The sequence below is a fragment of the Phaseolus vulgaris genome, chromosome 3, assembly GCF_000499845.2.
Source record: "Phaseolus vulgaris cultivar G19833 chromosome 3, P. vulgaris v2.0, whole genome shotgun sequence".
Lineage (NCBI taxonomy): Eukaryota > Viridiplantae > Streptophyta > Magnoliopsida > Fabales > Fabaceae > Phaseolus > Phaseolus vulgaris.
In genome coordinates, this window is record NC_023757.2 from 52544953 (window position 1) to 52605900 (window position 60948).

General features: G+C 31.9%; 7 protein-coding genes across 7 annotated transcripts; all 7 read left to right on the plus strand.

Moving 5' to 3' along the window:
* The first annotated feature begins 9245 nt into the window (after positions 1-9245).
* On the plus strand, positions 9246-12791 carry LOC137808704 (probable 1-deoxy-D-xylulose-5-phosphate synthase 2, chloroplastic). The gene is made up of 10 exons (XM_068609962.1): positions 9246-9525; positions 9656-9817; positions 9924-10088; positions 10253-10403; positions 10502-10773; positions 10882-11155; positions 11267-11574; positions 11691-11972; positions 12066-12353; positions 12444-12791. The coding sequence occupies exons 1-10, from the start codon at positions 9439-9441 to the stop codon at positions 12588-12590; spliced, it is 2136 nt and encodes a 711-aa protein (XP_068466063.1). The 5' UTR covers positions 9246-9438; the 3' UTR covers positions 12591-12791.
* Positions 12792-15378: 2587 nt separating this feature from the next.
* LOC137808706 (protein ANTHESIS POMOTING FACTOR 1-like) lies at positions 15379-19053 on the plus strand. The gene is made up of 11 exons (XM_068609965.1): positions 15379-15657; positions 15736-15827; positions 15965-16065; positions 16445-16545; positions 16631-16697; positions 16807-16906; positions 17012-17125; positions 17235-17372; positions 17487-17571; positions 17843-17892; positions 18730-19053. The coding sequence occupies exons 1-11, from the start codon at positions 15651-15653 to the stop codon at positions 18877-18879; spliced, it is 1005 nt and encodes a 334-aa protein (XP_068466066.1). The 5' UTR covers positions 15379-15650; the 3' UTR covers positions 18880-19053.
* Positions 19054-22377: 3324 nt separating this feature from the next.
* On the plus strand, positions 22378-24208 carry LOC137808705 (UDP-glycosyltransferase 91A1-like). Its single transcript, XM_068609963.1, has one exon. It carries the CDS (start codon positions 22517-22519, stop codon positions 23924-23926), a length of 1410 nt encoding a protein of 469 aa, XP_068466064.1. The 5' UTR covers positions 22378-22516; the 3' UTR covers positions 23927-24208.
* A 2710-nt stretch (positions 24209-26918) lies between these two features.
* LOC137805998 (proliferating cell nuclear antigen-like) lies at positions 26919-28237 on the plus strand. The gene is made up of 3 exons (XM_068605872.1): positions 26919-27072; positions 27180-27277; positions 27399-28237. The coding sequence occupies exons 1-3, from the start codon at positions 26940-26942 to the stop codon at positions 27747-27749; spliced, it is 582 nt and encodes a 193-aa protein (XP_068461973.1). The 5' UTR covers positions 26919-26939; the 3' UTR covers positions 27750-28237.
* Positions 28238-49389: 21152 nt separating this feature from the next.
* On the plus strand, positions 49390-50997 carry LOC137808708 (UDP-glycosyltransferase 91A1-like). Its single transcript, XM_068609967.1, has one exon. The coding sequence runs from the start codon at positions 49491-49493 to the stop codon at positions 50886-50888; it is 1398 nt and encodes a 465-aa protein (XP_068466068.1). The 5' UTR covers positions 49390-49490; the 3' UTR covers positions 50889-50997.
* A 3627-nt stretch (positions 50998-54624) lies between these two features.
* Positions 54625-57832, plus strand: LOC137808707 (receptor-like cytosolic serine/threonine-protein kinase RBK1). Its single transcript, XM_068609966.1, has 7 exons — positions 54625-55539; positions 55799-56056; positions 56156-56307; positions 56402-56481; positions 56571-56709; positions 57143-57292; positions 57379-57832. Exons 1-7 carry the CDS (start codon positions 55038-55040, stop codon positions 57535-57537), a joined length of 1440 nt encoding a protein of 479 aa, XP_068466067.1. The 5' UTR covers positions 54625-55037; the 3' UTR covers positions 57538-57832.
* Positions 57833-58391: 559 nt separating this feature from the next.
* LOC137805999 (uncharacterized) lies at positions 58392-59349 on the plus strand. Its single transcript, XM_068605873.1, has one exon. The coding sequence runs from the start codon at positions 58610-58612 to the stop codon at positions 59267-59269; it is 660 nt and encodes a 219-aa protein (XP_068461974.1). The 5' UTR covers positions 58392-58609; the 3' UTR covers positions 59270-59349.
* The last annotated feature ends 1599 nt before the right edge of the window (positions 59350-60948 follow it).

Here is a 60948-nt window from a genome sequence, read left to right on the forward strand (position 1 = left end):
AATGATACCTGGTATGAAGATCAAAGATATAAATATCAGTTGAATTCCAAAGCTAGCCATATTCTGATATATGCTCTTTCTGATGCAGAGATTTCTAAAGTTGATGTTAATCGAAGTGCTAAGAAGATGTTGGATATTTTGGCTTTGTCACATAGGTAAAACGAAACAAGTTGGCTCTACTTAGATGCAAGTATGAGATGTTCACCATAGGCAACAACGAGAGCATTCAATCCATAATTTGTAGGCTGCAAACTATACACCTTGTAACTCATTTCACAGTTATTTTAACATACTAAAAACAGAAGTTTATACACATATAACACACACATACACATTTTTTTTATTAAAAAGATTTCTTTGACACCACACACAATAAAAATTTACCCTTAACACCAAATTATAACATTTTAAAAAAAATATATATATAATTAAAATATTATTTTATTGATTTGTGAAGGGTATGTTTTATGGTGTTATAATACCACCCTTTTCTTATATTTATATTAGGATTTATATACTTAACTTATCAAATCGCTTATATTATAATTAGTTCGCTAAATTCACAAATTTAATATATAATATTTAATTATAAAATAATTTATAACCAAATCCTTATAAAAGGAAGATTAATAAAACTTTATAAATATTATTATCTATAGATTTAAAAATAAAAATAATGGAAAATAGAAATACCATTAACTATATACATACGATATATATACATGCATTTATACATATACATTAACTATATGTATGTATGGCGTTACGTCAGGAGATAAGGCCACCCATGTTGAGTTGTTGGTGAAGTGTGCTATAATTTTTTGAAATAATTATTAGTTTTATAAATTTTTATATATTAACACTAAAAAAACATTTGAAACGCGTGAAACACATTACATGGGTTCCAATATTATTATTACCTTTCATCATTGGGAAATAGAAGATCACATGTTGACAGTGTAATGTCGTAGTTCGCATCTACAAAACCGAGTATGATTTCTAATATTATCATATTAATATACAATGAAATTTTCACTTGTATAAAAAATATTTTTTAATAATATTTCAAAGTTATAATACAAAATTTATAATGAAGATTTTGTCTATAAAAAATAAAATAAAAAATGAAACAGGAAAACTACTAGATTAAGATAAATGACTACATAGAATATTAGAAAAAATAACTACACATACTTATTCAATTAAAATTTAAATGTTTAGAATGTTTGATTTTAAATAATTAAATTTTTTATTATAATATCATGAAAAAAGTTTTATTTTATTTTCATATAATAAATAAAATCATATAAAATATAAAATATAAATTATAAGACAGTGTACTAAAATTTAGGGAAAAAAATACTAACGTAACCCTTTTTCTATTATGATAAGAGAAGAAATAAAAGAAAATGATAAATATTGTGTTTAGAAAATATTCTTCGATAACTAATTGATTGATAATAGTTGTTATAAAATAATAAAGCTGTATGTTACAAAAGTTACTGTAATTATGTTTATTGAATTTATTGAAAAGTGCGATAATACAATGTCTTGTACACACTTTTGAGATACATTTATAAAAACATTTCTTCAAAATCTTGTAAATAAATGTATAAAATGGAATAGAATTTTTTAGTATTGTATTTTGGATATTAAAGAATTTAGTATAGGATCGTGATTGTATTCTGACACTCAAGGTGGAGATTAAGGAATGTTTTCGAGTTAACCTTGGAATTTCAAGTGAATTTTTGTACCATAATTACATTAATCGTTTTGTGTTAAGAAATATTTGTGAAAATTATATTTGAGAGATCTTCAATCAATGATGTTAACTGATATCCCTCATAATTGTATAGTACACTTTATAATAATTACATCAAACTTAGGGATGACAAAGCGTGCAACAACTCGCTACCAAAAAGAGCAGGCTAAAGTCATTGATTTAGTTCGCTAACCCGTCCGCATAATTCGTAGTCCATGTAGACCAACAACGGGACGGGTTGGCCCGCTGGATCGCATAAATAAAAAAATAATTGTTTTATTTTTTCAACAAAAAAATCATACCTCAGTTACTCATTATTGCAGTGTGACCTTTATGTTATTTTATTCAAAAAATTAAATTTAATATTCTAAAAGAATGAATATTTTATTTTAATCATCTAAAAGGTTAATATTAAGAGTAACAATGAATTTAATTTTAAGCAAAGTCTTATATTTAAAATTTATTAATATAAAAAATAGATTTCAATAAGATACTCATTAAAAAAAATAGTAATCTTATTACAATATTTTTTTATACCAAAACTTTGATAAGATACTCTAATTCATTTATATACATATATAAAAAAAAATAGATACAAAACAAAATTTTAATTATTTTTAATCAAACCTTCTAACAACACTAATACTTGAATTCATATTTTTATCTTAATTCAATGAATTGAAATAGAATTAAAATTTTAATTTTTCAACAGCAAAAATATTTTTTATTTTTTTTCACAAAGGGACCAATTTTTTTGTACATTTTTCAGATGAAATAGAGAATACATGGAATACATGTATATGCAAGATAGGAGACGCAAGCCGGAACTTCAATCATATCTCGCCATCAAATTGTACACTAGGACATTATAAAAAAAAAAATAGTATAATACCAAACTTTATATTTAAAAGATACATGAAAATCGTTTCGGACAATACTACTTCTGCATATTGTATTAAAAAGTAAAAAAAAAATCATTCCTGGGTGAAAAAAAACAAGTGCATAATGTAAATTTTAATAATAATATTTTATTTTATGTAATAGTAAATTATTGTTATTATATTTATATATATATATATAAATTATAATAATATTTTTTTTATATGATAGTAAATTATTGTTATTATTTGAGGTGTTAATATAATTCGTCAAATTATATTGTGAAACTTAATATCAAAATTTTTTATTTAAAAAAAAATCGTGCATATAAATAAACTTGTATGTTGATAGAAAAAATAAACAAAAGAGGAATTATACGTGCAAACACTTTATATATATATATATATATATATACTCTTTCTTTTTTAAAATCTTAGAATATAAATAATCTTTATAAAAATGAATGAATTTGGATAAAATTGAATAATTTTGTTTAAAAGAGAGAGGATATGGGTGTCTAACTACCATGGATCTGTCCTTTATAGATTTGAGACACATTTTAAACGAAGCCAACAACTTTCAATGAAAGGTCATTTTATTCATAGTCCATAACGCTGTGTCTGTGGGGAATAGTGAGGAAGTATGAATAATAAATACACAAAATCAAATTACATACAAAATCATTGATGGTATACATTGATATTTTATAAAGAATAAATATTCAATTCAGTATAATAAATATTAATATTTTTTATTTTTAATATAATAAAAATATAATCTTAACATAATAATAATAATTTTGTTAGTTTTGTTTTCATTTATTAATGATTAATATAATTGAATATATGTTTAATTTTTACTAATTCTCACTTATGTTTATTAAAGAAAAAATTAATATTAATATGTAATTAACTTTAGAGGAACTGTTTTAAATTTATAAAGTAAAGTAAAAAGTAAAATGTAAAATGCTTCTTTCAAGTTTAACTGCATATTATTATTAGTTTTTTTCTTTAATAAATACATGCAACTAAGACTAAATATATATTCAAATTATCTCAACTATTAATAAAATTCACAGAAATAAATCTTATACTAATATTTAATTTTTTTATTGTACTAAAAACAAAATATCACAGTTGTAGTGATTATTTACCCATTATTAATAATTATGTTTTTTCAATAAATAATTAAAATAATAAATAAAATAAAATTAACTACTTTAAATTTTAATGTTTAAATGTTTTGGAAGGTCATTTATTTTTTAGACCTATAATTATTTTTTAGAATATAACTGGTATAATTGGGATGTTTGAATATTTTATTATTAAAGAGTAAAACTTATAAATAGTAAAAGTTATTTTTCAAACTTCATTTGAAAAGAACCAACATCTCTATAAGATTATTTTTTTCATTTTCTTCTCTTCATTCTCTCTAAAAATCTGTCAAATATGTTCATCATTTTCAAGATCAAAGCTTATCATAGAATTTTTGACGGAGAATATAACAAGTTTATCCGATCAAACTCTTCATTGGAGTAGGTCCTCAATTTCCCTAAGTCAATTTTAAGAAATTTTGCATGTTTGGGGCAACTTGGATGCATGTGGGGTTCATAGTTAGTTGGGTTGAGGTTTAGACACTTGGTTATGATAAATGTTAATATTTAAATTGAAATTGCATCTATTAGGGTATATGAATGATATGTGATTGAAATGTGTGTGTATAAGTTTTTGTTTTAAAACTCCAACTTATCGTTTTTTGGGGTCTATGTATTATTTATCAACTGTGATTATCGTGTGGTACACGAGAACAGAAAATGTTGCACGATGACAGTTTCCTCAGCATAGATAGGCGGATTAGTATATTTTGTATATTTTCCTTTTCTTGTGACATGTTTATGTATATATGTATTTTGATTTTATATAGAGAGGAAAAAATTATTTTAAAATTTTTAAAATGATAAATGTAAATGTATGTAAATATAGTTGTGATGAGTACTCTGAGTAAATATTAAATGATATAATTATAACAAGATATTACTATTTTCCTACATTATTATTTTAAAATATCATTTTTATTTGTTAAATTGTATAATAATATTTCATTGTAATTTGAAATTTATTCTAACTTTAATTTATATTTTATAAATTTATTTTAAAAATATATTAATATATCAAATTATTTTATTACATTAATCAAATCAACTTCAAATTAATTAAAATCTTTCTAATTATTTTTTTTTTCTAGTTTCTTTTGTTTAATTCAAATAACTATATCTTTCATCATAGTATTAGAAATAGTTTCACTCAGCCCTATGAAAAACATTACATATATAAATTTTTAGAGCCAATGCATCCGATTTCTACTTTCAGAAGCAACCATTACATTGTCCAAAGTATATTTGTTTTCAACAAAAAGTTACCTTTTCAGGGAAAATATATATGTGAAGTTCAAATAATTTTTTGACAAAATAGATATGAGTCACATAAAAAGAAACTTATTTTTATCTCAGTTACCCATATAACATAAAAATATTATTTTACGTCAGTCCAGAACATGAACAAACATAGAAAATAGGTTTTCTTTAGGTCCTTTTAATGCCAATCAAAATAACACATGACATAAAAAAAACGACATAAAAAGTGCATTTTACATTGATTAACTATTAATTTGATACGAACTCAAAATTTATAATGCAATTCCACAACCAGACAATTTGAAAAAACAATATAATAATTAAATTGTCTATTTCAACATAAAGTACAAATATACCAAACTATTTAAAGTATGTGAACAAAATAAAACTAAATATATTAAAGAAGATTGGTGTTATATCAACATCAAACAATTTGGTTCAATCTTAAAATAACTTAAACATATAAAAAATATATTTGCATTCAAACTTTCTAATACCTGATGTTTGATTAGATTAAGAAGTGTATTTGAGGAAATGAATTTGAAAAGAAAATATGAATAAAGTGAAGTTGTTTGGACGAATAAAAAAAATAAAATTATTATTGATAAATAGTTTTTAAATCAAAATTCAATTAATTACTAAAGTTTTATATAACAATACTAAAATTTAAATAATTGGTAGTTAAAATTTAGATAACTAATCAGATAATATCAATGTTTATTTTTACAAAAATCTTCACCCACAAAGAAATTTACTCCCAATTTTTAATTCTATATCAAATATTTAAATAATAGTAGAGTGTTAACACTATAATTGACTATAGTCAAATATACATTCGAAAAATTACATGAAATATTTTGAACGAAAATTTCATCAAACATATGGTTAAACTTAATTTTTACACACTAACAACCTATAAAAAATAATTTCTCAAATTATACAAACCAACAATTCAAAATTTAATAAAAATGAATAATATTTAATCATTTGTACCATATCAAAATCAAGAAATAAGGTTCACACAATGGGTGTATATATATAATATTAAATTTAAATAAAATTATTAAAACAAATAAAAAGTATAGCAACCATCCATTATATGTTTTAAAGCCATCAATGAAATATCTATAAAATTTCTATTATTACCCAATAGTAGGTGTACCCAATTGTAGGTGTAGAACTAAAATAATTCGGTCCCAATATATTTAAAATATTTTTAAACATTTAGTACTAGAAACTAAGATAATTTAATTCCAATAAATAAAACATCAGAATTTAATGTTTAAATCTACATCAATATTATTTGGTATGGGTCATACTGTCAAATAAATAAAACACCAATTTTTAAATTTAGTCTCAAGATATCAATGCTCGTTTACAATATCATGTCATGTCTTAATCTTATTCCGTATTTTTTGGGAAGGAAATGCGTGTAATGATAAGTTGGTTAATTTAAATTTTTTTTTATAAAGAACCTTTTATTTGGTATAATAGACTTCCACCTTGTCTGTTATTAGAATTCTTTATGAATAGGTATAGTCTATCTATGTATCGTTTTTTTTAACATATGAGTTTTGGTCTTATCCCGTATTTTTTGTATTTTCTTTCTTTTTTCTTTTGTTTAATAATACTTTTTTCATGTGATGGTAAATGATTGTTGTTACTTGAGGTGTCAGCTTAACTGATATCTTAAGTTGTATAGTCCTAACATGAAAGCTTTTATTTAAAAAGTTAATTTTATTTCTGATTAAAAAAAAAGTTAATCTTATTCCTGATTAAAAAAAAAAAGTTAATCTGAATGTTAACTAACATAAATATTAAGACATGAGTCGTTTTTTTTGCATTGGTGACTAGAGATGAGATTTTAGACGAAAGGTAACATTGTATGAGATTCAATTTCTTTTTGTTAATTTTAAATTTTAAATTATTAATTGGAAATGTTTCTAATAAAAAATATCATCAATTTGTTGAAAAAATTACACAACACTTATCCCTTAATTAACCCATTAACCCATTGGGTATATTTTTATATCAACTATATGACATGCAAATACAACACATGAATTTAGATATAAAGTATAGTAATTTCTAGCTATTTTTTGTTGTGGGAAATTGCTTTAATTTTAATAAGAACTTTACTAAATATTTAAAAAAAAACATAAATATTGTAAAAATAATTAATTATAATACAATAAAAATATTGTTAACTTTAATATCACTCCATTATTTAATGATGATAATTGAAACAATTAATGTATTATGTAGCACCCTGATTACTTTCTTACACAACATCGTTTTCCATATTCACACACACACACATATATATATATATATATATATATATATATATATATATCAATATAATAATCCAATGAAAGGTTTATAAAATTATTGTATGTAAAATAAATACTATAAAATAAGATATACATATATAAAATCACCAAAGTACACTGTTTAGGTTTAGGGAGCCATCTTTCTAAATCCTAAACCTAAAACATATTTCTCCAAAAATTCATTTGTTTATATCCTAGGTGAGAGTATACAAGAAACAAAATATTTATTGGTAAGAGTTATACTAGAAACAAAACATTTATTGGTGAGAGTTATACAAAAAAACAAAATGGGTAAGCTAATAAGAATAAAATTTATATGCATATCCATTTTATTACAAATGCATTAAATGAATTCATTAATTTATTTAATTCATTTCAAATCACTCATTTTCACCTACAGTGTCACTTGTTATATACTAAATAGAATTAGAGTCATACATCAAACAAATAGGTAAACTAAACAGAATAACATTTATATACATATTTATTTTAGCACTAATTAATATACTACCGAACCTATTCACTTATTTAATCCATTTCAAAACACTAAATCAATATACGAATTTGTTCTTAAATGTATACAAATTAACACATGATGAAAGATTTAAATATTTAAAAGATAAATTAAATATTTTCAATGTTTAAAAACTAAATTAAAAGGAAATGTAAAGATGTATTTCGGTTTCAGTTTTTTTTGGCAATTGCTTCCTGCACCCAATCAATTTTGACTCGGAAAATTTTAAAACTTCATTCTGCCCTTTTCACACTTTTGCTTACGGATTTTAATATCCAGAACTCATTTATGTTTGCTTACGAATCTTGACATTCGGAAGGTTATTTATATTGTCCAAATAAACTTCTGGATGATAAAATGACTCTAATAAGCCTAACAAACACTCGTTAGGAAATGCTCGAGATGACTCTAATACCATATTAAGAAGTGGTCTTTAAGTCTAACTCAATCCCATAAACCAGCTCATAGGGTTGAGGTTTGCACTCACTTAAATATAATAAAATGTGAGATCTCCAACATTGTTAATTTTTTTATTGGATGCTGATATATTAATACCTTCAACACTAAAGCCGTATACTTCACACTTTAATAAATTAATATTTTTTTAATTTAAAAATATTATTATAAATAATATCAAATGTATGCTATTTTATGTTCACAGTATCAACAAAATATTTTTTTTTTATTTCACTGTTTTACTTTGTCCCTCTTCTTCTTTCTTTATGTCCCAAACATAAATTTTTTTAGCAACACTCTCATATCTATCTTTATCTTAATAAAATATAATATTTTATGTAATACGATAGTAACAACATTCAATGTTTACAAAATATTCAACATTTTCAGCACAAGACGTACATGATTATATTTTTAAAATAAAACTTTTGCTACTGGATCCGATCATTTCAGCATACCTTATGTTTGGATTGACTTTTTTTATGAATAATTTTAAAGCTTCCAATTTCATTTTCTTATTAACTTTTCCTTTATTTTAAGGCAAGTATTGTAATATGCTATATATTTCAAAGACACTAAGTATATTTATTTATTTTATTTAATATTTCATGAAATATATTCTAATGTCTTCTACCTATCTACTGTGTCTTTTTTATTTCTTAAATGGTGAAGAACTGTCACTAAATCTAAGAAAAAGAAAGACAGCATATTGGTTAAAATATCTTCTACAGTTAATAGTGATTATTAATTTTCCAAAGAGGTTTTGTTAAATTATTTCAGCCAATCAATTAATGTTTTAAAGAAAACTGATATTGAAAGTTGAATGTGTATGTTGAAAAACATTTCCCTTGTTTTATTTATGCTGAAAACAAGAAAGTTGTATTAGACAAATGTGGAAAAGAAGAATTTGTAGACCAAATTAACAAGGAAATGAAATTAATTATTCAGACTTGGTTTTATTTGTTTATGCATTGTTCTCCCTATAAAAGGTAGTTCAGAATTGAGTTTAAATGCAATACCACCGCGAAAGAAGCTTTGGTTCATAATCTGTGTTTCACAGTTCCTATCTCTTTCAATAGCCATGGCCTTCTCTGCTGCTGCTACCTTTCTTAAGCCAAACTATTCTTTCTCCCCATCCCACAAAGCCAACTATCACTGCAGAAACAAGGTTGGTGAATCAATCATACTGTCTTTTTATTCCTTAAGGGATCACTCATCTTCCTTTTCTTAACAACAACTTCACAATTCTTTTTTCACTTATGCTGCAAACATGGCTCATGTATTATTGTGCTTCTCAGTTCTGCGTCAGAGTTTCAGCAAGTGACTCGGGTGACGTGGAGAAGACTATCATCAGGAAAGACAAAGACGGATGGAAGATCAATTACTCAGGAGAGAAACCACAGACACCATTGTTGGACACAGTCAACCACCCAATTCACATGAAGAATCTTTCCACACAGGTTTCAAACTAGGAATCTTTTGTTCTTCTCTGTGGCTGACACGGCAGTTTTGTTTTCTTTGAGTTTTGTTGGCTTGTTTGTGAAAAGCATCGCATGTATTTGTCAGGATCTTGAGCAACTTGCAGCAGAGCTGAGGGCAGATATTGTACACAGTGTTTCAAACACTGGTGGGCATCTTAGCTCAAGCTTGGGAGTGGTGGAGTTATCAGTGGCTTTGCACCATGTTTTCAACACCCCTGAAGACAAAATTATATGGGATGTTGGTCATCAGGTAATCTTTCGTCTTGTTTGTTTGTTCTTGCTTTCTAATTGAAATTAAAAAGCAAAAAAAAAAATATTCTTCATTTAGAGAAATTTGCTACAAGTTTCCATCATTATATCATGTTTGGTGTGTTTGCTATGTGTAAGGGAGTCTAAAAAGTAAGCAAATTGCAGGCATACCCACACAAGATTCTCACAGGTAGAAGATCCAGAATGCACACCATTAGGAAGACTTCGGGGCTAGCAGGTTTTCCTAAAAGGGATGAGAGTGTTCATGATGCTTTTGGGGTTGGACACAGTTCTACAAGCATATCTGCTGGTCTTGGTGAGATTCTTATATTTTAAGATCAATACATGTTCATCAAATATATGTGCAGAAGCACTTATCTCAGTGATTGAGCAACAATTCTCAATATTTAATAGGCATGGCCGTTGCACGTGATCTACTGGGGAAGAAGAACAGCATCATATCAGTGATAGGAGATGGGGCATTGACAGCAGGCCAAGCTTATGAGGCCATGAACAATGCAGGGTTCCTTGATTCTAACATGATAGTAATACTGAATGACAACAAGCAAGTCTCTTTACCAACTGCCACACTTGATGGCCCTGCAACTCCTGTTGGAGCCCTCAGCAGTACTTTGAGCAAAATTCAAGCGAGTACAGAATTCCGCCAACTTAGAGAAGCTGCAAAAGTAAGCCTCTTAAATTTATCATATTCTTAGCCAACGCCATGATTTCAGTGATCATGTCAAATTTTCAATAAGATGTGGCATTTATTTCATCCAATTTTATTTCTGAAGAGCATCACGAAACAAATAGGAGGACAAACACACCAGGTTGCAGCCAAAGTGGATGAGTATGCAAGAGGCATGATCAGCGGTTCTGGATCTACATTATTTGAAGAACTTGGCTTGTACTACATAGGTCCTGTGGATGGTCATAACATTGAAGATCTAGTCACCATCTTTCAAAAAGTCAAAGCAATTCCTGCTCCAGGTCCGGTTTTGATTCATATTGTGACAGAAAAAGGAAAGGGATACCCCCCTGCAGAAAAAGCAGCTGATAGAATGCACGGTGAGAAAGGGATATTTCTTAATAAATCACTATGAGAATTTGGAAATTGTAAAATCAATTCTTAAATCAATTCTTAGATCTAATACAAAAGTTACCCTGTCATACTTTCAGGAGTTGTTAAGTTTGATCCAAAAACAGGCCAGCAATTCAAGACAAAATCCCCAACACTTTCATACACACAGTACTTTGCTGAGTCTCTGATAAAGGAAGCTGAAATAGACAACAAGATAGTGGGCATTCACGCAGCAATGGGTGGTGGTACCGGCTTAAATTATTTCCAGAAAAGGTTTCCCGATCGCTGTTTCGATGTGGGCATAGCCGAACAACATGCTGTTACATTTGCTGCTGGTTTAGCTGCTGAAGGCCTCAAGCCCTTTTGTGCCATTTATTCATCATTCCTCCAACGTGGATATGATCAGGTGAGCCAATATGGTTCAATGAAAAATAGTCCAAAATAGTTCAAATTTAAGTTTATTTTTAAGTTATTAACTGTGATAAGAAAATCTGATGACTGTGATTTAATTTGTGCATGTAGGTAGTCCATGATGTTGATCTTCAAAAGCTACCTGTCCGCTTTGCTCTGGATAGAGCTGGTTTGGTTGGAGCAGATGGACCAACCCACTGTGGAGCATTTGACATCACTTACATGGCTTGCCTCCCCAACATGGTGGTCATGGCTCCTTCTGATGAAGCTGAACTGATGCACATGGTTGCAACAGCAGCAACTATAGATGACAGACCAAGCTGCTTCAGATTTCCAAGGGGAAATGGAATTGGAGCCACTTTGCCACTGAATAACAAAGGAACCCCACTTGAGGTGAGAATCAGTGACTAACATGTATATCCTAAACTGAATCTTATGGTGGTGTAGAAATTGTTTAAATGCTGAGAAATTGTTTTGGTGGTGTAGATAGGAAAAGGCAGAATTCTGATGGAAGGCAGCAGAGTTGCTATTTTGGGATATGGTTCTGTAGTCCAACAATGCATGCATGCTTCAGAATTGCTTAAAGAAGAAGTAGGAGTTAATGTGACAGTTGCTGATGCCAGGTTTTGCAAACCATTGGATACTGATCTCATCAGGCTACTCGCTAAAGAGCATGAAATACTAATCACAGTGGAAGAGGGGTCTATTGGTGGTTTTGGATCACATGTTTCTCAATTCTTGAGCTTATCTGGTATCCTAGATGGACCTCTAAAGGTAAGTGGCTCTCTATAAGATGTCATTTTCATATTATTATTCTTTCATGTGCAGTTCTGACTATTATCACCCCTTTTGGTTTGGCTGCAGTGGAGAGCAATGATGCTTCCTGATAGGTACATTGATCATGGATCACCTCAGGATCAGGTTGAAGAAGCAGGACTTTCATCAAAACACATTGCAGCCACAGTTCTGTCTCTTCTTAAAAGGCCAAAAGAAGCTCTTCTGTTCAAATAGAAGCAGGAAATGGAACGAGGACATGAAAGATGAATGCAGTTCTGATTGCATTGCGGTTTATAGGAAGCTGTAAATAAGTGTACACTAGAATCGTGAGTGAATAACGAGATTAATTTATTCTTGCAACTGGAGGAAACAATCAAGGCACTGTAATCTATCTATATTAATGTTATATGTAAATAATGAAGTCAATTCCCGTTAGATATTTACTAAATAATGTTACCTTCAACAACATCACACAAAGTAGAATTTGTCAAAACCATAAAGTTAAAATATTGTTTGAGCTATGACTTACACCTTGTAAGACTTTAGGAATCTCTTCAATTAATAATTATGGATTGAAAAATATCCAATGGTTTTCAATTAATAATTAGGACTAAAATGATATAAGACAAATCTATTCACAATTTTATAATAGAGATTAAAACTAATGCTAAAATTTTAGTATTTTAAAGAAAATGAAGACAAGAATTTCATCATAAAATTGGTGTAAACTTTTTATTAAATATAATATTATTATAAATTCTTGAAATGATTAATATTTATTATATTTATATTTATATTATATATAAAACAAAGAGACTATCTTGTTCTTATATTTTATAATCTAAAGTGAATGGACTTTGACATTATGTTTTAAAATTAACTTTAAATTTAACTTCACTTTACAAAGTAATATAAGATGGTTTTTAGTAGTTTTTACCCTAATGATCTTAAAAGTGATATATGAATGATAATTTGTTATTCATTAACAGTGTACAATCATTTTTTTTACCAATTAGAACTTTTATAGTATTCATACAACAACTTATATGACAGTTTATCCAATAATATTTTGTGTTTATCACTCTTTAATATTACATCATTATTTAATTATATATTTTTTTAAAAATTGTAAAATTTACTAGACAGATAGTATCTCTCAGAGTAATTATATTGTTAATGCTTCAATAACATCAAATAAAATATTATTATAAAACCATTAAAATATAAATAGAATAAAAATTTAAATATATTTTTAATCCATAAATAATTGTCATATTTCATTGTGATCTTTAAAAATAGTTTACTTATTTTATTTTGTTTTACTCTTTAAAATATATTTTATAATCGTTATTCTGTAGATAATTTGCTTTTAGTTTCTTTAAATATTTTTAAAGAAACTACTCTAAAATAAAATTAAAAATATTATAGAATTTAAAACACAATCATTATATTAAAAAATATCACACTAAATAAAATAACCAAAACTAAAAATATATATAAACTAAAAGTCAAATATTATTTTTAAATCATCTATATATATATATATACATAATATATATATATATATATTGTTTTAATGAATCTATTCCATGAGAAAAACATAATTGACTGAGTCCAAATCCTTCTAAAACAAAACTTCGAAGGCTACAAAACACGCAGAAATATGATATAGTATTCACATATATGCCTCACATTTTTTGAGATTGACCAATCTAGCAATAATAAGATTGACCAGATGAGTTTTTTGAGACTTAACAAATTCTTTGAATAGGACTTTTATAGAAGTAGGTTTACAATATTCAATTGAAATTAAAATACATTGAAGAAATCAACTCTTGGACTAAATTCAATGAACGATTGGAATGAAATAAATAAGAAAGTGACCCATAAAATCTAAAGGATGGAAAGACAACGAATTGAAATTTGTATTAAATTAATAGTAAGCTACATAGTATATTACAACATTACCCAAAAAAACTATTAGGATATTACATCACTTGTTGCAATGATAATAGAAGACACTTTATTTATTCTAAAAAAATAGTTAATGAAATTTATGAATCTATAGTATGTAGATTGGTTTAATTAGTAAAATCTTTTTAAGGTTACTAGATGTTATATATGTTGTTGGATGTTTCAAAATCATCTATCTTTACCAGTTGAAGCTTTAGAAGGAGAATTTAATTAAGTTTGATGCAACCACGACAAAAACAAAAACTTTGTTGGAGAAGGTTTAAGACATGATTTTTTTAGCCTTAGTGACAAGGTTTTGAGGTAAGCATTGAAGAAGAAGATTGCAACGAGACTATAGACAAAGCTTAAGAGCTTGTAATAGTGAATTGTATGTATCTGAAACAAACATTGTATTCATATAATCATATAAGATGAGAAGTGAAAAAACAATTAATGAACATTTAAATGAATTTAAGTAATTAATTCTTGATTTAAAGAATATTGGTGTTCAAATTTATTATGAGGATCAAACATTGTTGTTGATGTGTTCTTAAGAGACTCTCTCTTAAAGAGGTTCAGGCTGCTTTAAGCTCAAAAAAGTTAAATGAAAAGTTTGACATGAAGCTTGTAATGTTGGTGTTCTGATTCAAAGTTAAAGTGACTTCAAGTAAAAAAATTCAAGTTTCATTTCTAATCCCCACATGAGATATAAAGAATCGGAAAAACTATTAAGTATACTTATCCATAACAAGATGGAACAATTTATTTCAAACTAAACAAAAAAATTCTCTTATTGTTAGAATGAATGTCATAACAAGAACAATTACACATATGAACAATAAAATATCCTCATTTCTAACATTTTTATATTCGTTTTAATTCAATATCACTACTTAACCTAACATTCTTATTTCTTTTACTTATACTTTTTTTCAACATGTTTCTTACATGTAATTTAGGTACATTGAAATATCTATTCTTTATATGATTAGTGAAAAAAAAAACTAGTTTATAGCATTTTTTTGGGTGATATGTTAATAATAAAAGTAATGTAATAAATCGTGGCCCTAGAAGCGTTTTTTTTTTTTTCCTAGTGTCCAACCGAGCCCGCTGTGTGGTTTCTGAACTCGCGATTTTACACAAGGTTGAGCGAGTTTCGGCGAGTTGACCCGAACCTACTAAAGAACAACTCCACTACGAGTTCACTAGGTTCGAGGGTGTGGGAACGCTTCTTTCCATTTTCTGTTCTCCCTGTTACTTCACACGCAATTCAAAAACTGTGTAAGGTTTCTTCCAATTTTTGAACGGCCACAGTCACAAAATTCAAAAGTTAGCGAAAAGATGGGAGGTATTTCAAAATTCTTATTGATTTTCTATGTTATGTTTTCCTTTCCCCTTGATTTTCTTACGCTTTGAGTGTTCTTAGGGACACAAACGGAGAGAGAAGAGAAGGTCTCTTTGGAACTCAGTGAAGAAATTCTTCAGAGTATGGAAGTAGGAATGGCCTTCAAAGACTATGTCAGCAATTCTGCCATTACATTTTCTGTTCTTATTTTAGATTAGGGCAGTGTTTCTAATGTTTTGGGATTCGGCAACCTCAAATTTCTTTTTCATTGTATTCTTTTCTTTAATTTTTGTGCTCATGTGTTTTTCAGAATGGTAGAATTAGTTCCTTGGACTTTCACAGGGCATCCAGTTATCTAGTGACTGCTAGTGATGATGAATCCATTCGACTGTATGAGGTTACCAGTGGGACGTAAGCCCCATTTTATCTATTGCTCTAATTATATACACAATTTAATGAATGGTTAGATACATTCTTTTTATCCTCAAGTTTACTGAAATTGTTGCATCGTCTTATCGATTTACATCTCTAGTATGATTTAAGAAGATTGCATCATTATTTGATTTGATGTGACAAATACTTTTAACTGATTGGGTTTATTAGCATTTTTAAATGACATATGTAATTTGACAGCTACAAATTGTTCCATCATTTACAGCTAAATGGTTAACATGGATTATGGAGTAAATAGAGAGCTTAATAGTAATGTTATTTGATTCTTTGAAATTTCTTGCCATTCTTCCGATTTTGTAACTGATCTCCATGTATGCATCAACATATTTGTTGTCAGATGTTTGAAGACAATTAATAGCAAGAAGTATGGGGTTGACCTGGTTTGCTTCACATCTCATCCTACAACTGTCATATACTCTTCAAAAAATGGTTGGGATGGTACGTTTCTTGCTTTCATCTTCAATGATCTTGGTATGGTCAGTAAATTTTGTATACCCATTATAAAAAATTTCAATTAATCCAGAATCTTTGCGGCTTCTATCATTACATGATAACAAGTATTTGAGATATTTCAAAGGTCACCATGACAGGTTTGGTATCTGTCATTTTGTAATTCATACATTTAAATCTCATATCATAATATACATTACTCAAGTTCATTCCATTTTATAATTATAAAAGAATATAATTTTTTCCCAGGGTTGTGTCGCTAAGCTTGTGCTCTCGGAAAGACTGCTTTATATCTGGTTCTCTAGATCGAACTGTTTTACTATGGGATCAAAGGGCTGAAAAGTGTCAGGTAGTGTCATGTGCATACTGGTACTTGTTTATTCTATATCCTTTTGTTTATTATACAATACATCATATAAATTTTATAGGGGATTCTTACTTTAAAAATAAATAGGGACTGTTACGTGTACAAGGAAGGCCTGCTATATCATATGACGATCAAGGGCTTGTCTTTGCAGTTGCCTTTGGAGGATTCATAAGAATGTTTGATGCTCGCAAGTATGAAAAGGTTTGCAGATTCAAAATGAGAATATGAATATGTATAAAGCTTGGCTTTTGTTGTATGTTAATTGTGACATACACTAATAATCTAATGTCGTGAATTTCACTTGCTACAGGGTCCCTTTGAGATATTTTCTGTTGGGGGAGATACTTCTGATGCAAATGTTGTGAAATTTAGTAATGATGGGAGTCTCATCCTTTTAACAACGGCAGATGGGCATATTCATGTACTTGATTCATTTCGTGGCACACTTGTTAGTGTCTCTCCTTGCTAACCCAATCCACTTTTTACCTTGTAGTTCTTTCACTTAATTTATTGTGCTTTTAAAGGTTTTATGCTTGATTTTTCTCTCGTTATATTTTCGTAGTTATCCACATATAATGTCACACCTGTCTCATGCAACTCCACATTAGAAGCTTCTTTCAGCCCAGAGGGAATGTTTGTAATATCTGGTAAGCATTTTCAGATCATTCCAAGAATTTATGATCATTATTCATTTGGTATACACATTTTTTGCACATTTAACTTTTTATTACGCTGTTATTTCTTGCCTGAAATAGTGTTTTGGAAGAAAGATTTGTATTGGATTATTTTAAAAGGCATGCATCATGGTGTGGTTTTTCTGTCTCACATTTTCAATATTTTTTCCTACTTATGGGATCCTGTTGGTTGCTGCTTACCGCCTGTGCTGGTTTGTTATGCTTAACTTGAATTCTTTGACAGGTTCTGGGGATGGAAGCATCTATGCATGGAGTGTTCGAAGTGGCAAAGAAGTATGATAAGCTATATCCTTTCTTTTTTCATAGATATTTTCTTCGCACATTTTTGTTTGGATTGCAATTTAATAACTGTTAATATATTTTTTCTCCAATCAGGATGATATGCTTTCAACTTTATATTTCTGTTTCATTTTTCAGAATGTCCTACTCTTTCATTGTGAATTCAGTCATTTATTTCCTAATTGCAAACTGTTAATAATGGACTGAAAGTAGTTTTGACATAAAATTACTTATTACCTCTAAATGGCTATGCTTGAATATTTGATTAAGTGAATTGAGTGAGTATTTGATATACACAGTAGTATATCTATAGATTGCAGAAAAGTGTAAAAGAGAAAATTGAAATATAGTTTTAGACTAGGAGAATCTATTCCTACATAGGCTTTTCAGAATACATAAAAAAAGAGTTTTTGCAGGACTTCTTCTTTCTTTTTATTTGACATTAGATATCACCAGACAACTAATCTCTTTTCAACAACTGACTCCTTTTTCCTTAACGTGTGCTACAGTATACACCCAGTCATCACTTTTGATGGGATAAGAGCCAGTTATAATTGTTAATAATTCTTTAGTATTTTTCTATTTTCCTCTCCTGAGTCTGTTTTATTAAGTAGATAGAAATAACAAAATATACTATTTTGAAGCCTGTCAAATTGTGTGTGAAATTTGAACTTTTTAATTATACTTAAAGCGGTTATGCCTGAAAAAAAAAATTTAGCATGTGTTGTTTAGCTTCAAAATCTACTTCGGTTAACATAGTATTTTCCGTTCGTGAATATAAGTACGAATAGCACTTACCACTGCGATGTTAATTCTTTTTGCCTTGTCTAGGTTGCAAGTTGGAGGAGTGCAACTTCTGATACCGGACCTCTTGTAATAAAATGGGCTCCTGGAAGTCTTATGTTTGCTACTGGATCATCTGAGTTGTCATTCTGGATTCCAGATTTGTCTAAGTTGGGATCTTATGTCGGAAGAAAGTAGAAACAATGCATGAAAAATTATTGTTTTGCCCACTAACCCACTTCAAGGTAATATTTTTACTACCACACAAAGTGAAAAGTTGTCATGGTTTGTAAATATTCTTCTGAGTATTTCAATGATCCTCCTAATAATCTGTACAAGTTGAAATATTTAGATGTGTATATCTTTCTCTCAGCATGCTTTCTGTAGATGTTCATCAGTGATCGATGTCTATATATTTCTAAAGATCAGCAGGTGTTCAAATCTAGCAACATGTATCATGTCTTTTACACTTGAATGGACGAATTCCACGTGGCTCATTACCATATCGCATGTGGCCGTGGATGGAATAATCTTTCATTCTCTTCCCAAACAACCTTCATAACTTGTTTGTTTTGGAGTAAGAGATATATGTCTTAAGAGGACTCTTTCTTCCTATACCTCCATACCTTCTTGTGCCACCCCCTTATTAAATATGAAAATACCATTTTATCCTTTTTTTGTTCACCTCCTTGGATTTGAAATAATAAGCCTATGGATTATGTAATCCGGAATTTATCTGGATTACATAATTCGGAAGTCAATTTCATATTTAGAAAAGACTTCCGGATTATGTAATCTGGAAGCTAATAACACATCTGAAAAAAAGACTTTCGGATTACATAATCTGGAAGCTAATCTTATGTATAGAAAAGACTTCCGGATTATGTAATCCGGAAGCTAATCACAAAAGACTTTCGGATTACATAATCCGGAAGCTAATTTTGAATCTAAAAAAAGATTTTTTAGATTATGTAATCCAGAATATTGAAAAGGGTAATTTTGGAATAAGAAAAATTTATGGGGGTGGCACAAGAAGGTATGGAGGTGCAGGAAGAAGCAGCCCTTAAGAGTCTCTGTTAAGTAGGCCTTTGAAATTCGTAACCTACAAATGACACAATCAGTCATCCAAGTCATACACATAATAACATATTAATAAATTACTTTAAATTAGTACAAAATGAATTAGTAAATTATAAATATATAATTACATATTAATAAAGTTATTCAAAGTTGTAGAACAAAAATTATTAAATTATACGAAATTACAAATATATAATAAATTACACACATATATATATATATAATAAAATATGAGAAAAATACTTTAACTCAGTACAAAATAAATAACTAAATTCAGACAGGATCATAACGCAGGTGGCCAGCTCCAGAGAAAGACGAAGGGGACATTGATGAGAAAGCATGACTATTCACACCTCCTTTCAAATTCCAGTCATCAACTTATTTGTTTTTTTCAAAAGTTAAGCATGTAAATAGTAACAGTGAAGAGAAGAACAAAAAATTGTAAGAAATGAGTGAAAATTAAAAAATTAAAAAGATAATTGTAAAATCATTTTGAACATAAATTATTTTAAAGAAATATAACATATAACTTTCCCTGTTCAAAATTCAATTTGTCTGACTACAAACAAAGATTGAGTCACGGGTGTAAATTTATATGATTGTTGTTCTTGCAATGAGAAGTGTCAGGAAAAGGATATATGTATAAAAAATGGAAAATGATACTTTTTGATAATTTTTGAAGTTATATATAATATTTTTATTATGTGATGAATTTAGAAATAAATATATAATAAAATATCAGTTTAAAATTAAATAATAATATTAAAAATTATAATATAATTATATAAAAATTGTGGGTTGTAAATAGATTATTATCCCTACAAAATTTCATTCATCCACTATTAACTTGAAAAAATATTAACTTATTAAGAGTGAAAGAAGAAAAATAAATAAATTAATAAATAATACGCCAAAAATAAATATTGATTACATCTCTTTTCCCACGATATTTAGAAAAACATGTTTCTCGTGTTCCTTGGACAGAAACATGTTACATTATTTTCATTATCATCCATCCATATTGACCCCACCATGAATGACTTTATTTGTGCTTACTGCTACATCCATGTCCTTATAAAATAATATGGACCCATTGTAATATCAGTAATAATAGTTATGTATAACAGTGTATTGTAAAAAAATTAATATACTGTTTGAGATCCATCCATTAAAATTAAAATATTTTACAATATTTAAAAGAATATAAATTTTATTTTATAAATCGATTTTATAAAATTTATATAAATTGAAAGTTAATTTTCTAATATATATCATCTTTTAAATTGTAAACCAGCGTTTTCTAATATATATATGATCATATAAAACAAAGACAAAATAGGGAAACACAATTGTCTCCTCTCATAAAGTAAAAGCCCATGATTCTTTTCAGCTAAAAATTATTATTATTATTAATGGTTGGTTTCCATTTTTGAATTTCACCTTGTATTTCTCTTCAAGAAAATTATTATTATTTAGATTATTATATTATGAAAATTATTGAAATGACTCTCGTAATTAAATTAAGTTAATATACTTTTGTCACGTTTTAACATGTCCAAGTATGAGTCATTCGTCACGTTAGAGTCTGATGCTGAATAACAAAAAGGTTCCAATGTTGGTCTAGAATGTTACAAAAGAAGACCAATGATGCAAATAGCATTTATAAAAAAATTACCCAAATAAAAATAAAAATAAAATAAAATATGATTTCATTTAGTTTAGTTTTAAGTTAATATAACATCTAAAGCAAACAAAATCAATATTTTGTGATTTATTTCGAATCCAATTTTATTACTGTGAAATTGCTAAAAATCTTTTTAAAAAATTGTTAAACATTTATTATGAAAATTTATGCAACATGATGTGGCTTTTTTTTATACTTACTACTATGAAAATATGCTAACATAAATCAAATCATGTTTACATTATTCATATTTTCATTCGCAATCAATCATATAAACCTAAAATATATACACCACTGCCTAATGTATTGTAATTGTAAAATATTATTTTAAATATTCAAGAAACACAAATAAAGAACATAAACGACCGATTATTCACTTGTTAAATGATTTCTTTTATTAATCACGATATTGGTGACTAGTTACTAATTTATGACTACATCGACGACTTAAATATTAATATTTTATTAATTAATTTGATCAGTAGAAATAGAATTTAATCCGTTATTGTTTTAGGATTTGATAAACATAAAAATATTATAAATATAATACCAATTTAAATCCTAATGTATAAATCTATTCATAGTGTGAGAAGTGTCTATTTTTTTAATTTTATTTGTCTTGTCGGATTCTTCAATCATTACTGTCCAATCATCACTAGCTACTGCCACTGAAATGTCATGTGAGAATGCATTATTTGAAACCCTAAACCCTATCTTGTAAATTATTATTTTTATGCTAAGGTTTTAATTATTATTACTATATTATTATAATTGTTTGTTAAAGAGTATTATCATTCGAAAAGAAAATAATTCCAATTTTTTATACATTATATTACAATTTCTAATACTATTATTTTAATACTTTTTCATATTATTTAATTATAAATTTAACTTTTACTATATATTTCTAAATCTATCACAAGAGATTTATACAATTATAAGAGTTGATAACTTATCATTATCATTTTCTATTTGAAAATAAAGTTTTCCTTGCAGAAATGCTATAAATGATCCTCTTAGTTTCTGGTTAAAATGTAACTCCCAGTGAAAAAGGAAGAAGTAGCTGAAAAAATGTTCCAAGAGAAGGAAAGTGTTCTTCACATAGTGATGTTTCCATGGCTAGCCTTTGGACACATGATCCCAAACCTTGAGCTAGCCAAGCTCATCGCTGAGAAGGGCCACCGTGTGAGCTTCGTATCCACCCCACGAAACATAGACCGTCTCCCCAAACTTTCACCCACACTCATCAACTTCGTCAAGCTTCCACTGCCCAAACTCCAGAACCTTCCAGAAAACGCAGAGGCCACCACCGACGTCCCCTACGACGCCGTTCAATACCTGAAGAAAGCCTACGATGCTTTGGAACAACCCTTCACCCGTTTTCTCGAATCTTCCAAAGCCGATTGGCTTTTCTACGACTTCGTTCCCTTTTGGGCAGCTTCTGTGGCTTCCAAACTTGGCATCAAAACCGCCTTTTACAGCATTTTCACTGCATCCGTACTGGGTTTCATAGGACCCCCTTCCTATCTCACAGCCAACGATTCACCCCGTCAAAAACCTGAAGAGTACATCGTTGTTCCTCCCTGGGTCACTTTTCCCACCACCGTCGCCTACCGTTACTACGAGATCATGCGAATCGTCGACAGTCTCTCCGCCCAAAACAACACCGGCGTTTCCGACACGTACCGCTTCGGTGCCAGTATTCAGAACTGCGATATCGCTGTCGTTCGAGGCTGCACCGAGTTCGAGCCGGAGTGGTTTCATCTGCTGGAGAACATTTACGGGAAGCCAGTTCTCCCGGCAGGGCAGCTCCCCAGCACGGCGCCTGTCGGCAGCGAGGACAACGAGACGTGGCGGTGGATGAAGGAGTGGTTGGACAAGCAGGCGCGTGGGAGAGTCGTGTACGTGGCGTTCGGGAGCGAAGCGAAACCGACGCAAGAAGAAGTGACGGAGATAGCTTTGGGTTTGGAGAAATCGGAGCTTCCTTTTTTGTGGGTGTTGAGGGTTCAGCGCGGGCCGTCTGACCCAGATGTGCTGCGGTTGCCGGAAGGGTTCGAGGAGCGAACGAAGGCGCGTGGGGTTGTGTGCAGGAGTTGGGCGCCGCAGTTGAAGATATTGGAACACGTGGCGGTTGGTGGGTTCTTGACTCACTCCGGTTGGACCTCTGTGGTGGAGGGTATTCAGAACGAGAAAGCGTTGGTTCTGTTAACGTTCTTGTCAGATCAAGGGATAAATGCTCGAGTGTTGGAGGAGAAGAAGATGGGGTATTCTGTGCCCAGAGATGAAGAAGATGGATCGTTCTCGAGTGACTCGGTGGCTGAGTCGTTGAAACTGGTTGTGGTTGAAGAAGAGGGAAAGATCTACAGAGAAAGAATTAAAGAGATGAAGGATTTGTTTGTGAATGAAGACCGACAGAATAGGTATATCGATAATCTCATTCACAACCTTAAAACCTTTTCTAAGTGTGTGTATGTGGATTGAAGAGATTATGTGGGAGCATTTCAGAGAGTGAATCTGTGAGGAATCTGTGAGGAGGGGAAAAGAAAGTTCGAAAAAAATGAGATCGTGTGGATTAAGATATAAGAGGATGGAAATAGGAAGAAAATTTATAGTTTGTGAGTGATGAAAAAATTTATAGTTTGTGAGTGATGAAATAATTATGAGATTTTTTTATTTTTGTTTAAAAATGTAAAATGTAATTTTACAAATTTATTTTTGTATTTAAAAATATTTAATTAATAAAATATAATGTATTTTTACGTAGATTTGAATTAATTGAAACATGTTAAATTATTTTTCGCACAATTAAATAAGTTATTTTGATACTGATAAACAATTATTTTTAGAAAAATACGTGTTATTTAATATTATCGAAATATAAAATAATATTATTTTAATATATATAAATTTATTATTATATTTATTTATATATTTTGAAACTTTTTATATTGATTGATTAAAATGTAGATTTTTTATAAAGAAAAAAATATGAAGAAAAAGCACATAGAATAAAATATGAATATCATAATATAATAATTATGATAAAAAATAATAAAAATAAAAGATGTTATTATATATATATTATTATATATATTATTACATAAATAAATAAAAATGACAAAAAATAAAAACACCACCATCAAGTAACTTTCCCTTTAAATCTTTACCTATGAAATGAAGAGGATTAGAGAAATACATATTTTTACCAACAAAAATACAAAAATATTTAATTGAGGGTTTGAGTCACCCGAACCAGCTTTATTCTCTGCTGCTTCTCAACAGGAAAAACTTTTATCAATTTTTGAGAAAAACAATTTTATTATTTTAAAATGATTTTTGGATTATATTTTCTGGAACACCTTTTACCAAATTCATGAAGTGTACTCCAGAAAACATTTTCTAAAATAAAAACAAATTAGGTAGCCCACAACCAACCGGTCCAACTTTCCCTACAAATGAATGAATCATAGCACACCATCAATCCAAAGATAGCTATAAACCAAAATAAATAACTATGATATCAACTGATTGACATTAAATGCAATCAATCAACTAAATAGAATTGGAATAGAAAAAAAATAAAATATATATATATAACCTGGTTACACTCTACAACTTTTTTTTTTTTCTAAAATTTCAATTTTTTTATGAAATGATAAAAATATAATTTTTTTATATCATCAATTAGAGGTTATATAGTGAAGTATGTTGTCAATATATCATCCTCAATTGAATACAAGAGAGTGAAAAAAAAAAGTTTTTTTTTGTTTTGTATACTCTTTACTGAATCTTGTTATGCTTAGTGTAATAGAAGGAGAGAGTTATATAAAATTCATAAAAGATTGGATAGGGCTTTATGTAATTGAGTGTGTATGGATGAATGAGATTCTTGTACTTATCAGGTTCTTGTTAAAAACTATTTGGATCATTCCTCTATTTTTGTTAGTCTTGCTAGTAATTCTTTGAGTAAGGTTAACAAATTTTCGTTTCTTTTCTCTGTGGCTTTAGGACACTTTATGTCTGAAGTTTATTCATGATTTTTGGGCTAATAAGGTTGTCGGTTGTCCTATGTTTATTTTGCAACATAAGTTAAAAAGGTTGAAAATTAAACTCCGAAACTGGAATAAAATTTCTTTTAATAATGTTTACTGTGCACTTCTTCTTCAACAGAATTTACTCATTAGTATTCAACAAAACTTAGAGATTGCTAATTTGTCGGACTTCTATGTAAAAAAAATATTGCTAAAGAAGAGTTTGATCATGTTTTCCAATATTAATATTTGTTTTGAAATTAAATGATATAAAAATATATTAAAATAATAAGATTGAAAGTTATAACGTTGTTATATAAAAAATATGAATTATCGTTATATATAAATTTTTTGTTTTACATATTCTTTTGCTATTAATAAAACTAAATATAAATTACATTTGTAGACCAACTATATTTGTACCTACCAACTATACTGTCGAGTTGATTAGGTGTTGAAAGTGTTGGTGAAAGTTAGGTGAATTTATACAATTTAGGCTTAAATTACAGCAAATTCTGATTCTAACCCAAACTATTTTCTTAAAAAAATTGTCTTTTTTATATTGTAAAAAACTTGAATTACAAACTATAACTATTTTAAGCAAGCATAATTAAAATTCCAAGAAAACGAAGAATTAGGTTGTGTAATGTTGCAACGAATTTAAGAATTAGTACTTGAATTCATCAATTGTAATCTTTATAAAAAATATAGTTTAACAATTCTTAGAGTTCTATAAATTTTGTGATGAGTTTAAAAATAAATATATAATAAAAAATAAATTTAAAATTAAATATAATATGAAAAAATATTAAAATAATAGTATTGGGAAATTATTTTCAATATTAAAATATTGAAAAATCATAAAATAAAAATGTTTTAATTATTTTATTACTATCAAGAAAAATTATTTTATATACTTTTAAAAAATTACACAAGTAAAATTAGAAATAAGTTTATGTTACTACCTACTTAAAACAAAATCAATAGAAAAGTTATAAAAATAAATATTTTGATAAATGGTATTATCAGCATATAATCATCAAAACAAAACCACACCCCTTATCATGCTTCTAGATGACCTTTGTGTCATTTCATGGTCTTAATTATAGTGTAAGGATTGCTGGAATAACACTACATATCACACTTCTATATGATGTTCACATTTTTCATGGTATGATATATAGTGTGAGACTCATAAGAATAACACCTCATAACATATTTTTACATAATTTTCCTATAATTTCACGGTTTCTTTATGTCTTCTTATTGTTTGATAGTGTAAGGATCGTCGAAATGATATCTCACTATCACGTTTTTATTTGATTTTCAAGTCATTCTTACAACATTTGATAATGTGAGACAAGTCAAAATAACACCCTTTTATTCTTACAACATTTGATACTGACGAATGAATTATGAATTGACGTCTTTGTTACAGGGGAAATACAATTTTTAGATTTAAGATGAGCGAGGAGGATCTCAGCCCGCGACGTTATAAAGATGAGACTAAGGATGTGGAATACCTAGCCACTATTAAGATGCCATCCTCTGAATTTTATAGGATCATCTATCATATTAATGACTTTGGCAAAATTGGTAATTAATGTGTTTTTTTTTCTGTTATTTGTTTTCTTTTTCTGTTATCTGTTATTTTTTTTTTCTGTTATCTGTTATTTGATGCCTATAAAATCTGCTATTTGTAGTTGTGATTTCCCTCATTGAGGAGGGAATAAAATTTTTCAGCAATGGAAGTCTTGGATCTGTAGATATATTCCGCAGGCAAAATACTGACGTGCCCAATGTGAGATGGTTTTATTCTTTGTTCCTGCAATTAGTTTTTAGCAATCTTTCTTGTTTGTGCTATTTGTTAATGGTGGGCAATGTCCAATTCTTACAATGCAATGTTATGTTTTTGGTTGCAGCCTGAAGAAGCCACTTTTTGGTTCCAGCCTGAAGAAGTCACTGTCATAAATATGAATGATACGAATGAAACTGTTTCAATGTCAATGAAAATTAACTCGGAATACCTTGACTCTTTTATGAAGGCAACAACCTTGTCTAAAACAGTTTCTATCATTCTGTTAAATGAGATGTCGGTTCTCGTTGAATATAAGATCACCGAGGCTGAGGCTGCTAAGGAGGCTGCTAAGATGCGATATGTAAGGTTTTATTTCCCACCTGCCTCAGGGGACTACAAGTGTGCCCGAGGTCCTTTATCTTATCAGTACTATTTGTATTATCCTATAATGATGGTTTTGCCGGAGAACTGTTAAGCATAAGATTGAAAGGCTTCAATGTATTTTGTTGAAATGTTGGAGTATGGAATGAACCTCTATGGTTTATTGGTTTTATTTGAACTGTTATGTATGGCTATTATTGTTTCTGTGGTATTTTGTGCTCCCATTCTGTTTGATGAATCCAAAGGGGGAGAAGAATAGCCTAGAGAACAACCTAAGAATAGCCTGGTACAGGTTCTGCAGATGATATTCACAGTGGCTGCTGATATAATTCAGATGTTAAATCTGCAGGTATATCATTTCTAAATCTGTTGTTCTGCTTTAACACCTGTTTTCTTTGTATATAGTTCTGTACAGATTTGGTCATGATCTTTCTTCAAAGCTGTGCAAAGCAAGGGAATTTGTCTCCATCAAACAGGGGGAGATTGTTGAAGTTGGAGGAAGCTTCTTCCCTACCAAGGCTTGATGTGTGTTTGATGAAGAAAATGGCTTGAGTGCTTTGAAGATTGTAATAGGTTTTTAGATTCTTTTGTAATTAGGCTTGTAAGTGTGTATGATTGCCTTTTGCTGTGTAACCTATCCTAGATGCCTAACCAAGTCTAGATCAAGCACATGATGTGGTTAAATCGTTTTTGAAAAGCCTTTTGAAATGTTTTTAACAGTTTTAAAACAGTACACAAATAAATCTGTTTTATGGAGAAAGAATCTGTTTATTTCTTCTCTGTTAAAAAGGCTTTTGTTAAATAGTTTTGAAAAGCTTTTTAAAATGTTTTTAACAGTTTTAAAACAGTACACAAATAAATCTGTTTTATGGAGAAAGAATCTGTTTATTTCTTCTCTGTTAAAAGGCTTTTCTAAATTTCTGTTAAGACACCAAGGGAAAGCTCAGTTCGTTATTTCAGTTAAGCTGAGCTGGCCTGTTTGTTATACTTTAATCTGTTTTACTGTGAAAGAACAGGTTTATTCTTTGGTCTGCTGAAAGGTTTTTCACAAGTTAGTTAGGGCACCAAAGGTACCACTCAGACAGTTATTTCTGTTAAGCTGAGTTGGCAGTTTTCACAAAATAAATCTGTTAAGTTCAAAACTGAATCTGTTGTTTTCATAACTGCTTTTCAACTGTTTTTTGAAAAGAAGTTAGAAACTGTTTTCTATATAAAGAAAAGTCTCTCTCACATGAAGAAGTGCTGAGGAATTACGCTTTTGACAGAGATCAAACAATTTCCATGTGAGAAGAAGGACTGAAAGAGTTTTTGAAAGGTTTTCCAAAGAGATTTTCAAGTGTGCTTGTTCTAGGAAACCTTTGATCTTGGTGAAGGTGTTGGTGCAGTTCTGCAGCAAATTGAACTACTGGTTTTGAGTTCTTGCATCTTCTTTTCAGGTGTAATCTTTCCTTTATTCTGTTTTGTAAAGGTATAAGTGTTAGTCACTCCTTGATAGGGTTTCTTGGAGTGCAAGGTGTGCTGAAATAGGGTTTTTCAGCATTGTGTGTGTTGTTCTTGTAGTGTTCAAGAACTGCTGTGTTTGTAAGTGATTGGCACTGTTTTTAGTGAATTCCACCTTGGGGTAAGGTGAGACTGGATGTAGCTCTGTATGAGTGAACCAGTATAAAAACGTGTGTATCTTGCATTCTCATCCCTGCACTCTTTTCTGGTTTTTGCTTAATTCTGTCAAGAACTAAATCTGTTCTTTTGAAATTGAATCTGTTAATTCTGGGTTAAGCGAAAACTGTTCTTCCTAATTTGTTAAAGTTTTCTGATCATAAACAAGGTTGCTGCATATAATGGTTTAAGTGAATTGTGAACAAACTGACCATTCATTAAAACCTAAGAAAGGATCATACTTCTTGAAATCTTGTGTTGTGTAAATTTTGGTTGATTTCTAAGCATAGCTGTATCCTTCATCCTCACAATATTAAGCTGATCTGGTTCTGTCATAATTCTCTGTTGATCACAATTTTACATTGAACAAAATTCAAATTGTGCTAAGACTGCTCTGAAGAATCAATCTGTTTCATGTAAAAACAATCTGTTCTTTTTGCCTCTGGAATACTGAAAAATTGTGTGCTCTTGCGAAAATTTTATAAGCTCAATTCACCCCTCCCCTCTTGAACTTAGACACTAATAGACCCAACAATTGGTATCAAGAGCTAGGGCTTGTATTTTGCTCAAGTGTGTGTATGATGTCTGAGTTTAAAATGCCTTTTGCTGAAGGTGCATCTATTAATAGACCTCCTATGTTTGGTGGTGTTAACTATGCTTTCTGGAAAATCAGGATGAAGATCTTTATGGAATCTATTGACATGGGAATCTGGGATGCAGTGGTCAGTGGACCTTTTATACCTATGCAGGTTGTCAAAGATGAAACAATAAAGAAGTCTTGGTCTGAATGGAGTGAAACTGAGAAGAAAAAGGCCCAATATGATTCTTTAGCCAAGAATATCATCACATCTGCACTGAATATGGATGAGTTCTTTAGAGTCTCTCAATGTAACTCAGCAAAGGAGATGTGGGATGTACTAGAGGTGACTCATGAAGGGACTGATGATGTGAAACGGGCAAGGAAGCACTCACTCATTCAGGAGTATGAGCTGTTCAGAATGCAATCTGAAGAAAGTATTGCAGATGTGCAGAAACGATTTACACACATTGTAAATCACCTCACTGGCCTTGGTAAAGTCTTTGACAAGGAAGAGCTTAACATTAAGGTATTAAAATGTCTTGATAGGAGCTGGCAGCCTAAGGTAACAGCAATCTCAGAATCCAGAGATTTATCCAAGATGTCCACTGCTGCACTTTTTGGAAAGCTGATAGAACATGAAATTGAGCTGAAAAGATTGAAAGAACAAGAAACAGTGGAAAAGAAGGCCAAAGGAATTGCTCTGAAAACTACCATAGAACATGATACAAGTGAGGAAGAAGGTGATCCAGAACATGATGAGACTGTGAGTCTGCTCACCAGGAAATTCAGCAGATTTCTTAGAAAGAAAAACCGTGACAGAACTCAGCAGAAAAAGAGGTATTCCAAACAACCTACTGATTCAAATTCTTCCAATTACACGTGCTTTGGATGTGGTAAACCAGGTCATATAAAAGCTGATTGTCCAAACAATCAAAGTAAAGAAAAATCAGCAAGCAAGAGGAGTGACAAAGGGAAAGGTAGAAGAGCATATATCTCATGGGAAGAAAATGATGTATCCTCATCCAATGATTCCTCAACTGAAAGTGAAAAAGCAAATCTTTGCTTCATGGTGAATGATGAGGGATCCAACTCTGACTCAGTAAGTATTTTCTCCACTGATTCTGAAAACTATGATCAACTGCTATTAGCCTTTAAGGAAACTCATGATGAAGCAAACAGGTTGGCTGTAATGTGCAACAGATTGAATAAAGTAAATAAGGTACTTGAACCAAAGGTCAAAGCTCTTGAAGAAGAACTGCACAAAGCTAAAACTGAATTAATTAGTCTTGAATTGACATGTTTGCATGCATCAATTAAAACTTGTGATAATTGCAAAAAGCTGGAAAAACAGGTTGAGTATTTGTTGAAAACACTTTCAAATTTCACTAAGGGAAGAGAAAATCTTGAAACATTATTAGGTTCACAGAATGCTGTTTTCAATAAAAATGGTTTAGGATTTAATCCTGGAATGAAAGGTAATGTGAAAAAGCTGTCCAATTTCTTTGTTCCTTCCAAAACAGGTTTTTCCTCTTTTAGTAATTCAAAAACAATGCATACTGCAACATGTTTTTATTGTATGAAATCTGGTCATGTATCTAGAACATGTAAGGCTAGGAAATATCTTGTTCCTAAAGGATTGGCCAAGTGGCTTCCTAAGGAAAGGTGTTAATCATGCTGGACCCTAGACTAAAGGGGTACCATATATGCTAAATCTGTTTTGTTGCAGAAAAACAGCAGGAGAAACCAATGGTACCTAGACAGTGGCTGCTCAAAGCACATGACTGGTGATGTGACTCAGTTCATAAATCTGAAACTCAAAGCTGAAGGGCATGTCACATATGGAGATAACAATAGAGGAAAAATTCTTGGAAGAGGAGATGTTGGTACTAAAGACTCAACTACAATTGAGAATGTCCTATATGTTGAAGGGCTAAAACATAGTCTTCTAAGCATTAGCCAGCTGTGTGACAAGGGATACAAGGTCAATTTCGAAGCAAATACTTGTACAATTTCAAATGAAAATTCTGGTAAGGTGTTGTTCACTGGAAAAAGGGTAAACAACATTTATCTCCTAGATATTATAAAGAGTTGTTCTGAAAATGAGTGTTTGCTATCTAAAAATGATGAGTCATGGCTGTGGCATAGGAGACTAGCTCACATTCACACAAATCACTTGAATAAGCTAAAATCTAAGGAACTTGTTTCTGGTTTACCAAACATAAAGTTTCAAAATAACAGATTGTGTGATGCCTGTGTAAAGGGAAAACAGATTAAAACTTCTTTTAAATCAAAAGATATGGTTTCTTCAAATAAAGCTTTGGATGTTTTGCATATGGACTTGTTTGGACCATCTAGGACTGCTAGCTTAGCTGGAAATTACTATGCTTTGGTGATTGTTGATGACTTTTCAAGATATACATGGACTTTGTTTCTTGCTTCTAAAAATGATGCATATAAAGCCTTTAAGAAACTTGCAAAGGTTCTGCATAATGAGAATGAAAATAGGATAAAACAGATTCGTAGTGATCATGGGGGAGAATTTCAAAATGCAAAGTTTGATAAATATTGTGAAAAATATGGGATCATACATAGTTATTCTGCTCCTAGGACACCCCAACAAAATGGTGTTGTTGAAAGAAAGAATAGATCACTAGAAGAGTTAGCTAGGACTATGCTAAATGAATCTGGTTTACCTAAATATTTTTGGGCTGATGCTGTATATACTGCTTCTTATGTGCTTAACAGAACATTGATTAGACCATTTCTTAAGAAAACTCCCTATGAATTGTATAAAGGTAGGAAGCCTAGCATTAGTCATCTTAGGGTGTTTGGCTGCAAATGCTTTGTTTTAAATAATGGTAAAGATAATCTGGGGAAGTTTGATCCTAAATCAGATGAAGGAATACATATTGATTATGCTATAAATGGTCATGCTTATAGAGTATATAACAAAAGATTGCTTGCTGTTGAAGAATCTATATATGTTGTGTTTGATGAAACAGATTTTTCTGTGCCCAAATCTGTTGTGGATGAACCTGGTATGGATGATTTAAGAACAATTATGCAACAAAATCAGTCTAGTGAGCTTGATGCTACTAATCCAAATTCTGTCAAAGAATCTACTGTGAATGCAGGACTGCCTAAAGAATGGAAGACTCCAAGGGATCTCACTCTTGACAATGTAATTGGTAAAATTGAGAAAGGAATCTCAACAAGGAATTCACTCAATAACTTCTGCAGAACAGTAGCTTTTGTGTCACAGATTGAGCCTAAAAGCTTGGAAGAAGCACTGCAAGACAGCAATTGGATAACAGCAATGCAGGAAGAGCTGAACCAGTTTGAATACAATGAAGTGTGGACTTTGGTTCCAAGGAAGCATGAGATGAACATCATAGGAACCAAGTGGGTGTACAGGAATAAGATGGATGAACATGGAGCTATCACTAGGAATAAAGCAAGACTGGTTGCTAAAGGGTATAACCAAGAAGAAGGTATTGATTTTGGTGAAACCTATGCACCAGTAGCACGTCTTGAAGCTGTCAGACTTCTTCTAGCATTTTCCAGCATACAAGGCTTCAAGCTGTTTCAAATGGATGTCAAAAGTGCATTTCTAAATGGCTACATCAATGAAGAGGTGTTTGTATCTCAGCCTCCAGGGTTTGAAGATCACAAGAATCCAGAACATGTGTTCATGCTTAAGAAAGCCTTATATGGATTAAAGCAAGCACCTAGGCAATGGTATGAAAGGCTAAGTGAATTTCTGCTGTCTCAAGGTTATAGCCGTGGCAATTCAGATAAAACTCTCTTTCTAAAGAAGAAAAGTGAAGATGTCATACTTGTGCAAGTCTATGTAGATGATATTATCTTTGGATCCACAAATGAAGAGATGTGTGAAGACTTTGTGAAAACCATGAAAAGTGAGTTTGAGATGTCAATGTTAGGAGAAATGAATTTCTTCCTTGGTCTACAAGTTAAGCAACTCAAGGATGGGATTTTCATAAGCCAAGAAAAATACTGCAAGGAACTACTCAAGAAGTTTGATATGAACCAATGCAAAGCAATCAGCACTCCTATTTCAACAAGTTGTCAGCTGGATCAAGATTCTGCAGGAAAATCAGTGGATCAAACAAAATATAGGGGTTTAATTGGTTCCTTATTATATCTAACTGCCAGCAGGCCTGACATTATGTTTGTTGTATGTCTATGTGCTAGATATCAATCTGATCCAAGGGAATCACACTACAATGCAGCAAAGAGAATTCTGAAATATTTGCAAGGATCTAAAGATGTTGGATTGTGGTATCCTAACAAGGTATCTTTGAATTTGATTGGTTTTTCAGATTCTGATTTTGCAGGCTGCAAAGTTGATAGGAAGAGCACAAGTGGGACTTGTCACATGCTTGGATCAAGTCTAATTTCTTGGCATTGCAAGAAGCAAGCTTGTGTAGCTCTCTCCACAGCAGAAGCAGAATACATAGCTGCTGGAAGTTGTTGTGCTCAAACCTTATGGCTAAGGCAACAACTAAGTGATTTTGGTATTCTGTTAAATAACATACCTATAAATTGTGATAATACAAGTGCCATAAATCTGTCTAAGAATCCTGTCATGCACTCAAGGACTAAGCACATTGAAATTAGACATCACTTTCTAAGAGAAAATATAGCTAATGGAACATGTGATATACAATTCATTGGTACTGAATTTCAACTAGCTGATCTATTCACTAAACCACTTGCTAAAGACAGGTTTCACTTTCTTTTAAATGAATTGGGTATTATTAGCTTGAATTATCCTCTGCAGTGAAAATTTCAATCTGTTGTTTTATGTTTTAACATGTTTCGTTCCCTGTTTCAGAAATCACAGCTGTGACTAGGAAAGAGAAAGATTTATTTTTCTCTCTCTCACTTTATTGTTGACTGCTTTTACGGTTATTAACCAGCAGGCCTATGCCAATTAGCTTGTGGGTATCCCAACTGATTGGATTGTGTGTAAGTGCAACAGATTTGATTTATCAAATTAAAATCTGGTTCCAATATATTCTTGTACAAATCAATACCTGAATCTGCTGCACCACAGGAATAAAATCTGAAGCATATCAAATTGATTTTCTTTTTAATCCATAATTGCTGAAATCTGATTTAAGTGATTTTCTTTTACAATTGGTGATTTCTAAAAACTGATTTAAGCTCTATAAACACCTAGCTCAAATCAGTTCTTTCTCACACTTTCTCATTTGTGCTATAAGCTGTCCAGATTCACACTTGCTTCACCACAGGTTTCGTTTCTGTTCTGAGTGATAATCTGTGCTGTTTTTCTCTAGAATTGTATGTTAATAAACTGGTGCAGGAAAACACAGATTGAGCATGGCATCCTCATCACACAGAAGGAAGAAATCCAAAGAGCAATCCAGCAGCAACCAAGGCATTCTGGAGAAGTGGTTTGCTGGAGATTCTGAAGCAATGACAAGGTACATCCATGAGACAAGCAGGAAGCAAGTCAATGCACCCAAAGTGCTGGAATTTTCTTGGCTGAGAGAAGAAAATCTGACTGAAGCAAAAACCTTGCTCAAGCATCAAAAACTGAAGAACTTTCTAGAGATGACTGGAAATGTATATCCAGATTTAGTGAAAGTTTTCTACAGCAACTTGGTTCAAGATGGCAAAAATCTGGTCTCCCATGTGAAAGGTGTGAAGTTGAAGATTACTAGGGAAATCTGGAGCAGTGTGGGTGGAATCAAATATTCAGGACTGAAAGTGAGCAAAGGAAACACTGCTGGAATTCAAGGATTCAACAAAATGCAATTTTATAGAAGCTGTGTGAGGAATCCCACTGAACCAGTAGCTAGGTATCACGCAGGTAGCCTAACTCTAATTCCTAGACTCTTAGCTCATATAATTGCTTGGCAGCTTACCCCTAGAGGAAGTAATCATGCTGTACTTCATGAGGAAGACTTGATACTGCTGTATTGCATCATGAACCAGCTTAAGGTAAATTGGGTAAGTACTATGGTTGAACATATGCTAAAATCTGCAAGACTACCTGATTATCGTCTTCCCTATGCAATATTTGTGTCAAAACTAATTGATCACTTTAAAGTGGACACTACCAATGAGAGGAATGACTCTATTAAGGCTGCAAGTGAAATAGATAACTCCACACTCATGAAAATGGGATTCTATAAGGATGAAGATGGCTGGGTTTTTAGAAGGAATGCTGGACAAAGGGCTGAGCAAGAAGCTGCTCCACAAGGAAATGAAGAAGAAGAAAATGCTGATGGTGTGCAACACATGGACGAATCACCAGTACATTCTGCTGAACATGAAGATGTTGCTGCCACTAGTCAGAATGCAATAGTTGCATATGAGGCACCTGAGTACAGAGGTGAACCTCTGTCTATGTTTGAAAGACAGGTGCTAAGCAGGCTGGACACACTCACAGATGAGCAGAAGGCACATTATGAGATGACTTACGCCAGGTTTCAACACTTGGATGATCAACTTGAAGGAATTCAAGTGCAACTAGCTGAGCTCTATTACAACAACAAGTGATCCTATTCCTAAGTCTTTATCTTTTATATGTTGTTGAACAATTTGGAATTAATCTGTACTGTTTTGTTTCTGCACTGGGTTTTAGTTGTTTTGTGATTTGTAATGAACCTCTATGGTTTATTGGTTTTATTTGAACTGTTATGTATGGCTATTATTGTTTCTGTGGTATTTTGTGCTCCCATTCTGTTTGATGAATCCAAAGGGGGAGAAGAATAGCCTAGAGAACAACCTAAGAATAGCCTGGTACAGGTTCTGCAGATGATATTCACAGTGGCTGCTGATATAATTCAGATGTTAAATCTGCAGGTATATCATTTCTAAATCTGTTGTTCTGCTTTAACACCTGTTTTCTTTGTATATAGTTCTGTACAGATTTGGTCATGATCTTTCTTCAAAGCTGTGCAAAGCAAGGGAATTTGTCTCCATCAAACAGGGGGAGATTGTTGAAGTTGGAGGAAGCTTCTTCCCTACCAAGGCTTGATGTGTGTTTGATGAAGAAAATGGCTTGAGTGCTTTGAAGATTGTAATAGGTTTTTAGATTCTTTTGTAATTAGGCTTGTAAGTGTGTATGATTGCCTTTTGCTGTGTAACCTATCCTAGATGCCTAACCAAGTCTAGATCAAGCACATGATGTGGTTAAATCGTTTTTGAAAAGCCTTTTGAAATGTTTTTAACAGTTTTAAAACAGTACACAAATAAATCTGTTTTATGGAGAAAGAATCTGTTTATTTCTTCTCTGTTAAAAAGGCTTTTGTTAAATAGTTTTGAAAAGCTTTTTAAAATGTTTTTAACAGTTTTAAAACAGTACACAAATAAATCTGTTTTATGGAGAAAGAATCTGTTTATTTCTTCTCTGTTAAAAGGCTTTTCTAAATTTCTGTTAAGACACCAAGGGAAAGCTCAGTTCGTTATTTCAGTTAAGCTGAGCTGGCCTGTTTGTTATACTTTAATCTGTTTTACTGTGAAAGAACAGGTTTATTCTTTGGTCTGCTGAAAGGTTTTTCACAAGTTAGTTAGGGCACCAAAGGTACCACTCAGACAGTTATTTCTGTTAAGCTGAGTTGGCAGTTTTCACAAAATAAATCTGTTAAGTTCAAAACTGAATCTGTTGTTTTCATAACTGCTTTTCAACTGTTTTTTGAAAAGAAGTTAGAAACTGTTTTCTATATAAAGAAAAGTCTCTCTCACATGAAGAAGTGCTGAGGAATTACGCTTTTGACAGAGATCAAACAATTTCCATGTGAGAAGAAGGACTGAAAGAGTTTTTGAAAGGTTTTCCAAAGAGATTTTCAAGTGTGCTTGTTCTAGGAAACCTTTGATCTTGGTGAAGGTGTTGGTGCAGTTCTGCAGCAAATTGAACTACTGGTTTTGAGTTCTTGCATCTTCTTTTCAGGTGTAATCTTTCCTTTATTCTGTTTTGTAAAGGTATAAGTGTTAGTCACTCCTTGATAGGGTTTCTTGGAGTGCAAGGTGTGCTGAAATAGGGTTTTTCAGCATTGTGTGTGTTGTTCTTGTAGTGTTCAAGAACTGCTGTGTTTGTAAGTGATTGGCACTGTTTTTAGTGAATTCCACCTTGGGGTAAGGTGAGACTGGATGTAGCTCTGTATGAGTGAACCAGTATAAAAACGTGTGTATCTTGCATTCTCATCCCTGCACTCTTTTCTGGTTTTTGCTTAATTCTGTCAAGAACTAAATCTGTTCTTTTGAAATTGAATCTGTTAATTCTGGGTTAAGCGAAAATTGTTCTTCCTAATTTGTTAAAGTTTTCTGATCATAAACAAGGTTGCTGCATATAATGGTTTAAGTGAATTGTGAACAAACTGACCATTCATTAAAACCTAAGAAAGGATCATACTTCTTGAAATCTTGTGTTGTGTAAATTTTGGTTGATTTCTAAGCATAGCTGTATCCTTCATCCTCACAATATTAAGCTGATCTGGTTCTGTCATAATTCTCTGTTGATCACAATTTTACATTGAACAAAATTCAAATTGTGCTAAGACTGCTCTGAAGAATCAATCTGTTTCATGTAAAAACAATCTGTTCTTTTTGCCTCTGGAATACTGAAAAATTGTGTGCTCTTGCGAAAATTTTATAAGCTCAATTCACCCCTCCCCTCTTGAACTTAGACACTAATAGACCCAACAGAAACTCCGTGTGAAAGGATTGATTTTGAAGAAGGTTTCGGCTATCATCAACAATTTCGTCGATAACGCCAGCTTCATGTGCTCTTCTTCTGGAATATCCTTCCAGGTTGTAGATTCCGATAATTTAATCGTCACACTTTTCGTCGGACCTAATGAGTTTAACCACTACAGTTGCCAGAGGAAGATGGACATGGATGTGGATTCTTACAACTTTGTTGATTTTTGCTGAACTGTGCGAATGATGATGACATCATCATCATGAGAGCCAATGACAGCTGCGACACTGTGAAATTAACATTCGTACGAAAGCCCTGATACGTTTGACTGACGAATGAATTATGAATTGACGTCTTTGTTATAGGGGAAATACAATTTTTAGATTTAAGATGAGCGAGGAGGATCTCAGCCCGCGACGTTATAAAGATGAGACCAAGGATGTGGAATACCTAGCCACTATTAACATGCCATCCTCTGAATTTTATAGGATCATCTATCATATTAATGACTTTGGCAAAATTGGTAATTAATGTGTTATCTGTTTTTTGTTTCTGTTATCTGTTATTTGTTTTTTTTTTCTGATATCTGTTATTTGATGCCTATAAAATCTGCTATTTGTAGTTGTGATTTCCCTCACTGAGGAGGGAATAAAATTTTCTAGCAATGGAAGTCTTGGATCTGTAGATATATTCCGCAGGCAAAATACTGACGTGCCCAATGTGAGATGGTTTTATTGTTTGTTCCCGCAATTAGTTTTTAGCAATCTTTCTTGTTTGTGCTATTTGTTAATGGTAGGCAATGGCCAATTCTTACAATGCAATGTTATTTTTTTGGTTGCAGCCTGAAGAAGCCACTTTTTGGTTGCAGCCTGAAGAAGTCACTGTCATAAATATGAATGATACGAATGAAACTGTTTCAATGTCAATGAAAATCAACTCGGAGTACCTTGACTCTTTTATGAAGGCAACAAATCAGCAATTGAGTTGGCAAAGAACCTAGTGAACCATGAAAGAAGCAAACACATTGACGTTCGTTTTCACTTTATCCGTGATCATGTGAAGAAAGGAAGTGTGAAATTAGTGCATGTGGCAAGTCAGGATCAAGTTGCGGATATCTTCACAAAACTGCTACTGAAAGTACTTTTCGACAAATACAAGAAGATGATTGGCATGATGGATGGTAGAAACATTTAAGTTTATGGGGGAGTTTTGTTGAATAAACTTTAAATGTTAGTTTGTGGATTTTAAAATTAGAAGTTACTAGAATATTATGGAATGAGGGTTTGGATAGGTGAAAGGTCAAAAGTTGGAAGTGGAATTTTAATTATGTTGTTAGTGGGATTTTAAGGTCATAATGTAGATCTTTCTAGAAGAGCTTCCTAAAGCCTATAAAAAGGATGCTCTCTCATTTGTAAGATGCACCATAGAAAGAAATACAATAGAGAGAATTACAATGAAGAGTGTTTCTTTAGAGAAATTCAAGTGTGAGTGATTGTCTGTTTTTTTACGGTAACAGAATTGATCATGACATGTCAAGACCAAGGAATAAATGAACATGCTAGACAGAATGTATAGGTTAGGTTTGAATAGACAGTGCCAACCAATGTTTAATATATTCAACACAGGCCCCACAACTCCAATAAAATAATATTAACTTTACCACATTGGTGATTGTAGTACCGATTGTTCATCCATAATTGTTCTAACACTAGATATATAAATAGGATTGATAAGTAGAAAATACTATTCAATTGTATATGCATAAATAAATGTGAAAAAAATGTAGAATACATTTATTTAACAACTAAACATTGATAAATATCCCATACAATATGGTGTGACAAGCAATGTAGTAGAAATCGCGAGTAAAATCGCAAAATCACTGTCTCGTGCGAGTTTGGGACCCAAACCGAGGTGACTCGGCCGACGGATCGGTGTTGGAGCGGATCGTACCGTGACGCTGCGCAGGTCGATGCATCGTTGCATCCGAAGGCGTCCTTGATCCCCCGTAACCTAGCGCAACACGTTTTTGCCCCAAATTTATTTGACCTAACGCGGCCATTTTAAGGTTCATGTTCTCCGCTAGCGCCCACACCACCACCGGCACTAGTGTTAGCCATCGCGACCACCACCGTCGGCGCCAGCCATCATCATCGCTGCCGCCAACATTTGTCGTCACCGCCGCATGGAAGTAAAGAGATGATGAAGCGATTGTTGTTCAAAATAAACCTTACAATCGTTTTAATATCCAGCAATGCAACCTATTACAGTAAATGAAGATGATGAATATTCCTTGCCTGATGTGATGCTTTAATGTAGTGTACGTAATTGTACGTAATCGTAATGAAAAAAAGGTTTTGATAAACCCTACTTGTAGAGAAAACTAAATATAAAATAAACTTTTATTCACTTGTGTATTAAAGAGTAAAATACATGGTGTATATATAAGAGAAAGATTAAGACCTAACTAAAATAGAAAAGGAAAGTTGGGCCAAAAAAACAAAGCACAATAATTTACAATAGAAAATTAAATATGTTAACACCCCTCCTCAAGCTGGGGAGTAGATATTTGTCAGACCCAGCTTGGATTTGAGAGTAGAGAACTGTGCGGAAGCAAGGGGTTTGGTGAATATGTCAGCAACTTGCATTGCAGAGGTAATGGGCAGCAGTTTGAGGAGACCAGAGTTAAGTTTTTCACGAACTAGGTGGCAATCAATTTCGATGTGCTTGGTTCGTTCATGAAAAACTTGATTGGAAGCTATTTGAAGGACAGATTTGTTGTCACAATACAGGGTTGCAGGCTGGGAGAGAGGAAGATGTAAATCCTGAAGGAGGTAAGAAAACCATTGTAGCTCACATGTGGTGGTGGCAAGTGCTCTATACTCGGCTTCAGAGGAGCTGCGGGAGATAGTTGGCTGTTTTTTTGATTTCCATGATATTAGGGAGTCTCCTAAGTAGATGGAATATCCAGTGACAGATTTGCGTGTGGTAGGTCATGTTGCCCAGTCAGAGTCACTAAAACCACAAAGGTGAAGTGAACTAGTGTGAGAAAAATATAGTCCTTCACCAGGGGTGCCTTTGAGGTAACGCAAAAGACGGGAGACAGCTTGTTGATGATGAGTTGTGGGTGCAGATATGAATTGGCTTAAATTGTGGACAGCGAAGGCAATGTCTGGTCGCGTGTTGGTTAAGTAAATTAGACGTCCAATGAGTCTTCTGTACTGGGAAGTGGCATCAGCATCGAGAGGTGAGCCTTGGTCGGGAGAGAGACGGGAGGTGTGAGTCATAGGAGTGGCCACAGGTGCAGAGTCAAGCATGTCAGTTTCTTGAAGGAGATCAAGAGTATACTTGCGTTGACTTAAATGAAGACCAGTACTGTTGCGAGCAATTTCCAGTCCCAAAAAGTAAGTGAGATTACCTAAATTTTTTATCTTGAAGTGATGGTGAAGGGATGCAGTAATTGTATTGATTTCCTCCGTGTCATCACCAGTTAAGACCAAGTCATCAACATAAACAAGAATAACAGTGAGTTTATCATTATTATATTTAAGAAAAAGAGAGTGGTCAGCAACAGAGATAGAGTACTTATTTGATAAAAGAAAAGTAGAAAGTTTTGCGTACCATTGACGACCAGCTTGACGAAGACCATACAAAGACCGTTGAAGCTTGCAGACATGCTGGGGAGAAGGAAGAGAGAGGCCAGGTGGGGGGGGGGGGTCATGTATACCTCTTCATGGAGATCACCGTGAAGAAAGGCATTATTGACATCAAGTTGTTTTAAAACCCAATTTTTGGTAGTGGCAACAACAAGGAGAAGGCGAACGGTAGTGAGTTTAGCAACAGGTGCAAAAGTGTCTAAGAAATCAAGTCCTTCAACTTGGGTGAACCCTTTGGCAACAACTCTAGCTTTGTGGCGCTCAACAGTGCCATCAGAATGATATTTGATTTTATATACCCATTTACAACCAATAGTTTTCTTTCCTGGAGGGAGAGGGGTAAGTTACCAAGTATTGTTAGCAGCAAGAGCTTGAAGCTCAACTTGCATGGCAGATTGCCAAAAAGCATGTTTGGAGGCTTCGGTATAGGTGCGAGGTTCAGGATGAGAATTGATAGAGGAAATAATATTTCTAAAATTAGAAGATAAGGAATTGTAAGACAAGTATTTATGAATAGGATATCTACTACTTACAGTGTTGGTTGCTGTCTGGAAATCAGCAAGATAGGCAGGTTGTCGGTGAGGACGAGTTGATCTTCTTGTAGATTGGGGTGAGGTGCTTCCTGGAGGTGCAGGAGGTGATGATGCTGGTGGAGGTGCAGTGTTGGATGCATGAGCAGAGACATTATTTGCTGGAAGATCAAAGGATAATAAGGCTGGTGGAGGGGCAGTATTGGGTGCAGAGTAGAGGCACACAGCTCGGCAAGAGATGCAGGAGTAGAGGCACACGGCTCGGCAGGAGGTGCAGTATCAGAAAAAAAATCAAGACCAGAATTATATGCGTTAGAAATAGGAAGAGATAAAGTGTTGGGGTCCCTTGGCAAGCCACCATCCAATTTATATGGAAAATGGGTTTCATGAAACATTACATGTCTTGATATCTCTATGCGGTGAAACTTTAAATTTAAGACAATATAACCTTTTGTATTTTGCGGGAAACCAAGAAAAATACCTTTGATAAATCTATCATCTAATTTCTTCCTATGTGAAGTAATGGTACTAGCATAACATAGGCAACCAAACACTTTTAAAAAAGAAATGTCATACGGTTTTCCAAACAATTGTTCATGAGGAGTGATGTTATTAAGTAATGGAGTAGGAATAGAATTTATTAAGGAAACAACATGATTTACAGCAAATTCCCAAGAAATAGGAGGAAGATTTGCTTGAAAAAGTAAGGCCCTGGTTACATTTAGTATGTGTTGATGTTTACGTTCCACAATGCCATTTTGTTGTGGTGTTTCAACACAAGATGTTTGATGTATAATTCCCTTTGAAGCATAAAAACTGGACATAGCAAACTCAACACCATTGTCAGTACGAATGTTTTGATATTAGTTTGGAAATGATTTTGAACAAAAATAGTGAAGTTAATGATGTGCGAACGTACTTCAGATTTATTATGCAACAAAATAACCCAAGTATAACGCGAGTAATCATCAACAATAGTTAAGAAATAACGAAAACCTTGAATAGAAGTTATGGAACAGGGTCCCCAAATATCAAAGTGTACAAGATCAAAAATAGCAGAGGTAGCAGTAGTACTTAAAGTGAAAGGAAGTTTTCTTTGTTTTGCACGACTGCAAGTGTCACATACATGATGAGTGCCCCAGTCTATAGTGCCACAGTGTTTTGTCCGTGATATTACAATTAATAAGAGGAGCAAAGTTATGTGGTTTAGAGCGACTAGAAGCAGGCAAGGTAGTGACAGGGTACAAGCCACCAGTGGCTTCAACTGTACCAATCCTCTCTTTGGTGAGATTGTCCTGTATAATGCAGTGAGTTAAAGTGAAAGTTAAAGTGCATTTAAGTTGGTGTGTGAGTTTAGAAACAGATATTAAGTTTAATTGAAAATGAGGCACATATAACACATCAGACAAATAAAACTTGGCCGAAAAGTGTAGTAAACCAGAATATGTGGCATAAACAGTTTGACCATTTGGAAGACTAATTAAGACAGGTTTGATTTTAGTCCAAGTAGTAAAAGCGCTCAAATTGTGGCAAACATGATCAGTGGCACCAGAATCAACAAACCAAGATTCTTTTATAGCAGATAGTGAAGAGAAAAACTTACCCGTTGAAGATTGCACGGTATTGGTGATTTTGTCCGTCGAGAAGGTTCCGACTTGATTAATTTGAGCATGAGGGGCAGGATCCTCAAGGTTTTGCTGACCCAAAATGTTGGTCAGGAATTGACACTATTGTGATGTAAGTTGAATCCCCTTTACATCCTGTTCTTTAGAAAAAGACTCAAAAGAAGAGTTAGTAGTAAACATATTGTTGGCTTGGGATGTCCTATTGATGGATTTGTAGCCAGGAGAAAACCCATGCTTTTTATAACAGGTGTCGACAGTGTGGCCAAGACGATTACAAAAAGTGCAATTTTTTCTAGTAGAAGAAAACTTTGAGGTTTTAACATCACCAGAAGGAAAACCCACTTTTCGAAAACAAACAACTTCAGTATGACCGTATTTACCACAAAAATTGCATGTAGTAGTACGACTACTGTTAAGACTATGAAGACTAGGGACAGGAACAACAGTGGATAATTGTCTATTTTCAAGGGTACAGGTACCTAAACTGAGTCGTCCATCATTTCTTTCTTCTTGATTCTATTCAACGGCTTTTCAAGACCATACTAAAAAATTATTAATGACAAAAGTTTAAAAAAACTATTAGGGACCAAAAGTTTATCCTTGGCCAAAAACACATTTAAGCCTAATTTATAATGCTTTTTTTTGCAACTTAATGATATCTTATGAAAACAACTTATATGAAAATAGTTTAACTATGCTTCCTTGTTTATTACAGAGACAACATATACATAAACATTTGTTAACTAAACACTTAAGTTGTTTATATGTACACCATTTCATTGCATAATTTGTCTTTCCCAAAATTTCAGCATAAAGACAACTGACTCTGAGGAACCAAAGTTGATGACTATAAACAAGTGGTCTGCTATAGTATATCGGCGTGGACAGAAGCAGCTAACAAGGTTATTCTTGAAAGAAGCAGAACATGCTTTGCAGTTATCACAGAATGAAGAAGAGGTGACTTCATGTTAACTATGTATGTCACATTGTTTAGTTCTATTTTTTCACTATCATCTTAACCAATGGTCACTCCTTTTCTTTGAGTAGTTGTTAAATAGGCCAAGTGCCTATAGGCACAACTAATTAAAACCTCAAGAAAAATTAAAATAATTTTTAACACTATTCATTCAAGAATTGCTCCAATTACGTTCTACACTTTAGTCATTTTTTATGGTTTCTTTTCTTTTAATGATCATAAAGAAAGTTGATTACACTCTTGTTGAACAACCATGGAAATTTTTTTGGATATGGCAGGAATGGGATCCATGAGCAAAACATGAGAACAAATATTTTTTATACTGGTCATTTAATCCTCTTAAAAATTGCACAGCACGATCCTCACATTTTCTTTGATTTATAATAGAAATGACAAAACAAGAACATTTTACTGGGCATGTGCACACAGGATTAGGTCTAAAATTCTCTAATTCGTCCCAAATAATACGCAATTTTGTAAAATACTCTATGACAGACATATCCCTTGGTTTAAAGAAATAGTTTCAAATTGCAAATCAAAAATGCGAGATAAATCCACTTGTGAATATCTAACTTTTAAATCATTCCAGATGTCAAAGGCTATGTCCATCCAAACAATGCTTTGCCTAATAGGGATTGAAACAGAGTGTACTAACCAAGAGACAACCATGTTGTTTCTTGGCACTAAGAGCAGTGATGAAGGACCGACTCCACGAATGGTAGTTTGTTGAATCAAGAACAGGCGACACCAACGAGGCTGCAGGATTCTCGCTTGGGTGTAAAGTATAGGAAATTGTTCATCGGCTGTTTCAAAAGGGACATCAGTGTAGGGGTTTCCATTTGAAGAGGAAGCCGGTGTGGGATTTTCATCAGCCATCGCCTACAAGGATTTAAAGAAAGAAAAAAAAAATAACCAAGAACATCAAAGAGATCTTCATTCGAAGAGCTCTGATACCATATTACAGTAAATGAAGATGATGAATATTCCTTGCCTGATGTGATGCTTTAACGTAGTGTACGTAATCGTAATGAAAAAAAGGTTTTGATAAACCCTCCTTGTAGAGAAAACTAAATATAAAATAAACTTTTACTTTTATTCACTTGTATATTAAAGAGTAAAATACATTGTGTATATATAAGAGAAAGATTAAAACCTATCTAAAATAGACAAGGAAAGTTGGGCCAAAGAAATAAAGTCCAATAATTTATAATAAAAAATTAAATATGTTAACACAACCCTAATTCAAATAAGTCATTCAAATAAGTCATTTATTTTTTATTTTGTAGTAAGAGGAAGTGAGTAACACTATTAGTTAAAATTTTAAAATCCAAAATTTATTTGGGTCTTACTTGACCATTTAAAAATATTATAAGTTCCCATTAATTTTAATTCAAATCAGATTCGTAGTTTTTGTTTTAATTTATTTATAAATATATATTATAATACTATTAGTAACATTTACGAGTGTTACGATCTATTATTTCTTTTCCGATTCTCTTACGAATTTGACTATATTGGTGACAAGATTCTTGACTTACATGAAATTGAATAAAACATGTGCACAACAATAAATTATTCATTATCAATATTTAAATAAAATATAAAATAAATAAAGACTTTTTAAATAAATTATTCTACTGGCAGAGGAATTTAATCATGTTTTTTTACTGTTAATATTTGTTTTGAAATTAAATGATATAAAAATATATTAAAATAATAGAATTGAAAGTTATAATGTTGTTATATAAAAAATATGGATTATCGTTATATATAACTTTTTTGTTTTACATATTCTTTTGCTATTAATAAAACTAAATATAAATTACATTTGTAGACCAACTATATTTGTACCTACCAACTATACTGTCGAGTTGATTAGGTGTTGAAAGTGTTGGTGAAGGTTAGGTGAATTTATTCAATTTAGGCTTAAATTACAGCAAATTCTGATTCTAACCCAAACTATTTTCTTAAAAAAAAATTCTTTTTTATATTGTAAAAAACTTGAATTACAAACTATAACTATTTTAACCAAGAGTAATTAAAATTCCAAGAAAACGAAGAATTAGGTTGTGTAATGTTGCAACGAATTTAAGAATTAGCACTTGAATTCATCAATTGTAATCTTTATAAAAAATATAGTTTAACAATTCTTTGAGTTCTATAAATTTTGTGATGAGGTTAAAAATAAATATATAATAAAAAATAAATTTAAAATTAAATATAATATGAAAAAATATTAAAATAATAGTATTGGGAAATTATTTTTAATATTGAAATATTGAAAAATTATAAAATAAAAATGTTTTAATTATTTCTTTACTATCAAGAAAAATTATTTTATATACTTTTAAAAAATTACACAAGTAAAATTAGAAATAACTACCTACTTAAAACAAAATCAATAGAAAAGTTATAAAAATAAATATTTTGATAAATGGTATTATGAGCATATAATCATCGAAACAAAACCACACCCTTTGTGTCATTTCATGGTCTTATAGTGTAAGGATTGCTGGAATAACATTACTTATCACACTTCTATATGATGTTCACATTTTTCATGATATGATATATAGTGTGAGAGTCATAAGAATAACACCTCATAACATATTTTTACATAATCTTCCTATAATTTTACAGTTTTTTTTATGTCATCTTATTGTTTGATAGTGTAAGGATCGTCGAAATGATATCTCACTATCATGGATTTATATGATTTTCAAGTCATTCTTACTACATTTGATAATGCGAGACAAGTCAAAATAACACCCTTCTATTTTTGTCCTTCCTTTTAACTCATGATATAAACACTTTAATACAATAACATTTTAAAACTAACGATACTCAACAACACATTTACAGTTTTAATACGATTTCAGCGAAATCATTTTGTTGGAAACTCACGAGATGAATATAAGTTTTTCAAAATCGTATTTTAGATTGACAATAATGCATTGAATCGTATTTCTATATATGATTTACACAATTATGAAAATAAAATAAAAATTTGATCATTTACCGATATATTTTTAGGAAAATGATGGTTGTGTAGGAAGTGTAATGTGAATCACCACATATTCTATTAGGTCACCACATACTGTCATTCTCACTTTACACTGTTCTACACTCATGGATTCTAAAGAACTGATTTAACCCACTTTCTACCCACCTCATGCCCCTCCCCAACCAAGACGAACACTCACTTGATATTTTGAGAAAAAGTTTTCTTGATTTGTGCAGGAAGTGCAATGTGGGTCATCACATACTACAACTCTCTAAATTCAGTGAATTTTGTACTTACTTAACATTGTCCTACATTCTTGGCCTCTAGACACCTTATTTAACTTACTTTCTCCCTCCATCCCACCCCAAAAACAATACCTTAAGAAGATTTCTTTTTTGAAGAAAAAAAAACTAAAAAAACATGCATAGTTACACAAACTAAGTAAACACAAATATATACTTTTAACAATATATTAAAAAAAACAATTAATGCTGCATAAAAAAAACAAATAGTAAAAACTTAGACAACTATAGTCATGCTAGATTTAAACATAGAAGTACCTGTCAAATAACATGGATAACAGCACACAACATAAATATTTCACTTAATAAATAAATAAATAGAAAATATATTACCTTTCCTCGTTCTGAAGGTGGAAGGGGACGAAGAACGTCACTTGCAACAAGATCGTGAAGGAAAATGAAAGATGTACCCAAAACTTGTCGCAATAAAAGACAATGCGCACGACACTTACAACACGTGAATGAATGACAATGCCTAAGGCGCCCTAATATCTTAAACCCTAATTTTTTCCCTATCATCCTTAAAGAAAATTTTTAAAGTATTAAATGAGAACCTCACAAGTTAGTAAAATAATATTAACTTTGACACGTAAGACTTGAACGTGGAGCAACTGCGGTACTGGTTGTTGAACCATCATTTTCCTATTTTGAATGATTAGATACCTTCGTACTTTCCTTACAGAAATGCAATAAATTGTCTTTTTACTTTTTCTGTTAAAATGTAATTTCTAGTTCATTTGATCTCAATATATATCTACAACATATCTCTGGCATTGTGAAAAAGAAAGAAGAATCTCTCGCTGTCGCTGAGAAAATGGTTCAAGATAAGGAAAGTGTTCTACACATAGTGATGTTTCCATGGCTAGCCTTTGGACACATGATTCCAAACCTTGAGCTAGCCAAGCTCATTGCTGAGAAGGGCCACCGTGTGAGCTTCGTATCCACCCCACGAAACATAGACCGTCTCCCCAAACTGTCACCCACACTCATCAACTTCGTCAAGCTTCCACTGCCCAATGTCCAGAACCTTCCAGAAAACGCAGAGGCCACCACCGACGTCCCCTACGACGCCGTTCAATACCTGAAGAAAGCCTACGATGCTTTGGAACAACCCTTAACCCGTTTTCTCGAATCTTCCAAAGCCGATTGGCTTTTCTACGACTTCGTTCCCTTTTGGGCAGCTTCTGTGGCTTCCAAACTTGGCATCAAAACCGCCTTTTACAGCATTTTCACTCCACCCTTCCTGGGCTTCATAGGACCCCCTTCCTATCTCACAGACAACAATTCACCCCGTCATAAACCTGAAGAGTACATCGTTGTTCCTCCCTGGGTCACTTTTCCCACCACCGTCGCCTTCCGTTACTACGAGATCATGCGAATCGTCGACATTCTCTCCGACCAAAACAACAGCGGCTTTTCCGACACGTACCGCCACGGTGCCGGTATTCAGAACTGCGACATCGTTGTCGTTCGAGGCTGCACCGAGTTCGACGCGGAGTGGTTTCCTCTGCTGGAGAACATTTACGGGAAGCCAGTTCTCCCGGCAGGGCAGCTCCCCAGCACGGCGCCTGTCGGCAGCGAGGACAACGAGACGTGGCGGTGGATGAAGGAGTGGTTGGACAAGCAGGCGCGTGGGAGAGTCGTGTACGTGGCGTTCGGGAGCGAAGCGAAACCGACGCAAGAAGAAGTGACGGAGATAGCTTTGGGTTTGGAGAAATCGGAGCTTCCTTTTTTGTGGGTGTTGAGGGTTCAGCGCGGGCCGTCTGACCCAGATGTGCTGCGGTTGCCGGAAGGGTTCGAGGAGCGAACGAAGGCGCGTGGGGTTGTGTGCAGGAGTTGGGCGCCGCAGTTGAAGATATTGGAACACGTGGCGGTTGGTGGGTTCTTGACTCACTCCGGTTGGACCTCTGTGGTGGAGGGTATTCAGAACGAGAAAGCGTTGGTTCTGTTAACGTTCTTGTCAGATCAAGGGATAAATGCTCGAGTGTTGGAGGAGAAGAAGATGGGGTATTCTGTGCCCAGAGATGAAGAAGATGGATCGTTCTCGAGTGACTCGGTGGCTGAGTCGTTGAAACTGGTTGTGGTTGAAGAAGAGGGAAAGATCTACAGAGAAAGAATTAAAGAGATGAAGGATTTGTTTGTGAATGAAGACCGACAGAATAGGTATATCGATAATCTCATTCACAACCTTAAAACCTTCTCTAAACGTTAATCTTTCGTATCATTGTTCTTATGTCTCATTTATGCTAAGGTTTTGTTTTACCTGTCGTTTGTTGTTTGTAATGGAGAATAAAGAGACCAAAATATTTGCTTCTGCTAAATCACATCACAATATTTAACTTAGTACATTCCAAATTAAGTTCATTCAAAATCTAATTTGGATAAGTTAACCTTATTATAATTGACTCCATTCAATCTAATTTAAATTGAACAGGAAAATTTTTATTCCATTTTATCTCGTTAAATTCAATCTGAATTTTAGATTTAATATATTTTATTCGATTTAATTTACATTTAGATTGAATTTTGAAAAATTAATCGATAATTACTTCTACCATGTAGTAAGTAGGTTCACTGCCGTAATTCTTCTTGACAAATGTATAGTTACTAATTTTTTAACTTAAAATTGACTAATTACATATTATTACTATCTCATATTTTAATTTTTTTACCACTTAAACATTCGTTGTTAAACATGTAACATTGTTTTGTTTGAAAGATGAAGATAAACTTGATGGTAAAATGATGGCAAAACCGCATAAATGGTGATATTTTATCCTGAAATTATTAAAATGGACATAATTTTTTTTATTACGACAATATAGATAAGTCTTAAAAACACGTTTGAAACAAAATTTGAGAATATAGCGTGCATGTATAATATGATTTATGTGAGAAAAAAAAATTCAGAATAAAATTTCTTAAATAACTTTATTGGTGTGTATTCTGAAAAGAACTTTTTAAAGAAAAACAAATTAGATAAGACATTTTTGTCATTTCACTTATTTTCTTTTATCAAAATAGTCCAATTCATTTTGGACATTTTTGGAATGAAAAAACTTTAAAGCACTTATGCTTTGGATAAGACACAGAGTTAAGAGGTAATAAAGAGTTAAGAGGTGATAAATGCGTTGAAAAGTTCGTAAATCAAGAAATAAAATAATAATAAAATGTAAAAGTTGAGGCAAAGTACTTTTCTTTCTTCTCATATTTGCGAAAATTAATTTATAATATATATTTTATAATTATTAAAAATTTACATAATATTATTAAAGTATTAAATTTTTCGCACAATCATCACACTATATACAAAATTCAATAAATTTTTTTCATAAATTTATCCTAATGTACCTTCAATCCAAACAACCTCATTTTTCTTTCAAATCACTCCAAATCCAATTCCTCAAATCTTTTTCTTAAAAAAAAAAATACTTATAAATATCATTTCAAAACTAAAAAAAATCTACAAGCACAAGTTTATTGGAATTGATAGCGTGTTCAAATCATGTTTTGAAATATATTAAAAAATATATTTTATTAATCTTCTTTAAATTAACTTTAATGAAAGGAAGTGTAGTCCTTTTGAAGTGAAGAGAGTTTTATTCCACAAGGTCAAGTTTGAAACCCCATAAGCATGATCTTTGAAAGGAAAATAAAAGAAAATTAAAAGCGTGCAGCAAAATAATTTTAAAATAAAATTGTATTTTAAAAAATAATTTTACTAAAAAAATAAAAAAAGTTTCCCATATGATATTAATCCAAAGAAAATGGTGTTTTTAAACACGATTTACTTAAATTTATACATTTTAAAAATCGGTTCATTTCAATAATTTTGCAACATGTTCACATTGTAATAAAATCGGTTCATTTCATACATTATTTTACAATATAATAATATTTGCGATGACTCACAACCAACCAGTCCAACTTTCCTTACTGCCACAAATTAATGAATCATAGCACTGCAGTCCAAAGATAGCTATTAAACAAAATAAATAACTATGATATGAACTCATCACATTAAATGCAATCAATCACTTAAATAGAAATTGAATTTAAGGGACTGAAAAAAAGTTGTTTTTGTTTAAATTAAAAAATTATACCGTGTTAAAAAATAGTAATTTCATGGTTTTAATACTTATAATAAAAAAGTATTAGAATAAATTCTTACCAATATTTTCTTTTACGTAACAAACATAAACCATATAAGAACCATGAGATATTCTATATTCATGAAACTCCTTTTTAAAGAATATTATAGATATAATTTTTCACATGATTGTTCATAAAGTAAATACAATGTTAGTAGAAAGGGAAGATAACTTGGCCTGCATTCAATCTTTTTTCTTTATAATTTATATTTGAAAACATTATAATTTTTTTTTCCGAAATATATATTGTAATTTTCATATGCAGTATTTAGCTCTGGAGTTTTTAGTCAATATTTATTGCTTTGGTCCACCATGCTCTCAAACAATTGATTTAATTGATCGTAAATACAGAAATGGACTTTCAAAATATGCTTGCAATCTTATGTTGATAAAAAAATATGGTAAAATATTGCAATGCTAACAAAGTTAAAAAAGGACTATTAAATTTGGAACAACTCAGAGCCAAACAAATAAATTACTTTTCTATTTAGATTGCGTTTTAAAAAATAAATATAATTAAGACTATTGTATTTTTCCTGCATGTAACTTGTAATAATATTTTACAACATTTCACGTTATATTTTACTATATTATGATTATTATTAAAATTTCATGTTGATATGTTACTACAATATAATCGTATCATCTCTTCATGCCGATTAAGATTCCTAAAAAAATTCTAAATAAACCAACTTTTATCTTAGTGTATGGTCTTACAACAATTTTTTATAGTTGTATAGTACTTTGAAGTTAACCACCATTAACTGATATTTTAGTTTTTGAATGTATTAAGCTATGTAGCATAAAATTGATGCGACATGCACGCAAGAAGAAACACAGATAGAAACCAATTTTCAATTTTTATAGATAAAAATAGTTAGTTGCAATAGTAATTAAATTAGAGACCATTTTAGAAACTTTAAAAAAATGGTTTATAAATTAGTTTATATTATTGTTAAATAGTATCTAAATTGATATCTAATTAACCACCAATGTTTTTGCTACCAAATTTAAAAACTAAATACTTGGTAGTTAAAATTTGCTAATTAGATACTAATTTAGAAACTATTTAATAATAATATAAACTAATTTATAAACCATTTTTTTTTTAGTTTCTAAGATAGTTTCTACTTTAGTTATTATTGTAACTAATTATTTTGGTCTCTAAAAATTGGTTTATATTTCATGATTTTTTTTGTAGTGATATAATTATAAATTATATAAATTCACAATAAAGATATTTATGTATATAAGTATGTTATAAAAAAAATTAGCCGGAAGATGTTTTTATAACCGGTTCAAAAAAATGTATTTCTTATTTTTATTATCATAATAAATTTTTTATAATAAATTTAAGTTTTTATAAAATTAATGTATTTCTTTTTTTTTAAAACTGTGTTAGAACCGTATTATAATTGTCATAAATTCAACAATATTTTTTGAATTAAATAATACGTATTCTATGAGTTTCGTATGAGTATCGATATGTGTCTGAATGTTGGATATCTAAGCCTGCTAATTTCTAAGGTTAAGAACTAAAAAATGATATAGAAATGCAAGTTTGGAGATTTTGGTTTGGTTTAATACTACTTGACAAACTAAAATGAATGTTTGAGGCTAGCAACATTGACGTAGGTGCATGTTGCATGGGTTTGGTACGTTGGACGTTGGAAAAAATGTGGGACATTGGCCATAGAAAAAGTGAGGAAAAAGATAGAAGGAAATGAAATGTATAAATATAGTAAAGATATTCCAAACATCCTTAGTTGGTATGTTGTCCTGCTCCCAAGAATAACCACCACTCAAAGATATACCAATTTTGAATTACTCCACCTTCTTCTCTCTTATCCCCGCGGCTTCAATCCACCGAACACACGCCCTCATCAAATGGAAAAACTGAGGTAAGGAATTTCTTCCCTGCCTTTTTTTTTCTTAGTGCTGAGGGCGTCGTCAGCTTCCACTTTCAATCTTCCCACTAAGCTCTTCCGGGGAGAAAACCAACCATGCCTCGCTAACAAACCATGCCTCGCTAACAAACCATGCCTCGCTAACAAAAACCATGTCTCGCTAAACAAACCATGTCTCGCTAACAACTGCACATCCTCCTTTTCAACACACCTTTCCTTAAAGAAAACCAGACCTTCATCTGTCTGTACGAGGTAGAGTTTTTTTGTTTTTGTTTATATTGCTGCTGTTATTGTCCAAAAGATATGGAGAAATTAGATAAAAAGGGAAAAGAGATGAAAGAAAAGAAATGGACCCGGAAACTGGAGTTACCGTCAATAATGGGGAACCCCAAGAAGGAGGTTGCGTGTGACGACGACGTATTGGGGTCTCCGAGGGATGTCTTTGGGGTTCCCGTTTCGGGGACGGATTCGGACAGCACGGGGAGCGGCAACTGCGGCGCGCTTGGGTCGCCCATAACGGGCCCGAATCGGGGACAAGGGAGAGACGCGCAGAACCAGCAATGGAAGACGATGATGGACGTGTTGAGGTTCAAGTCCGTTAGAAGATTCTCGACGATTCCTCTGCTCGGGGCGAGTTACGAGATCTCGCGCCGGAGCCTGAGGAACAAGTTGGCGCGTATTCGACCCGCCAATGACGACGATGATTTAGATGTCTCCATTGACTTTGACGGCATTCCCACCAAGCCTTCTTGGAAGAACTTCAATTACGCTGAACTCGTCGCTGCAACCGACGATTTCAACCCTGGTATGAATCAACGCCAAATTATGCAACCATTTTCTTTTTTTCACTTTACAATTTATGCACGTTATTTCTTCTTAAGTTATTATTTCATGTCAAACTTAGTTTATGGTATTTACTACTGAGTTTTCATTGAGTTCGTTAAGAATGTTTGAAAAATGAAAAACGGATATCTTCTGAATGGTTTTGGATGAAATGAGCGTTATATTTAAAAGTATTTTTGTTGGAAAATTGTATGCACGTGTTTATATTTGGGTTTGTGTAGAGAACATGCTGGGAAAAGGTGGTCATGCTGAAGTGTACAAAGGATGCCTACCAGATGGTCGAATTGTAGCAGTTAAGAGGTTAATGAGGAATGAAAAGGAAATTGAGGACACAGTTGGTGATTTCTTGACAGAGCTTGGAATCATTGCTCACATTAACAACCCCAATGCAACACGCTTGATAGGGTTTGGGATCGACCAAGGTCTCTTTTTTGTTCTACAATTGGCTCCACATGGCAGCCTTGCCTCTATGCTCTTTGGTGCACCTCTCAATCCATCTCTTCTATTTTCAAGCATAACTATGAATAATAGTGTTAAGGTTACATGGCTGATAAAAGTGATGACATCTAATATTTCAGGACCTGAATGTCTAGAGTGGAATATAAGGTTTAAAGTAGCTGTTGGGGTAGCAAAAGGATTGCACTATCTCCACCACGATTGCCCAAGAAGAATCATTCACAGAGACATCAAAGCCTCAAATATATTACTCAACCACAGTAATGAAGCTGAGGTAAATTAATTATGTCAGTCTGCAATAGACTATTGTGTACTTGATCTTTGTTTTTGAAAGGTAAACAGTTTTTTTTTCCTGTGATAAACTGCAGATTTCAGACTTTGGATTAGCAAAGTGGCTCCCAGATAAGTGGGCTCACCACGTTGTCTTCCCAATAGAAGGCACGTTCGGGTAGGCATTGCGGCCTTTTCTTTTTCTTTACATATTTTCTTCTCACTGCAACTCCATTTACTGAAAAGTTGCATGATGGATTGCTACAGATATTTAGCTCCGGAGTACTTTATGCATGGAATAGTGGATGAGAAGATTGATGTTTTTGCATTTGGGGTTTTGTTACTCGAGCTCATAACAGGTCGTCGTGCAGTTGATTCAAATAGTAGGGAAAGTCTTGTGATCTGGGTAAGTCTTAGTAAGCTCTACTCAAATCCTCTCTTCCCTCACCTTCTCTCTAATCTTCTGCACTCAGTAAAATACTTTCAACTAAGTTTCTTAAATTGGGAAGAACAGTTTATGGCATGTATTAGTGAATTGCCTTTCTAGATAACTCTGACCAACTTCTACAAGAACACTAACCAATGAGTACTTAGCTTGAACAAAGCTAATTTGTTGAAAACAGAACATATTCTTTAATATCAGTTTTTGAAACTCATTACAAGTAACAGAGTTTTAATCAAAGCTCATATAATAAAGAGTGTCTTCAAAAGGATGTGTTGCATGTAGCATTTGTCTAGTTGGAAAGAGGATGCTATCATACTTGAGGGCATACAAAAGTATATGTTGCATGCAAATAATTGTAGAAAGACAGACACTGACCATGTTGTTGTTTGGTCAGGCCAAACCATTTCTGGATGCAAAGTTGATCAAAGAAATGGTAGACCCCAGATTAGGAGACAAGTATGATCTGGCAGAAATGAAGTGTTGCATGGCAACGGCTTCCTTGTGTATCCATCACATGTCCTCCAAGAGGCCATACATGGATCAGGTAAACAAATGAGAAGTGTTCCTCATTCAAATTGTGACACTATAAAATGACATGGCTCATTGATTTTGGGGTATACTTAATATCAGGTTGTGCAGCTACTGAAAGGAGAAGAGGTGCCAATAGAACTGAACCAAAATTCACCTAGTCCAAGATCACTGTTGGTAGATGCATGTGACCTGGAAGATTACACTTGCTCAAACTATTTGAACGACCTGAATCGGCACAGGCAATTACTGATGGAGTGATGGATTTATGGGTGGTGTGTGGGAGCATGTGAGTTTGATGTGTGTTTGTGGAATATATAATAATACTTTGTAGCAGTGTGTATTAGTGTGGTGAAGATGATGGGGTCCTTTGAGGCATGGCAAAATATATTATTAGGTTGTAAATTGGCATGAAGTTGTACTGAGCATGATTAGTCACGAAGCAACCATAGTTTGTATGGTTAAGGACTAAGGGGTGGTACCTTTTTGATTATGTAGTGACTAGTAATGCCATTCAAACAATTTCATACCAAAATCAATCACCCTATTTTTCACATGCTTCCTTTTCCATTTCTCCAACTCTCTTTTTCTCAATCACTTCCAGAATCTAATTTCATCAAAATTTATCTCAAATTTAAGAAACACATTAGAATACAGAGTACAAGAATTAAAATAATTAAAATACCTATAACGATGATTTAGATTACCTAAACCCCAATCTTCAAATTTGGGTGCTACAACATGTTGAAACCAAACTTTTAGATTGTCCAATATGTTTTTTTCTTAATTTTATCATGATAATTAGTCTCTTAAAGATAATATATATTTAAAATAAAATACATGAAATATAAAAGTTATACTCATTCTATTATGTAATTTTTTTCAAACATTGGAATGAAATCTTTGTTACTTTTCATTATAAAATATTCAAAACAAAATCCACATGAACAAGATTGACATGTACAAAAAGTCCCTAAAAGAACAACATCGAGCAGAAAAAAAAAAGACTGAAAATATAAACACTATGATTCTTGTTAGAACTTGATATAGTATTTTTTTTTTTCTCAACTTGATTTTTATCTCTAAGAAGATTATTTTTAATCGCGGAAGTAAAACACGCTTGAAAAAAAAAATAGCTATTATATTTTTTATACAAGTATTTATCAAACCAAAAGATATTAAATATTTCTGTGTTTCTAAAATATTAAATATTTTTATTTGATATTGTTTATATAATATACTAGAAAAGAATAAACCGATATTTTTAATTTATTAACAAGGGTTTATTTTTGTTAACACACACAACTCCGTTGTTACGCAAATCTGGTTAGCCATGGCGACAGAGGCTATGGTGCAGTTGGGCATTTTAATCCTAACCCTTTCTTTGTTCTTCATCATGCACACTATTCGTACCCAAACAGCCCAAGCCCGAACCCGAAACCCAGCCCGCAACAAGAACCGCCAATCAGAACCCAACCGCCACCTAACCCAAGCATCGCGCCACCTGGCTCGGGCCAGATCCACCTCGCACCGAGCCCTACACGCCAAGAGCGCTCTCACGGAAACCGACAAAGCCCTATCCATCTGGCCCAGAGACCCGTGGGCCCACATCCTCCGAGCCCAATCCCTAGACCTAATGGGCCATCGTACCGCCGCCATCAAATCCCTCGACACCGCCCTCTCATCGCCGGCGGCCAGGTCCCTCTCCGCCGTGGAGCGAGCCGACGCGCTGGTGAGGAGGGCGGAGATGAAAGTGGGCGTGAACCGGCGGCGGCGGGTTGAGTCGGCCATGGAGGATCTGGTGGCGGCGGTGGAATTGGATGGAAGGAAAGGGGATGAGTGGGAGGTGATGTGTTTGCTCGGAAAGTGTTACGAATGGAAGGGAATGAAAGAAGAAGCTAAGGATACCTTCCAGAAGGTTCTTCAGCTTCACCCTCGTTCCGAGGAGGCTCGTAATGGGTTACATAGGTTATCACTTTTTACAGATAAATGAATTTTTTTTTTTTTTTGTATTCTATTTTTTCCACTACGAGGAGTGTTATGACTATGATCATTTATGCTTCTGTTTCTAAATTATTGTTATATTCATTAAATATTTAATTTTTATAATTCAAATTCATATAATATCAATAACTTTTTTATGGAATATATGAGCTATGTTTTAAAATTATAATTAGTCATTCTAATTATGATTTATTTTATTAATATGTTTTTAAATTATTACAAAAATAATTTAGAGATCGATAGAGGTAAATTGAGAGAGAAATTAAGATTTACATATCAAACATATTTTTTATTATTACTTTAATCCATTTGAATTTTTTAACCATGATGGTATTATTAAAAAGTTTCTATGATTGAGAATAAGCCGCCATAAATTTAAAGTACATAGATAACAAAGAAATTTGTCTTTAAAAACTTATGTGATAAAATCTCCTGTTTGGATTTAATGGTGGAAAGGAAAGGGAACGAAAGAAAGGAAAAGAAAGTAAATACTCAGATTATTTAAATTTAACAAAAGATGAATGAAAAATTTATTACTCGTGTTCTAGAAAAAAATTAAATTATTGAATAATATAATAAATCATAAAAATATTTTTAGTTTAATTTTAAGAAAAATGAAAATTTTAAAATAATTGATTATAAAGTAATTAATTTATAAAAGTAGAAATAATATTTAAATTTCTTTTGATGATAATATTTCACGATTTTAAAAATAATTACATTTTTAATATAACTTAACATTATATTAAACTTAACTTTGTTTCAATTAAAATAAAAAACCAATAAAAATATTATTTAGTATTTTAAATTTAAATAATTAATTTTATTTTTAAAATATATTATAAATTTTTAGTCATTGCATTTTGTTTATTTCATATAAAACATGGTGATGACTTTTAGTGATCAATATTTTATAGGGTTGCTTACTAAGATAATGGCTTTTGACATATAATATTTATGTATTTTTTTTAGTTTGCTAAGTGAGTATAAATAATTTTTTTTAAAATTTTTTATAACCTAGAAATTTGAGGAGTATTTTGTCATTATGATTTCTTTAATTTTTTTCTTTATAAATGACTAAAGCTTAAAGTTTTATAAAACAGGTAATTTTCTTAGAGCTGTTAATATTGGTTAGTTATTAAAAAACAAACTTAATCTTTCATTTAAGATATTATTAATGTGACTTGAGCTTAGACAAATGTAATTGATATTCTCTAATAAACATATGAATACTTATGTAATACGACTTTAACTTAAAACTATATGTCTATCATTAATATGCAAAAGATTTATCATACATAAAAGAAGACAACACTTACGTTTTAAATAATATGTTTATTAAATACATATAATATAATATAATAGGTTATTAAATGCATATTATCATCTTATACACTTAATTGCTTTTAATACTTAAAAAGATCATAGGACTTTTTCCTAACAATTATTTCCATTAATTTTCACATCAAATCAAATTCTTTAAAAAGTTCCAATTGAACATTAAATTATTCTTTAACCACTAATAAAAAAATTCATGTAAAAGCTTAGGAGATCAAGTAAATAAAATAGAGTTACTAATAAGAAATATTAATAATCAAATAGTTATCTAAATTTTAACTTTATAAATTTATGTTTTTCAATCTAAGTTTAAAAACATTAAAGATCTTG

Bases quoted from the DNA above. Each gene is read 5' to 3' on its own strand.
- LOC137808704 (XM_068609962.1), top strand. From the start codon at position 9,439: ATGGCCTTCTCTGCTGCTGCTACCTTTCTTAAGCCAAACTATTCTTTC. The intron at 10,089-10,252 runs GTAATCTTTCGT...AGCAAATTGCAG, and splicing joins TATGGGATGTTGGTCATCAG to GCATACCCACACAAGATTCT. The intron at 10,404-10,501 runs GTGAGATTCTTA...AATATTTAATAG, and splicing joins AAGCATATCTGCTGGTCTTG to GCATGGCCGTTGCACGTGAT.
- LOC137808706 (XM_068609965.1), top strand. The intron at 15,828-15,964 runs GTCAGCAATTCT...TGTGTTTTTCAG, and splicing joins GAATGGCCTTCAAAGACTAT to AATGGTAGAATTAGTTCCTT. The intron at 17,126-17,234 runs GTTTGCAGATTC...CACTTGCTACAG, and splicing joins ATGCTCGCAAGTATGAAAAG to GGTCCCTTTGAGATATTTTC.
- LOC137808705 (XM_068609963.1), top strand. From the start codon at position 22,517: ATGTTCCAAGAGAAGGAAAGTGTTCTTCACATAGTGATGTTTCCATGG.
- LOC137805998 (XM_068605872.1), top strand. From the start codon at position 26,940: ATGAGCGAGGAGGATCTCAGCCCGCGACGTTATAAAGATGAGACTAAG. The intron at 27,073-27,179 runs GTAATTAATGTG...TGCTATTTGTAG, and splicing joins TAATGACTTTGGCAAAATTG to TTGTGATTTCCCTCATTGAG. The intron at 27,278-27,398 runs GTGAGATGGTTT...TTTTGGTTGCAG, and splicing joins AAAATACTGACGTGCCCAAT to CCTGAAGAAGCCACTTTTTG.
- LOC137808708 (XM_068609967.1), top strand. From the start codon at position 49,491: ATGGTTCAAGATAAGGAAAGTGTTCTACACATAGTGATGTTTCCATGG.
- LOC137808707 (XM_068609966.1), top strand. From the start codon at position 55,038: ATGGAGAAATTAGATAAAAAGGGAAAAGAGATGAAAGAAAAGAAATGG. The intron at 55,540-55,798 runs GTATGAATCAAC...GGGTTTGTGTAG, and splicing joins AACCGACGATTTCAACCCTG to AGAACATGCTGGGAAAAGGT. The intron at 56,482-56,570 runs GTAGGCATTGCG...GGATTGCTACAG, and splicing joins CCAATAGAAGGCACGTTCGG to ATATTTAGCTCCGGAGTACT.
- LOC137805999 (XM_068605873.1), top strand. From the start codon at position 58,610: ATGGCGACAGAGGCTATGGTGCAGTTGGGCATTTTAATCCTAACCCTT.